The sequence below is a fragment of the Rosa chinensis genome, chromosome 6, assembly GCF_002994745.2.
Source record: "Rosa chinensis cultivar Old Blush chromosome 6, RchiOBHm-V2, whole genome shotgun sequence".
NCBI lineage: Eukaryota > Viridiplantae > Streptophyta > Magnoliopsida > Rosales > Rosaceae > Rosa > Rosa chinensis.
Window position 1 is genome coordinate 41,272,110 of NC_037093.1, and position 71,679 is coordinate 41,343,788.

General features: G+C 39.8%; 2 protein-coding genes and 5 long non-coding RNA genes across 17 annotated transcripts; 3 read left to right on the forward strand and 4 right to left on the reverse strand.

Moving 5' to 3' along the window:
• Window positions 1-887: 887 nt before the first annotated feature.
• LOC112174464 lies at window positions 888-2,036 on the reverse strand. Its single transcript, XR_002926024.2, has 4 exons — window positions 1,968-2,036; window positions 1,774-1,819; window positions 1,343-1,516; window positions 888-984 (listed from the first exon to the last, which is right to left on the reverse strand). It is a non-coding gene; the product is annotated as an uncharacterized LOC112174464 (long non-coding RNA).
• Window positions 2,037-31,528: 29,492 nt separating this feature from the next.
• Window positions 31,529-32,253, reverse strand: LOC121049885. Its single transcript, XR_005801516.1, has 3 exons — window positions 32,118-32,253; window positions 31,949-32,011; window positions 31,529-31,669 (listed from the first exon to the last, which is right to left on the reverse strand). It is a non-coding gene; the product is annotated as an uncharacterized LOC121049885 (long non-coding RNA).
• A 4,428-nt stretch (window positions 32,254-36,681) lies between these two features.
• LOC112174077 lies at window positions 36,682-38,239 on the forward strand. Its single transcript, XR_002925834.2, has 3 exons — window positions 36,682-37,082; window positions 37,153-37,203; window positions 38,058-38,239. It is a non-coding gene; the product is annotated as an uncharacterized LOC112174077 (long non-coding RNA).
• A 1,617-nt stretch (window positions 38,240-39,856) lies between these two features.
• On the reverse strand, window positions 39,857-43,620 carry LOC112169665. Of its 11 annotated transcripts, XR_002924802.2 has the most exons (8): window positions 43,065-43,615; window positions 42,371-42,560; window positions 42,148-42,187; window positions 41,947-42,033; window positions 41,347-41,424; window positions 40,735-41,161; window positions 40,375-40,438; window positions 39,857-40,267 (listed from the first exon to the last, which is right to left on the reverse strand). It is a non-coding gene; the product is annotated as an uncharacterized LOC112169665 (long non-coding RNA). The 11 variants fall into 11 exon arrangements; XR_002924798.2 differs by having other exon boundaries at window positions 40,375-41,161; window positions 43,065-43,620; XR_002924799.2 differs by having other exon boundaries at window positions 39,857-40,438; window positions 43,065-43,613.
• A 589-nt stretch (window positions 43,621-44,209) lies between these two features.
• LOC112171345 (vacuolar protein sorting-associated protein 2 homolog 3-like) lies at window positions 44,210-45,756 on the reverse strand. Its single transcript, XM_024308542.1, has 5 exons — window positions 45,678-45,756; window positions 44,758-44,792; window positions 44,623-44,664; window positions 44,396-44,500; window positions 44,210-44,296 (listed from the first exon to the last, which is right to left on the reverse strand). The coding sequence occupies exons 1-5, from the start codon at window positions 45,754-45,756 to the stop codon at window positions 44,210-44,212; spliced, it is 348 nt and encodes a 115-aa protein (XP_024164310.1).
• Window positions 45,757-48,920: 3,164 nt separating this feature from the next.
• Window positions 48,921-54,200, forward strand: LOC121050172. Its single transcript, XR_005802245.1, has 4 exons — window positions 48,921-48,939; window positions 49,434-49,505; window positions 53,889-54,086; window positions 54,174-54,200. It is a non-coding gene; the product is annotated as an uncharacterized LOC121050172 (long non-coding RNA).
• Window positions 54,201-57,763: 3,563 nt separating this feature from the next.
• On the forward strand, window positions 57,764-58,523 carry LOC121049858. Its single transcript, XM_040508134.1, has 3 exons — window positions 57,764-57,885; window positions 57,969-58,070; window positions 58,200-58,523. The coding sequence occupies exons 1-3, from the start codon at window positions 57,778-57,780 to the stop codon at window positions 58,299-58,301; spliced, it is 312 nt and encodes a 103-aa protein (XP_040364068.1). The 5' UTR covers window positions 57,764-57,777; the 3' UTR covers window positions 58,302-58,523.
• Window positions 58,524-71,679: the final 13,156 nt, after the last annotated feature.

Consider the following 71,679-nt stretch of genomic DNA (forward strand, 5'->3'; position numbering starts at 1 on the left):
GCATCCATGCACATTGCTAGAAAGAAAACATTATATGGATCACTAACAACATTAGAAGCAATTGGTAAGGAGTATACAATTGAAAAAAGGAACTCAAGACTCATTAGTTTTCTAGCTCACCTAGTCAATCAGACTCTTCAACAGACCATCAAATACTACATCCTGTACAGATGTACGAGTTGAAGTCCTTGAAATGCATTCAGAAGCAGGAAGGTTCCAAACTGATAAACTCCAACCACTACCACAAGCCTATAAAAGAAAATGAGATTAATCAGGTCACAGCACGGACCAACTTGAAGAGAAGAATAATTTGAAGACCAACCAGCTTGAAGAAAAATGAGAGTAATCACTTGCAGTAGTAAAATATATGCTTACCAACCAGCTTTCACTTGCATCAAGACCAACCAGCAATGCAATTTGATAATAAATGTATTGTTATCAAATTGCAAGATTTTACCTTAACAGAAAAGTACGCCCAAACATTTGGCTTGCTTTTAAAACTCAGCTCATGCATATAGTAAACTCAGTATAGGTCCCTCAAAGCATTATGGGAAAGAAAGAAATTAAGGTGAAACTGACAATTCATGATAACAAACCTGAACTTTTCCACTAGCAGGTTTAAAGCCATCATCTGGATCTTCACTTGTTACACACACAGCAACACAATGACCTTTTGGCCTTTTAGATTCTGCCTTGCCAAAGTCAAATAGAGTGGCAACCACTGACGTCTTTCTCCAAGCATCATATCCACTACCATGTTCCGTTCCATAGAACCGCCTTATCTCTAATCAAATGAATAAATGAAAAAGAAAACTTGACAAAATTAATAGTTTGGCTCAAATATATAAATATATATTTGAAAAAAAGAAATCCAGAAATTAAGATGATACCAGGAATTTGCCAAAGAGGAATGCCCATCCCAACTGCAACTTGGTCTGCTAGCAGATTTATTTCTGCTATCCACTTAGTGACCGGGTGCTCCACCTACATTGAATTAAATCTACACATTTAGCACTCTGAAAATTAAATGTCTTGAAAAAAAGATGCAAGAATAGAAGCTAACTCAGTTTGCCCATGCATAGGCAGTAGTAGAAGCTATATGAAATTCTTGCGATCCTATTGATCATATGATTTCAATCCTTTTCTAAGAGGTTGCATTATGATTGATGGCTTAGTTAGCACATAAAAAGCATAGTTTCTTTCTATGTTACTTGAAGCACACATAACACATTTGTCAATGTATTATTCATTGACCAAAACAAATTTAAAAAGGTGTTTAACAAGAACCATAAGCTAAAATGAAACTGCAGCCAAAGTTAAGGCTTAAATCAAAATAATATACCTACAATCGAGGGTTCAACTCTAAGAAATAGTACTCGCCAGTGTCCATACTGTACAGATACTCAACAGTAGCTGCTCCAACATAGTTAACACTTTTAGCCAGCCTTCAAGCTGCCTGCTCCAACTTTCTAATTGTCTCTGGTGGAGCTACAGTTATTGGACCCTCCTCAATAATCTATAGAACATAAAACAAGAAAAGTTATTCTTCATCAGAAAACTACTCCAATAGACAAAACAGTGCACTAATAAAACAAGAAAAAGAGAACTTTAGTTGGAAAAAAAAAAAAAGTACCCAAAGTCCTTAATGGACTAAATAAGTGACTAGTGAAACATATCATATCAAGTTTACTATGTCACAGCACTACATAGTAAACGCTTACGCAACTTGAACGAAAGAGTGGCTGGTAACCAGGTGGCTTTTGAATAACTTACTTACGTTGAGGATTTACCAGGTCAAGTACTGGCTTCACTTGGTCTCCTGTACAAAGAAGAAGAAACAAACAACTTAAGTGAGATAAAGTACAAAAAAGGATCAATTTCAATATCATATACAGAAGCAACATATCAAATTCAAGCAAGAATGCAAAATAATACAAATTCGCAAAATGTGGTAACCCCTATATTACCTTGCAAATTAATAGGCATGTCGGACTGTATGGAATCCTTCCACCTCCATCCTCGAATTCAACCATCATCCCCACAGTAACATGTAACAATCCCACAAATCAACTACCTCAACTACATCAAAATTAAGAAATGCTGAAACGTAAATCACAATAGTACCAGCCTTGAAAATGAAAGTTTCAAGTTAAACTTCACTGTATTTCAAATAGTGTAACATTTTAAACTGGTTGTCATAATCAAGAGGTCTTAGAACTTCCCCTATAATGTGACCAACACTTTGAAGCGACTTCAAATCATCTTTAGTTTTCCAAACTCCTTCTTAGCTCCTCGCAAGTTTTCTCGCACTGCAAAACCCGAAACAAGAAATTCATACCCAAACAAATTACTCATACCATCTAAAATTTCCCAATTCACACAGAAACCCACTGCCCAGAAACTACATCAACCAAAATTAACAGCTAGGGCACAAAATCGGCTTAATTGAAAATCGGAATCGAAACCCTAGACTAAAAATTGAACATATTGGGAACATTTGTAGTTGGATAGAAGAGGGTTTGGAGTGCGAATCTGACCTGCGTGGACTCGGGAGCCGAGCTCCAAGTAGAAGAGTAACCTCTTGCGGTACGTGGTGTGGCGGTGTGATGTCGTACGACGTCCTCCATCTCGGACTCTCGGTCGAGGTCATCGCGGTGGTGCTGGGGTTTGAGAGGTTTTTGGGAGAAGAAGAAATCTGAGAGCTGTTGCGTCTAATAAAGCTTCGGGAGAAGAGAACTTAAATTTGGGAGAGAAAGGAACTGAAATTTGGGAGGAGGGAAGTGAAATTTCGGGAGGGAGAGCTCGGGTGCGAAGTCAAAATTTGGAGCTGTTTTGAGCAGTAAAGTGAAATGGGAATATTTAGCTGTGTCCTCGAAATAGTATCCACCCCCTGAAAAATCTCATTTGCATGTTAGAGTGTCCTTATAACCCTTCAAGGACACCACATGAATAATGTGTCCTTATTGGGTGTCCTTATATGTGGTTATTGTAGTAGTGACAACTTAGTATGGAAAAGTCCATCTAATTGCAATCCTTTTCAATTAAATTTGGTTTTTGCCCAAAACCTTTACTACTTTCGATTCAAGTTCACAAAACAATTAGGTGAATCATGTTCTTAAATCTAGCAACAATTACGTACTAACCATAAATGTTTCGAACCACATAAGATTAACACATAAAGAATTTCAATCAAACAAATTTAATTGAACAATCTCATAAAAGCAACTTTGGAATCACAATATAGGAATCGAAAATCTCATTCAATCATAAAAATTTCAGAATTAACTTTGTTCAAACATCAATGTCAACTAGAAACAAATCCAACGGAAATCAAACAAGGTTATAAAGAAAGAGGTTGAATTACACCGTGGATGGAAGATGGAGATGGATGCTTGACGTTTGGATCCTTGAAGCTTGAAAGCAAGTCTTCAATGGTGGATGATAGGTGAATTACTCACGACGTCTTCTTCTCTTCTTCGGCCTTGCTTGAAATCCGTGGAGTGCACTAGAGGATGGAGAGAGAGAGAGAGAGAGAGAGAGAGAGAGAGAGAGAGAACTTCACAGTTTCTATGTGTATTTTCTGAATTATGGGGTGTGGCAAACGTCAAATATGGGAACCTTTATATAGGGAAACGGCCAAGGAGTTTTTCTGAATTTTCTCTCTTTACTTTCGGCCAAAATGCCAACACAATGAATCTAGACTCATTTCCAACCTTCCCTTGCCTTTGCCGAAATTTCTAGGGATTTATTCTGATTTTTATCTCAAAATTCGGCCAATATCCTTGAGTGAATGTAGGAATGCACCTAGACAATGTATTTCGACTCCTTTTGAGCTTTATCTTGTTGCACCATCCCTTAAATCTCTCCCAAGCCTTATCCCAACGTCATCTTCATTATCTTCTCTTGATTTTGACGTTGCAACCATGATATTCTCTAGATAATTTCGGCAAAAATCAGATTTAATTCCACAAATATCTTTCTTTTACCCCAACAACCCAAAATCAATTGGGCTTCCTTCATTTCGCCGAAAATCCACATTAATCCAAAAGGTTCTTGGGCATCCATGCATCATCTTTAATCCACAAGGTCTCCTAGTGCCTCTAGGAGTCTTCTCCCAACGCCAATTTTCTTCATTATTTCGATCATGCTTCCTGGTTCGCTTGGGAGTCTTGCTTTGACAAAGTTTCCTCTTTTGAACAAAACTTCCTAGTTGGAACAGGATTTCCTGGCTGGAACAGGAAAACTTCATTCCTTCGTATTAGCTCCTTTATGCAGCCATTTGCTCCTTATCTCAGCTCCTCTCCAACGTTTACTAGCTCCTCTTTCCTCTTTTGAGCTCATTTCAGCTCGTTTATTCCAAGGACCTGAAAATAGAAACTATTACTAAAATATAAACTTTTCAAAAATGAAAAATAGAAACTTTCTAAAAGTGAGAAATGGAAACTTTCCTAAACTAAAATGAAAACTTGCTAAAAACCCAAAAAAAAAAAAAAAAAAAAAACTTTCCTAAACTAAAAGGATTCATTTAAGGAAATAACTAAGTAAATACGAGGAAATAACAATTAAAACGTCGCTTTAAAATGCTCCTATCAAATGTGTAATTAATGAGGAGAGATGAGAGAGCCTTTTATAGGTGGGGAAGAGGCTGATCTCTTCTATGTTTTCGATGTGGGACAGATGTGCTTCAGTTCCCAGCTAATGGAGCTTCTGATGCCATCTTGATACGGCGCGTGGCCGCGCATTAGAGGTGATCTGGGGGTGAGCCGGGGCTCGGGTGGTAGCCTGCTTGGCTGTGTTTCCGTAGGTCACTCCGCTAGTAGGAGTTGGTACCGCTGGCGGGAGCATGAGCGTGGCTTATTAAATCAAATTATGCTTGGAAAATGTTTATGTAAGTACAAGTCCCCTAAGTCCCCAGTCAAGGAGGGCAATCATGGTTGGGGAGTTGCCTAGTGGTTTGAAACGTTACTTCAGCTAAACTTGCAAAACATAATTAGTGTCAGTGCGTTGTCAACCATGGACTTACTGAGCAAACTCTTTATACCCTTTCGGGTAGGCCCCTGCTAGGCCCTTAGGGAGTCCCCCACTACCCAGCTAAGATAGACCTCCGTTTTGTCGGTATATTATTTGTTGAGGGGAGCTGCACTGAGCAGAGGGTGTTGGGTAGTGAACCCAATCTTTGGTACCCAAGTGGTGGGGGTCAACGTGCTTGATCAGGGTCGTCGTAGACTGTTGACATGTCCCTATGTCCAGGAGGGACGTAGCCTGACTATTACTCCTCGTGGCGGTCGTCGTCAGGATGAGGCGTTGGCTCGGGAATCACTGTTGGCGGAAGTCCTTCCGCTGATAGTAAGCAGCAAGCAGTGTCGTGGAGACCTATTTGGTGGTAGCCCAGTAAACGGTGTTGCACTCAGCAGAGACCCACTTGCAGGATGACAAGGGAGAAGTTCGCTAGTGGAGATTAAGCTTAGGGAAGATTCCCACTTGTAAGATTACATGGGAGAAGTTCCATTAGCGGAGTAGCGCCTAGCGAAATTCTCACTTGTAAGATGAAAAGTAAAAAGTTCAGCCAGTGGAGTTGCGCCTAGAGGAGATTCTCACTTGTAAGATGAAAAGAGTTTCGCCAGCGGAGTTGCGCCAAGCGGAGATTCTTACTTGCAAGATGAAAAGGGAGAAGTTCCGCTAGCAGAGTTATGCCTAGCTGAGATTCTTTCTTGCAAGATTAAAAAGGAGAAGTTCCGCCAGTAGAGTTGCTCCTAACGGAGATTCTCACTTGCAATATGAAAAGGAAAAAGTTCTGCCAGCGAAGTTGCACCTAGAGGAGATTCTCACTTGCAAGATAAAAAGGGAGAAGTTCTGCTAGCGGAGATTCTCACTTGTAAGATGAAAGGAAAATTGTTCCGCTAGTGGAGTTTCATGACGCTTGGTGTCTTTTTCGATGGTTACTTCAGATAGATGCTTCGTCTGATAGTGTCCGACACGTGGCCAACATGTACTGGGTTAGCGTGTGAAATAAGGTCCCCGCAGCACTCCTGCATCCTCGCTATTACTGCGAGTAATTATTGATTTTGTAACCGAGGAGATGCCTCGGTTAATCAGGAGAGTAAGGGTGATCGCGAGGCACGTGTACGGCTATCGTGTGATGTCATTTTTTCAGCAGACGGCCTAGATTGCTTTGATGTTGACATAAAAGAGAGGGAAACTGAGTGGTTTAACACTTTGCATTTTGAACTAATATCATCATCTTCAAGCTTCGCTCTGAGATCCGAGAAGAAGATTCTGCAATTCTGTGAAGTTATTGATCTTTAGAGGATGAAGACCTTTTGAAGCGAAGAAGAGCATCCTCAAGCACACTAGAGTTTCTGTCTTTGAGGCTGGTAGCCTGAATCTCGTCCCTGTTTTATTTTTGTTTGCTTCTGTCAGTTTCTGTTTTTGGTATTTAGAGTTATTCCTGCACTTCCCTTGTGTGTTCTGAGGGTATAGCATTGTGTTTTGGGGGTGGATTTATGTGTTTGACAGAGGGTTGAGGTTTCTTACTTTGTTAGATGGTCAAATCTAGGGTTTTGAGTGTGTATGCACTTTGTTCTTATTTTGGTTGTTTCTGGAATTTGTGGGTAACTGTTGATGATGTTCTTGGATGAAAACTGAGGTAGGGATATCTTAGATCGTTGTCGAACTAACTGGCCTGGGTTTTAGGGTTTGTGATGGCTAGCGTCATAGAGATTTCGAGCAGTGAGGATTTCGGGTCTGACGTGTCTCTCAGCGTGGCAGATAGGATGTTTATTGACTCATTGCGCCCGTCTTCCGCTGCAAGAACCTCACTGTCCAAACCGCTAGACATCGAGCCGCTACAGACCATACCTTTTGAAGTTGCTATGGGTCGTGCCGGGCGTCCAAAGAGTTCGAGGACCAGGGAGGATGTTGCCACCCGCAAAAAGAGTGAGGAGAGCCTAGTGAGCAACAGCGCCGCTAGCGGATCCGCTGGTGGGGGCGAGGCTGGTGGGGAGGAGGTATAGTCGGCTTGGGTCCTCCGAGACTGGACTGCAGTTGATGAGGTGGGAGGGCCGATGACTGCTGCCGTCGTCAACCGTGTTAAGCAGGTATTCAGGCTTCCTGGTGTGGTAAAGTTGTGTTCGCCAAACGCTAATGAGAGAGCTTCCATTCTGCCTACGGGGTACGCTACCGTTCATGAGGCCATATTCCACCGAGGCGTCACCTTTCCGCTACTCCCTAACCTTCTGATCCTGGTATGCGAGTTTGACCTTGCCTTTGGGCAAATTTGCCCCAACATGTGGCGATTGCTGCTGGCACTAAACTCACTTTGGCATCTATCTTGGTGCGAAAGGCCGACTATGGCGGAGGTGCTGCACTTCTACGAACTTGTCTACGTGAGGCGGTAAAGGTGTAGTGGACAGGTGAACCTCACTCGTAGGCAGGGGGCACCCAAGTTGATAGAGAATCTGAAAGATTCGATGTTTCCCTGTAGGGCGACCTTCTGTGTGGCGACCTCGGGGTAGGAATATGACGCCAAAGCCAATGAAAAGGTGCTGACGTATAGTATTAAGTCAGAGTTCCAGCCAATCAGAGGTTGTTTGCTAGTCGACGCTGGTCGAAGTTGGCGGAGATTGCTTTTCTGATGTCTATAGTTTGTCTGTTCCCAAATTACTGCTTCGTTTTCTATGTAGTAGGTCTTCGTTTCAATTTGACGCGTGAGGAGCAGTGTCACATGGCGAGGATAAAAGGCTGATAGCAGAATCGCAATATGCTCGATCTTCGCCTGCTCACATGGTGGGAGTTGTTGGTCGATCTGAGGCTGACACGTGCCCTTGGTAAGTATTTCCCACCGACTTGTCCTTTTACCTTTTGTCTTCCATACTGACTAGTGTTATGGTAGTTCAGATTCACCGCCTAGAAAACAAAGCCAGTCGAGAGGCTTTTGACAAAGCTATAGACTGCGTCGAACTCGCAGAATTTTTGGAAGGCATGTACGCTGCCAAGCTAGCCGCGCAGCAGACCATAGTCGATCTGCACACCCTGGTGGTGAATCCTTCAAAGACTCTGGTAGTGCTGCCCATGCCCCACCATTCACACCTCCCTCTCGCCGACTGGGCTGAAAGGCCGACTGGCAGTGATGCCGAGCAGGGAGTTGTCAGAGGGAGCCAAGCTAATGTTGCTCTTGCTAGGACCAAGAAAGTTGCCGCCCAGCGGAGAGGGCTCCAGAAAAGAAAACGGTGCCAGAGAGAGAGCCCGTTACCATTACCAGCCTGGAGCCGCAGGCACCGCTGAAGTCTGTTACTGCTGGTGCCACATGGGTCGTTCTTCAAAGGAAGCGGCGACAGAACAACAATGAGGAGGAGGAGGAGGAAGAAGCAGACGATGCCTAGACCATCGGAGCCTGCCAACAGAAGAAGGCGAGGAAGGACACTCTGCAGCTGATTATGGCCGTTGCTGGGGAGGTGTCGCGTAGCAAGCTAGACTCGTTTTCCTCCTACGCTGAATTCTTGACTGACACCTAGCGGGAGTTTCTCTTCTAGCTTTGTGAGTGGCTAGGATTTGGCGGATTGGATGGGACTGTCCGCTTGACCGCCGCCAAGGATAAGAAAGTTGAGTTCCTTCAGCGGGAGTCTGCCGCCAAGACTGCGGAGCTGAAGAGGTTGGAGGGTGAGGTTGCCCGGCTGGAAGGTGAGAAGGACCGTGCTGAGGCAGCCGCCGTGGAATCCTTCAAGTAGTTTATGGTCTATAAGCAAGCCCTGACTGAGGTGGCGAAGGCTAGTGCCACTGCGAATTTGGACATGCTGAACAAGAAGGGTGCCATAAACTAGGTTAAAGCGTCCCGATCTGCTGGGTCGTCGGCTCAGGGGGAACCTGCGAGTGGTGTGGTTTCTACTCAAGCTGAGGGTGTTTGCTTAGGTAGTGGAGAGTGGTGAGCGTCCAACGGATGTCTCCCAGCAGACACCACCTCCTACTCAATCTGAAATGTCCCGTGCTGACATCATGGTGCACATACCCGGGCGGATGGGTACCATAGTGACGTCGAGCCCTACTGCTTATGGGTCTGATCAGACGAGCTGCATGGCTGGGGAACAACCGTCGTTGGAAGGTGAGGATGTCGACACTGCTACTAAGAACCCGTGAAGACTGCTCAATAACTTTTGTAATGCTGTTGAGGCTTGTTTGATCATAAAGGAATTAAAATTGAACCAAGTGCACACTGCCAGTTGTCCTTTTTTTTTTTTTGTGCTGGACTTCGTGAAAATGGTTTGAATAATTCCTCATTTCATTGATAGTTGACAGATCAGCGTTTACAAAAGCGGGGTTGTACCCGTTGGGCAGCTTTCCTTAGCTAAATATAAAACAAAAATTTAGCTAAGTCAAGATGTTCTTGGGTAGCGGCATGACTATTTGTAGTAATACCGAAGGTGTTCAGTATTCCAAGAGTGGGTTGTTGTGACACCATCCTTGTCCATTAGGTAGAAGGTGTCAGGGCTAACGACTTCTACAATTTTATACGAGCCTTCCCAAGTTTGCCGGAGTGTTGTTGGCAGTGGAATGACTTCCTTCATTACCCAGTCCCCCAGTTGGAGGTTCCGGGCTTTGACTCTGGCATTGTAGAAACTCGATACCTGTTTTTTGTTTTGCAAGTTGTGCAAATGGGTCTTGTGGCTTTTCTCCTCAAGGAGGTCCTTGTTGAGGTTAACGCCTTCGCTGTTGGTCTTGGAGCAGTAGCCCTCAATTTTAGGGGAAGGTTGGGTGACCTCAATAGGAAGGACGACCTCAGTTCTGAATATCATACAGAATGGTGTTTCACCGGTGGTGGAAGTTGGGGTAGTCCTGATGACTCACAGAACTTCCAGGAGCTTTTCCGCCCATGAACCCTTGGCCTCGTCGAGCTTCTTTTTTAGCAGCTTCTTGATTATCTTGTTTGCTGCTTCGACTTGGTCGTTGGTTTGGGGGTGAGAGGCAGATGCAAAACTCTTCTTGGTGCCTAGGTTAGCGGTGAAAGAGATGAGTTCCTTGTTGTTGAACTATGTGCTGTTCTTCGTGATGATTGTGTGGGGGATGCCGTAGCGGTAGTAGATGTTCTTCTAGAAGAAGTGAGTTACCTTGGCGGTTGTTATTACCATCAGTGGTTCCGCCTTTATCCACTTACTGTTGTAGTTGATGGCGACAATGATGTATTTGAACTGGCCCTTAGCGGTTGGGAATTTTCCAGGCATGTCTAGGCCCCATGTGGAGTGGATCCATGGGCCAATAATAATTGACAGTGGTTCTGCTAGGGCATGAGGGAGGTTAGCGTATTACTGATATTTGTGGCAAGACCTTGACACCCTTCTGGCGTCGTCGCCTAGTGTGAGCCAAAAGCAGCCTTGTCGCATTGAGTGATTGGACAAAGATCTGGCGCCTGAGTGGTTTCCATATTCCCCAGTGTGTATCATGCTAAGAACAAACCTTCCCTCCTCCGAGGTCAGATACCGGAGGTTGGAGTGGGTGAATCCCTGGCGGTAAAGCTTGTTATTTTGGATGTTATAGCGGGTTGCCTGCCGCTTAAGTTACCTTGCTTCGATCTTGTCAGCGGGCAGCATTCCATTATGCTTGTATTCCTTGATTTCATCTATCCAGCTAGGATTGACTTCAATGTTGAAGATTTCCGCTAGGGTTTTGGTGATGCTTGTCCTGTCAAGGCATTCCACCCTTGTGTTCGCTGGACTTTGGTGTGGTTGGGCGGTTGCTAATCTTGCCAGTGAGTCAGCCTTGGCGTTCTTTTCCCTGGGGATCTGTGTGATGGTGTGAGATTTGAATTTTTTTAGGAGTGTCTTGATGTACCCCAGGTATCCCGCTAATTATTGGTCCTTGGCTTGAAAGCTGTCGTTGACCTGGTTAACGACTAGTTGGGAGTCCCTGAATATGTTGACGTTGTCAGCCCCTGAGTCGATGGCGAGCAGTAAGCCGGCAATGAGCGCTTCATACTCCCCTATGTTGTTTGAGGCTTTGAAATTGAACTTTAACGCATATTCCACATTTAATCCTCTTGGTCCTGTCAAGATGACTCCGACATCGCAAGCCTTGGTGCAAGCGGAGCCGTCCATGTGGAGGTTCCAGTCTGACTACTGCTGGGGGGCAGGTTCCTCAGCGGTTATTATTTCTGTGTTAGCCTCATCATCCTGCTGCTCGGTGAGCTCAGCTATGAAATCTGCCACTACCTGACCTTTCATGGCAGTTCTTGGCTTGTAGTCAATGTCGAACTTGCTGAGCCCGATGACCCACTTGCTGAGGCGGCCAGAGTGTTCAGGGTTTTTCATTACTTGCTTCAGCGGTTGGTTTGTTAAGACATGAATGGTGTGGGCCTGGAAGTATTGGCGGAGGCGTCTAGCGGAGACAATGAGTGCGAGAGCGAGCTACTCCAGGGGGTATATCTTATCTCTGCCCCGTTCATGCCCTTACCGGCGTAGAATACTAGGAGCTCTTCCTGGCCTTCTCGTCGTACAATGGTCCAACTATCCGCTGATGGTGATACTACCAGGTAGATGTACAATACCTCCCCTATACAGGGATGGAAAGAAGTGGGATTGCTGCCAAGTATTCTTTCAAACTTTGGAACGCAGCCTCACAGTCTGGGGTCTAGTCGATTTCTTTTTTGTGGGTTCTCTTCAGAACTTTGAAAAATGGGAGGCACCTGTCAGTGAGTCTGGAGATGAACCGAGAGAGGGTAGTTAGTTTGGGTTAGAGGCTCTGAATGTGCACCTTCCATTCTGGAGCCTTCATGTTGAGAATGGCTTGCACCTTATCAAGATTGGCCTCTATGCCTCGTTCACTAACGATGTAACCTAGAAATTTGCTAGCAGTAACGCCAAATAAGCATTTTTCTGGGTTGAGACACATATCATAAGCCAATAGAATGGCGAATATGATTCTGAGGTTTGCCACATGTCCGCTGGCTTTGATGCTTTTGACTAACATGTCGTCGACATATACCTCTATGACTTTTCCGAGTTGCTCAGCGAACATGGCATTCATCAACCGCTGATAAGTTGCATCGACATTCTTCAAACCGAAGGGCATGACATTGTAACAGTATAGGCTCTTGTCGGTGGTGAAGGTGGTGCATTCCTGGTCGCCAGGGTACATCTTAATCTGATTATAGCCGTAGAAAGCGTCCATCATGCTGACCAACTTGTGTCCAGCGATTGTATCGACCAGTTGATCAATGCGGGGTAGCGGGAAGCTATCCTTGGGGCATGCCTTGTTAAGTCCTTTGAAGTCGACACACATCCGCCACTTTCCTCTAGGTTTCTTGACCATGACCAGGTTGGAAATCCTCTAGGGAAAATTGACCTGGCGGATGAACCCAATGCCCTGCAGCTTGGCAACCTCTTCCCCTATTGCATGATATCTCTCTCCATCGAAGGCCCTACGCTGCTGCTTCACAGGATAACTCTACTTGGAACACCTCCTGGCCGGTCTTAAGGAAGGTGATTAACTCTGCTTGGAACTGTGGGTCTGTCTTGGACTCGATCTTAACTTTTCTTTCTAGGTGTATATTAGAAATGGAGACCGATATAAGATCTTCCAAAGCATCCGGTCTCGGGTGCTTGAGTTTGCTCTTATCTTCCTTCTTTTTGCTGCGAGTATTGGAAACATCTGGGGCCTCGACATCTTCCCTACAGTCGTCAGGCTTGTCAGATGGAGAGGGCAAGTCAGTGGTTAAGAGTACCTCTCGTCTGCCATGCCCCCTCGCGACAGTCAAGGAGTTGCATTGTCTCACCAGTTCCAGATCGCCTCTGATGGTGAGGATACCCCCTGGGGTAGGTATCTTGATCACCAGCATATGCCCTACCATAAAACATTGGAGTCCCCAAATGGTGTATCGCCCTAGGATGACGTTGTAGGAAGAAGGGCAGTCGACGATGATAAAATGCATTGTTATGGTAACGATAGTGCTACCTCCTCCCAATGTGATCCGCAAAGTGTCGGAACCCAAGGGCTGGGTGATTTCTCCTGCAAAGCTGATTAAGGGCTCATGATCTTGGGTGAGTTTCTTCTTATCTCGATTCAGACTTTCATGGTAACTGGCAAACATGACACAGACCACCGCGCCGCTGTCGACCAGGACCCGATGGCACCGATAATGGTTGATGACCAAAATGATCAAGAATGGGTCATTATGGTGCTTCTTTATAGTGTCCTCGTGGCGACTAAAAGCAATCGAGTCCCACTCCACCTACAGGGTGTGGCAGCCATGGCTGAGTCCCATCACTTCCTACCCTCGAGGGCATTGGCACTTTTGTGCATGATGAGTCTCGGGTGCTCTTGGGGCACCTCCATGTATCGTTAGAATCTGTCTGTAGACTTTAATACCATTGGCTCCCATTGAGGGAGTGTGATACCGTGATAGCTGTCTGTCTTGAACATGGTGCTCGATAGCATTTTTCAGTGCCCAACAGATATTGGTGGGATGGACGGGTTCCTCGTGGTATGTACAATATTTGCCATTGTCTCGCAACTTGGCCTGGTCATGTTTGCGCCGCGGTGAGCGTGGGATAATGTCTTTGTGGTTATTCCAAATCTCTTCATAGGAAGCGGTGAGTGTTGTGTAAATCTTGTATCGGGTTGTCTCGAATCTCTGTTTTTCCCTGTGTCGAGTACTGCTGTATAGTGCATCACGATACCAACTGCTTCAGGAGGTGTACTTTGGCTCAAGGCTCTTCCCGTACTGTTTATCCCTTTTATCATTGTAACCTGCTCGCTCACGTGGGGCTCTATCACTGAGTTGGACAGGCTTGTCTCTGTTGGTGCCTTTGTTTCTGTTATCTATGGTCCCAATGGGGTTGTTGAGTTGAGGTGTATTAACTAGGTGGATCTTGTTGCTGGTATCGCGACCAAAGGTGTCGTACTCAGCCTGCGCAAAAGCGGTAGCGGCATCAAGGAAGTCATCATATGTCGCGAGTGATTGGTGTTAATTTATAATAGGAAGTATCTTGGCTAGAGTGACTTCTTGAATGCCGATGCCGCTAGGGCCGGATCGAGGGAACGACACTGCATAACTTGCTTTTTCCATCGGTGGACAAAGTCTCGCAATAACTCATTTAGCCGCTGCTTGAGCCTAAATAGGTTAGATGTTGTGCAATAGCCACTACATCACAGAATGAACCTGCGGAGAAATTTGTCCCCAAGTTCCTGGAAGCTATCTGACAGGACCCGCCCCGGATTTCACCCCAAAATCAAAGAGGCCCTGCGGGGCACCTTAGAAGAAATTCTACCAAAAATTTGGTAGAACTTCTCCTAAAAATGGACAACCCAAAACCTGTAGAAAAACATTTACACTTCTAAACCATCCATCCTTATTCTCCTGGAGCCACCCTGCTCCCCAAATTACAACATTCCCCAATTCACAAAACACAAAACGCAACTTGAATAACATAAATCCCACAGGTAATCAGAGCAATTCTAATAGAAAGGTAAACAAGGAAAACCTAATTCAAAGGCAAATGCGGAAGCCATGTTATTGACTATGCCTCAACTCCATGTACGCCCGACCTCAACTAATTTCGCCTGCAAACTGGGCATTTGAAACCGAAGGGCCCAGGGGAAAGTACATAAAAACATTAGCGTGAGTGGACAAAAATAAACAATTTTAAACAAAAGGGATTTTATACTTTCCTACATTTATTCCTTTAAAAACTCAATGCATGCGACGATAGTAAAACATTTGTCTTTAAAATCGAGAACCTCATAATGACAAGCCAGCCCCGCTGGTTAAGGGAAAAATAGGACTAGCCCCACTAGTCAAAAATAATATAAAAGTAGGGGAAGAAAATAGCCATATGAATGAGCCTCCCAAGCTTGAGTGATAGCCTCCTAGGCTAAAGTATTCCCGTTATATACCCACACGCCACTAAGTGTAGCGATTAGGATACTAGGCTTCAGCATTACTGTCACAAAGACAGTAACTAGCGTCACAAGGGCGGACGGGCTTCGGTGATCCCATCACCTCACCACAAAGGCAGACATCAATGCTAGCAATGATAATAGTCAGCCAAACTATGGCAAAAGAAAATCCAAAAACCACATAAATCCATAAAACTTCCCCAACTCTTGCAAATGAATTTCCAACGACGTGTCCCACACGCCAAGATAATCTCAAGTTCAAAAATAAATGGGAGAGAAATAATAATAAAACATAATCTCCGTAAAGCGAAACAAAACCAATTCCAAAATATCATGAAGGCATTCCCAATGCCAAAACCGAAAGTCGATAAATAAATATGAAAACTATCTCCATCGAAATCTCATTTTGAAAATCTCTTAAAAATCTCAAATCGACGAATGGAAATATAATTAATCCCGAAAAACCACCTCGAAAGAATAATTAAATAGTATAATTCTGGAAATCACCTCGGAAATAAATAATTCGTCGAATCATATTATAAATCATAACCAACTTCGGAAACAAATCATTATTGAAAGCAAATCCACGAGATAAACCGAAATCAAATTCCGAAATTAATTCATATGCTCGAAAAGTAATATGTTAATTAAATAAAGCATTAATTTAAGAAAATAAACGCATGCCTCATTATTTAAAACAAAAGTCCACTCACAGTATACAGCTAACGTGGTGTCCTAAGGATCCTCGTCCAGCGATGAGTTGGTGCCTCGTCCTGTACACAATTATTCGTACATAAATAATTACCGGACGGAAAATAATTTTATGATAATCAATAATTAAATCTCAAAACCCAAAACCTCAACTTCTCCAATCCTCTTCCACATCCAACCAAACTTCACCAACACTGCCCATTCGTCGATTTCAGACTATATAACAATTATGGAGGAAATCCGACAATCGGATTCACGATTAACATTAACCGAAATCCAAATCTTTAGAAATTTATAACCAATTCAAACTCCACCAATCCTCACCGAACTTCATATATAAGCTCTATGATAATTATAAAATTTAACTAGCCAGAAATTGAGATTAAAAAGCTACCCTAGCTGCTGCTACCGGGCGGCGCCGCCGCCACTGCCACCAACTCCAATGGCCACCAAAATTTGGCAGTGGCACCTTCTCAACACACCCATTAATTCTTTCAACTGTGACCAAGGTATAAAATGAGCGGAAGTACCTCATCAATTAAGGGGAAGGTTGAACCCGAATCGTGAATAGTAACCTCAAACTTCAAACCGTCGATTCTTCCTCCACGCTTCAAATCTCGGCAAAAGCTTTGGGGATCATCATCCACGTCCCAAGGCACTTCTAATGGACTAAGGTTTATCGCCGGAGGTGGCCGGAATCAGAAGATATCAGCCGGTGAAGGGAGGCGATTTCCAGCTCGAGCTGTGCAGCTTCTCGGCCTTGCAGCGCCCTCCACGGTTCGTTTTTCACCCTGATGTCTTATGAGAAGTTATAGATGACGTCAAGGTGAGAAAAATTTCTTTTAATCAAGTTGATTGGAGGCCTGTGGAGGAAGATATGGTCGGACAAAGAAGACCCCAGAAAAACGCGACGGGGAGTGGATTGGAGAAAGAGGGAGAGCTCGGTAAGTTTCTAGAAAAATATGAAAACTTACTACAGTAATTTCTCTATATATAGCAAGTTACTATGAATAGTAATTTTAGTATTTTGGCCATAACTTTTGCATACGAACTCCGATTTAAGCGTACCACATATGCGCAAACGGTTTAATGTCTTCTACAACTTTTGTGAAGAAAATTTTCTCAAATTTTGACCCAAACAAAAAGTCAACTTTTAGGGCCACTAAAAGTATTTAACAAAGTAAAAAGTGAAAGTAATCGTCATTTACCGTCCAAATAACTAGTAAACTGGTAAATTGAGGTACGGGACGTTACATTATCAATGGAATTAGCAAGGAGGTTAAGAAACCATCGCAATGCCTTGTCCGTTAGGGTTTCCTCAAACGCGTGGTAGGCCATTGCGTCAATGTATCGGGTTCCGTATAGTAGGGACTGGAAGACTTCCAAGTGGTGGTATGGGTCTCGGGTTCCATTGTATTTCTCAATCTTAAAGGGTTTGGCCTCCGGTGGGTGCTTCTTGGCCTAAATCTGGGGAGTGGATGGTCTCATCTTTCCCTGGAAGCCAGCCGTAATCGGGTGCCAGCCGGTCCTGCTCTCAGCGCTCTCAATCCACGCTTGCAAGGAGGCGATGGTTTTGCTCATTTGGAGCAACAACCGAGTATTGGGATTAGGTGGGGGTATAGTGGTAGTTGTGGCTGTGTTTATACTTGATGTCCCAGCCATATTAGGTGCCGGCTGAGGTGGTGGCGTTGTGCTGAGTTGATTGGGGAGAAGAGGGGAGTTCAAGTAGATTACTTGTGGTCCAGTGCTAGTGCTTCCAGAGGTTATGCTTGGTAGTACAAAAGTGCCAGCGAGACCAGTGCTTGGGTCTATGGTGAGGACTGCTCTGAGTGTCGGGATACCACCAATCATTGGTATCAGGGTCTTCTGTTGACAGGCCCTATCTAGTGCCTCGTTGTTCGCGACTGGCCGAGGAGTGCCTCTTTGAGAATGCGATTCTGGTTTATCATATTTTTGACCTCTCGGCGAGCTGCTGCTTGCTGGCCTTAGCCTGTGCACGTGTTTCCATTAGGTCGCGCATTGTTATTTCTAATGTGATGGTTGTATCGGTGGTCATGATCGAGAGTGTCTCAGTATTCGGACTTTGGAACTCGAGAGTGTGCTGAACGTCACGAGTTGCTGCCTCGTGGGGCGAATAGTTGTTGTTTGTATCGGCAGTGCTAGAAGCCATTGGCGGTGTGTTGTTCTACCAGCAAGGAGCGAGGGAATCCTTATAAAGCCAAATGTTTCAGCTGTCTCGAGAGGGGTCTGATCCAGCTAAACACAGGATGTCTTGGTCTGCCACTATCGCAATCAATCTCGCTCATCTGCAAAATAGATGAAGGTTAAAGGGAAAACTGGGTGTGCCGACCTTCAACGCTCCGATGCTTAAGTCAGTATCGTTATAAGATAATGATAATAGAAAGCAATAGTAAACAATTACCTTTTTGGGTTGTTGGAAATGTCCTTAATGTAGCAGAAATGCGGGAAGTTAGTTCTGTTTCTTTCAGCGTGGATCATTTGGCATTCCCGTTATTGCCCGAGGGGTAACGGACCCTCAACTGGGAGCTTTATTTACTTCTATAATGGCGATACGAGTCTTGTGCTTCTGATACTTGTGCCTGAGAGGTATATGTATAGCAACACTCTCCCTCCACATTTGGGTCATACAGTCATTGACCTCCTACATCATGGTTTTATTCCAACACCACTAGTCTGTGACCTTCTTTCTTTAGCTCTCTTGCAGCAACAAGCCCTGAGGGTCCTGCCCCAATTACACACACATTTTTGGATTGGTACTTCTCAGACATCATGGTTATGTCAATGGGTTTTCTTTTGGTGGTATGGATTTTGATTTGGTCGTGTGTGTAATTTTCATGTCGGTGATAAGGGCTTTTATAGGGGAACCTTGTTCAATCAAGCAGATGGAGCTCTTTGGAATGAGAATATTACGTTGGTATCTAATCTTTAATATTCTAGAGCATAAACCACCTAATATCGTGATGGGTGGGGCTATTTCCACCATACTAAATGTTTTGTTCACCATGCAATTAAATTTTTATCTTGAAACATCTAATTTTATCCTCAAATAATTTAGATTAAAAAAATATATATCACCATTGATAATATGAAACTAGAAAAGAAAAAAGAATAAAAAAAGACTAAATACTTGTCACTCCCTGTACTTTGCTCCATAAAACAATTTAGTCCAAATTTTTTAAATTAAATAGTTTAATCCTTATTCTCTTTAATTCTCACACAACAGGTCCTAAAATGACTATTATGCCCCTCACTTTTTATTTTTTTTTTTCACTCTTTTATTTTTTTTATTTTTCTCTCTTTTATTTTTTCTGGCTCTCTCTCTCTCTCTCTCTCTCTTCGGAGGAGGCAACTCTCCCCTACTACAATGTTGCTAGGTCTCTCCACTGCAACAAGGCTAAGACCAATTTCCCGGCGCCGTTGATGAGAGAAAATCTCTCCCTTGACCTCAACGTCTCTTTTGCCAAGTGGGCCTCCCACTCTAGCTGTCTAGTTGAGTTTCCCATACCGGTTCTGAACAAGGGAGACTCAATGGACTTCATAGCCCAACAATGCTCAATTCTCCGAAGATCTCCCCAATTTCTTCCCTACAACATCACTCCAGAACCAAGCCTCAGAAAAAGACCGCTGCAAAATGCAAAAACCCCCAAATCCAAACTCAGGAAGAATGGGGCAAAATACTAGTCCATAACCAGAGCAGTCGGCCACAATTTTCTGAAAGTTATAGTGAATTGTGGAATTGAAAGAGAGAGCTGAACGATCTAAAAAAACCCTTAAACCACCAAATCCAAATCTAGAAGCAACAATGTGGTACACTGTTTGAATCTTTCAATTAGCTCGAAGAAATTGAGTAAAAACAATGTTAGGTCCAGAGAATCTAGGGTTTTGAATAGGAGATGGTGGTGGTGGTGGTGGTGGTGGTGGTGGATGAAGATGAAGATGAAGATTCCTCCCCAGAGATAGTCTTAAGGAATTTGGGGAAACCTGGGTCTCGTGATTGCAGGAAATCGAGTTCTGGGTCAAGAAAAGCTCTAAGATTGAACAATGTCAGTGATGGGTTTCAGACTCCTAGATGATCTTCAAGGCTGGGTGGTAAGCAGAATTGTCAACCACAACTAATAAAGCAACTACTGGTAGATCGAAGTGCCAGTCTAAAATTTCTTTGTATAAAGAGCAAGGTCTCAGCTGTTCGGAAAGATGCAGCTTGTGTGAATTTAGGCAAAATTGTTTCGAAAGAGCAAAAGGTTGAGTAAGAAAAGTTTAGTTGGTGGTGTTGAAATAGAGAGGTGGAGAGAGGCAGAAAAAAAAAAAAAAAAAAGTGTTTTAGGGAATCAGAAATTGAGTGAAAATTGTTGTCTATTCTCATTGATAATAGGGGCCTCTTTATATAGAGGATTATAAGGTATAGAATCTGAACCATACAAAGAAAGGTAATCATACATTGAATAGGAATATCTAGATCCTTCTAAACCCAATTACCACTAGGTCAAGTAACCTACAGTTTGGGCCAGACACACAAATAGGGATTTACTTGAACACTCCCCCTTGTGTCACCCAAACGTGGTGCTTCTCTCATTGCCCAGCTTAAAACCTTACCGAGTAACAAAAGCCCAGTGGGACAAAAATAACCTCGGTCGAAGGGGAAAAAGAGCACAATACATCCTTCACGTTTCGAGACCATACATGTAGACACCTCCCCCTAATGTCTGCATCTCCCCCTGATGACTACTGTCATTGGAGTTCGGATAACTTCCGTAAATGATGCTACGGACATGTTTCTTGAAAGTGGAATTTAGGCAATGACATAGTGAGAAAGTCTGCCATACTGTATATTGAGAAGAGTCTGTTGTTGCTGATTATCTTTGGTGTTGTCACTTTAGATGTATCCTTACTTCATTCGATCAAAACAAGCAGCATTATCCTAAATGCTCGTAGGCTCATCTGTGGTAGACTTCAAACCAAAATTGTTCGAACATGCGTAATCATAGATCTAATCCATAAACATTCATGAACCACGTCATGAAGAGCAATGATATCTGCATTGTTTGAAGATATAGCGACTAGGGTCTGTTCTGTAGACCTCCAAGATATCATAGTCTTTACCCAAGGTGAACACTTAACCAGTTTGGGAATGACATTTGTGTGGGTCAAAGAGATACCCAACATCAGTAAAACCTTCCAAAACGCTTATCATTTTGGGATGGAGATAGTGGACGCAGGCCAGTGTTGGTGGCGTTCCTGGTGTGCGATGGGTCCGAATCCATCATCTCTCTGTAGGGATATATATAACAAGCCCATATCAATCATACATCTCAAGTATCGAAAGATATCCTTTACACCAATCTAATGGCATTGCATTGGCGTGAAGCTATATCTAGCTAACAAGTTTATGGAAAATGAGATGTCCGGTCTTGTACATTGAGCTAAGTTCAATAATGCGCCTATCGTACTTAAGTAAGACACTTTTGTCTCTAGCACATCTTCGTCATCATCCTTTGGGCGAAGAAGATCCTTTTTAGGATCAAGACTACGGACAACCATGAGGGTGCTTGAAGGCTTGATCTTGTCAAAATGCCTAAGCATCTATCGACACGATGTTCAAGTTCCAAACTGAGACATAATAGTGTTCTCCCAAAAATTCTTCATCTCAAACTCGGATTTCAAGTGTTTAGCGGTTGCCCTTAACTTTTTTAAGGGCTTCCAATGAATATCATGTCCAACATCAACCGTGATAGAATCCGAAACTTGTTATGGAAATGCGTGGGCATATCTCTTCCCAATCAAGTAGTCACTTAGGGAGCGTTTCAACCTCTTTGTAAAACACTCTCCGTGGTCTAGAGCCACTTGACTTGGGTAAATGAAGTTCACCATGAACCTTCATATATATTCCGTATCTAGATCCCCATAGAGATATATAGTGACCACTTTCGTAAGCTGCATGATCAGCTATTTGGAAACTACCAAACTAACAGGGTAGTGGAGTGCAATGACATCCATTACGAGAGAATATATCTCATCGTAGTCGATTCCAGGGCATTTTGTGAGAATCCTTGCGCCATAAGGCAAGATTACCATCTCTTTTTCTCATCACACTTTCTAATGAAGACCCATTAGTCAATAGGTTTTATGTTAGGAGGTGTTGACATCACTGGCTCAAAAACCTTCCTCTTCATTAGAGAATCCAACTTAACTTGGATCGCATCTTTCCATTTAGGCCAAATTTCTCTACGTTGGCATTCATTCATCAACTGAGAGTGGTTCAATATCATCTGACTCAACAAACTCATGCGCAATGAAATTCGCAACTACATCATCAGTTATGATGGAGTTTCTATCCCACGTCTCATGTACACTAGTTTAATTTTCATAGAGCTCTATATTCTCAGGAACAGGTTCTGACGTTGAGGCGTCGCTCAACGATAACCATAACCTGGAAGATTCTCATGAGATAGATTTTGAGTCTCGATGATCAAAGGATTGAAATGTGCCAAAGTATTCTTTGAACCTACGGGCCTCCCACGCATCCTAGCTAGGGCTATGGCCTATAATGCCAGAGTGCCACTCTCTTTGGCGTTGACTCCATGCCTATCTTCATGTAGGGTGGTGCTACGTCCTCTTGTAGGGACGTCCTTCCTTGTAGGCTTGTTTGCAGCATATTTGTGTGATCTTGTCACTTTAACGGGGATCGAGATGACACATAATGGGGACAGACTACCACAATTCCTGTCGTTCCTGCTAAACATTTGTGTTCTTATCTCCCCTAATGATGGGAAGACTGTCTCATCAAAGTGACATCCACAAATCTAGAAGTAAAGAGATCGCCTAGCAAGGGCATTATGTGGCGGACGATTGTTGGAATCTCAAATCCAATGTAGTGGCCCATTCGTCTATAAGGACCTATCATAGTGTGCTGTGGCGGCGCAATTGGCAGATAAATGGCTCACTCAAATGTGCGCAAGTACGATACTCGTACCCAATCACTAGCTGTAGCGCATAGGTAGATTGAGTGGCGGTAGGTCGTAGACGAATTAGCAAAACTGTATGCGATATTGCATCACCCTAAGCGGATGTAAGGAGATTGGCGTGCATTACCAATGTCTGGACTACCATCGTAGTCATTTCCGCAAGACCATTTGGGTGTGTTCATGGGAATATAATGTCCAACATCAGTCCCAATTAATAACCATTGAAAGTTTTCGATGTAAACTCGCTAGCATCGTCAAGTCCAATTGATGGGATAGGATGATCCAGGGAGTGAGCCCATTGTTGTATAATATGTGCTAGGAGTGTAGCATAAGCAGCATTACAAGTTGACAATGGCACAGCACATGAGCAGCGTGTTTCCTTGTCAACCAACATCATGAGATATTTAAACGTCCGCAAGTTGGTTGAATCAGTCCACAGAATCCCCACAGATTCTATGTAATAACAAAATGAGTATTTTCATATCCTTTGCATAGGATGGTCTCAGCCCTAATTTCCCTAAGGAACAGCCTTTGTAAAACGAGCGAGAGGCTTTAGAAGCAACCAATAAAAATTTTGGTTAGGCTTGAGAGTCTAAAATACTATTTGAAGCAAGTTAGTAATTGCAGCATCACTTGGGGAGCCATTACCATGATGGACGCCATCCATGGCATCACGGATAGGGGCTACACCAGCCCTAGACTGGTGGTGGACTGAGGCAGTGCCTTAGGCAGCAGCGTCGGTCACACTTAGTCCATGAATCAACTTTAGATTCATGCTTCATTTCGCTTTAGAGAAAGGATGTCCATGTGAAGTCTTTAGTGGATGGATCATCATATCATGACTAGGATGACCTATCCTATCGTGACAAAGCCAATATGTGTCTAAATCCAAGAGATCTTCTCTCATAACTTCATTGGATTTAATAGCTTGAATAGTGACATAGAGTCTACTAGAGAGACACATAAACTTTTCTTAGATGCACCTTTGTTCGCAATCATTAGAGGCATTGCAAAGGAACTCATTTCCACACTCTACATGCATTTTCGCATGGAATCCGTTGGCTGTTCATATGTGCGATTTGCCCTAGGAGCGTAGAGAGTTTCTGTGACAGTAATCAATGTGCCATTTGGCAAGGGGAACTTGGGCTATTCCATGTCCTTGAATTAATGCTGATGGCCCAGCCATCGTAGTCACAAAGTCATATGCTCATAATCAAAATGAAGTCATAATGAAAAGAACTCAAAATTTTATTCATAAGCCAACGGAGTTACATCATTGTCTCTTTTACCAAAGAAAATCTAATCCAAAATGCTAGCTAATTAATGCAAAACAATGGTAGTCGTCTAACTTCTTTCAGTAATTCCAAAATAAATGTGACCAGGTTAGTAGAGAGATGTCGGTGGAGCAAGGCTCGCTTAAGTACCACTAATCTCATAACCTTCCTAGACATCACACTTACTTTGGGTGAGCCTACTTTGAAGAAAGACTAAACCATTGGCATCTACTACAAAATATATGACAATTGCCTATTACATCTCTTGGAAAAATAAATACTTAGACATAAGTGGCAATCTATCGATCCCAGCCAGATTTGTAGTATTCAAGCCTTTACTCTAGATCATCTTCTTGATCTTCTTGTTCCACATAGTGAGCATCTCTTACTTCAAAATATGCTTTGTAGGCGGTGACATTTCTTCACTAGCTCTACAAATGTGTGCCCAATGACCGGATACTCCACATTGAGAACATACATCTCATCATTTAGACTCCATTGATTGAGGCGCTTTGAAAGAGTCATTTAGATGGCTCTTAGTGTTGGTGGCATCACCAACATGGCCAGAGGCGTTGCCTCCCTCTGTATTTCCACGTTGACCTCTTCGGTTCTGTGTTCGCCTATTTTGGAGATTACCTTCCCAAGTAGAGCAATTATATGGACCAGAACATTAAGAAGTATCCCTAATGTTAAGGTTTTGCTCTTGGCACCTTCTCTTAGGGGCGCAACTATAATTGGATTCCGGAATATGCTCTATTTCCACGAATCTAGAATTATAGTTCTTCACAAGGATGTTGTCATGCTTTTCAGTGACATTCATAGCTCCAATGAGCTCATAAAACCTTGTGATCCATCCTGCAGAAACATCAATTCGATAGTTCTTAGCAACCATCAATGTAGAGACGGGGAAGGTAGAGAGAGTCTTCTCAATCAACATCACATTTGTGATCTCTTTACCACAGAATTCCATTAAGGATTTAATGCGAAGTGCTTCCAAGTTGTAGCCAAGAACTAACTTGAAATCATAGAAGCGGAGGCTGTGCCATCTCACTTCTAGATCAGGAAGCAGGGAGTCATCGACGTTGCCAAATCTTTCTTCGAGTAAGACTCACAGCCTTCTGGGGTCTTCTTCATTCATACACTCGTACTGGAGCTAATCATCTATATGACGAGTCATTAGGATGATAGCTTTCACCTTATTTGCCCCTAAGGCTACTCTATTTGCTTCCAAAGCTTGAGCTTGCTCAACAGTTATCACATCCTGGCTAGGCTCGAGAATCATATCTAGGATTCCATCGGCCTTGAGATGCTGGCGGACATTACGAACCCACCTGTGATATCCAAAGCCAGTTGTTCCCAATGGAGCAAAATCCAATTTGTTCAGGTTACTCATCCTGAAAGAGAACAAGAAATTAGGGTTAGTTTCGAAGCGTAAAAGGCTACCACGAAAACATATAAAATTTCTGAGCGTGGTCGCTCCCAAGAAATTAAGAATTTCCAACCGTAATCGCTTCCAAGAAATTAGGATTTCTAAGCGTTGTCGTTTCCAAGAAATCCAATTCTAAGAGGTATTGGATTTGATCGAAACAATGATGTGTGTGGTTGATCGTTTTCTTCTCAATAAACTCTAAGTTTGGAGGGCTCTACAAGCTCCAAGCTTGGAGTGAGCACGAACCCCCACAATTTGGCTTTTGGTCTCCCCTATGAAGAAGTAAGGGGAGTAGAAGAATAGAGTTTGCAAATCCCTGAGAAAAGAAGAAAAGAATGAAAAAAAACCTCAAAAACATGAACTTTTAGAAAAAATTACCTTGAAAAGTGGCCGGAAATTTTGACTAGAAAAGTTATTGTAGATGGCCGAAAAAGGGTCACTGGAGGTCGACGGAAAAGTGGCCAAAAATTGGTGGCCGGCGGTGGTGGCCGGAGCTGGGCAGGGCAGTTGCGGAGGCTTGCGGAGGCTTGCGGGGATGCTGCAGGGCTTGTGCAGGTCTATTGCAAGGGGCTTGCGGGGCTGGTGCACAAGCTGTCGGCAGATCTCGGCAGGTGCGTGACAGCTACTCGGCAGATGTCGGCAGGTGTCACGCAGGCCCTTGGCAGGTGTTGCGGGGCTGTCGGCAGCTCTCAACAAGTATGCGCAGGGCTCTCAACAAGTGTGCACAAGGCTCTCGGCAGGTGTCGACAAGACTCGGCAGAAGGCTCGCAAGGGCTGTCAGCAGATGTCGACAGATGCTCGGCAGATGCAGGCACATGACTCGGCAGATGTAGGCATAAGCCTGGGTAGGTGCAAGCACAGGGCTCGGCAGATGCGCAGGGGCCGGTTCATATTTTCCGAAGGCTAGTTCAAGGGTTTTCCAACCAGCTTCGATGGTTCCGCCGCAGGTTCTGGGCTCCATGGGACTAGGGCTTCGATATGTGGGGCGGTGGTTGCAAGATTTTGAGGGTTACGAAATTAGGGTTTTCAGGGTTAGGGCTTCGTGCTGATAACGTGTTTTAGGGAATCAGAAATTGAGAGAAAATTGTTGTCTATTCTCATTGATAATAAGGGCCTCTTTATATATAGGATAACAAGGTATAGAATCCGAACCAAACAAGGAAAGGTAATCATTTATTGAATAGGAATATCTAGATCCTTCTAAACCCTATTACCACTAGGTCAAGTAACCTAGAATTTGGGTCAGACACATAAATAGGGAATAACTTGAACAAAGAGAAAAACAAATAAAAAATGAGGGGTATAATAGTCATTTTAGGACCTGTTGTGTGAGAATTAGAGAGAATAAGGACTAAACTGTTTAATTTAAAAAATTTGGACTAAACTATTTTATGGAGCAAAGTACAAGGAGTAACAAGTATTTAGTCCCAAAAAAAATAAGCACACCATAATGTTGCAATCCCATGCCTTCTAGTTTCTTTTTACTCTTTTCATTTTTTTCCCTCTTTTCTATATTCTCCCTTCATTAGTTATTGTGATGTAGAATCACATGAAGTAGAACAAAATAATACTAACGAACAATTATTTTCACTTGTTGCTATAGCATGAAAATTTCGTCTAACTAATTATTTGGTAGGCTAGCGATGAAGAAGTTGAGATGATAATTTTTTTTTTTTTTTTGTACAGAAAGCTGAGATGATAAAATGAATGTTTGTTGGGTAAAGTTTTATCTATCGATAAAATTGATTTCTCATTTTCATTGTTTTTTTGTTATTAATTGTAGTTAAGGACAATTTTGAAATTTTAAAGAAGAACTTTGCTTATAGGGTGAACATAGTGTTCAGTAGGGTGAAAATAGCCGCACTCTATCGTGATTATGGATGTAGTACGTACTATCACAAGATATGTGATTTCTCTATTTTAGCTATATAAAATTAAGGAAGTAGGCATTAAACACGCATCCATTAGAAAAACAAAAGTAGAACTATGAAATTGGAAACATATGTATAAAAATTGATATGTGAGAATGGATGTGGCAGGGCCGGCCCTGAGGGCTGCCTCCTGAGGTGACCGTCTCAGGCCACCGGCTCCTGGGGGCCACGGAGGATTTCGTTGTGTGTATATATAGTTATTGTGTTTTCATAATATTGAAGTGTCACGTTGCTCCAACGGAAGACACGTTAATTTGCAACCTCTACATGCAAGGTTCGAATTTCCTTTTATATTTTTCAGTCAGTTGAGTCAACTCCTTGGGCCCAGTTAAAACCTTGCAGGCTTGCAGCCTTCTTCTCCCTTTCATCTTTTTTTGTTTTTTTTTTTTTGTTTTTGTTTTAATCATTTAAGTCAATTTTCATTGGTTCTAACCATCAAGAAAAACTTTATGTCAAGAAAAACTTTATGTTTAACTATTCTTGTATTTCATAAATTTATGTATGAATAAATATTCACAAATTTTATTTTTATTATTAGTTCTATATTTATTTTTATAAAATTTTTTTGAATTAATACTTTTATAAATTTATGTATGAATAAATATTCATATTTTTTTATTATTATTACTATATACTTTTATTCAAAATAAATAATTTTGTAATTTTATTTGGAGCAATATATATATAGAAGGCCACGTTTTAATTCTCCACCTCAAGCCATTAAAATCTCGGAACTGGCCCTGGAATGCGGATATAAGAGGTCTGAATTATTTTAGGGTTTTAAAAAGCAAACATCTCCCAGGAAAAAGTACAATGTACAAAGGTGCGTATATAGGAGAAGAAGTGCAATGAGATTCTATTTGGTCCTCTTGATTACGCCATTTTGCTCAAGCAAGAATTGGAGGCTCCCACAAACCAATACGTGACTATTGATTCACAAAAACAAAAAACACCCAACGTTTTTTTATTTTTTTTCGGAGGAAACTACCTAACATCTTGTTTTTTAAGTATGAAGCTTGATAATAGAAAAGCGAGAACTTCAGGAGATTTATTCTTAATTATAAAGATAAGGTTTACATTGGCTTGGGCTCATGATAGCTAGCTTGTAAACTTAAAAATCAAGATGCTGATAGAACAATATTTTTCACATGTTGATAAAGCTGTTGCTTCAATAATTTTCCTTATATTTTTTTATTGAAGATTTCTCAAAGCTTTGCGTTCGAGTTATACAATGACAAATAAGTCATTTTTAATAACCTTATTACTCTTTAAGGCACCATTTTTTTCCTCATAAATTTACAAATATATCAATATTTACAAAAATACCACCGAGTCAAAACAACTACTGTAATTAATTGAAAAACTACTGTCAACGAGCCAAAAAATATACTTCTAACAAATCCTAAAGCTATTGTCAATTTTTAAAAAAGTATTGTCATTCATCAGAAAAGCCATTACTTTCTTTGTAATAGCTGTTGTCAACTAACTAACAATAACTTTTCTGAAGAACGACAATATATTTTCAGTTCATTGATAGTAGCTTTTTCGATCAGTCGTTTTTTTTTTGGGTCAAATGTTTTCTATCAGTCGTTGGTAATAGCTTTTCAATTAATAACAATAATTGTTTGAATGCAGTAGCATTTTCGTAAATAATTAAAAAAAAACATTAATATGATGATTTTATGATGGATAAAAACATATGATGACTTAATTGATAATATAAGTTTCAAAAAGACACTTATAAGTAATTTGCTATATATTTTGTTTATAAAAAGGAAAACAGGAAAAAAAAAAACAAAAAAAAAAAAAAAGGCACATATGTATGTTGGAAATTGAGATGGTTTTGCAACTTATTTGGAAATGAACACAAGCAACAAAATTGTGATATGAATTAATTGTGACTTCCACAATATTAATTATACTCTAAGTTATTATTTGTTATCATTCACATCATATCATGCTAAGTGATTGGTCTTATTTTATTTTATTTTTTATTTTTTGAATCAATCCCACGGGAGAAAATAGTATATTCATCACAAGCCAGAATAAGCCGTTATATACCATTCTGATGTTATTTAAGGACATAGACAGACAAGAACATAGTGGTAGTACCCACAAGTGGTACATAGAAATAGACAGGCTCATTATACATTCAAATACATAGAGGTAGCGGAGACCCTCCCTTGGTACTACTCCATAGACGCTAGAGATATATAGAATGCACATCCGGTGCTTAGCTTCCTAAAGACAAGGAATTTATAGTAATTAGATTAGACTTCATAAAGAGTTACCATGTAAATTCTATTGATATATTGAATGGTGATAACTGGATTAACTGCATGTCACTTTATATGGCATGACACAACTACCACTAGTACAAAAATTGAATCAGACGACGGCTAAAAACTGTCGTCTGATACAGAACTGACTGTCGTATATCTCGCTGCCGTCTGATGAAACATGATTTAGAAAACCGTCGTCTGAAGAACTCGGCATCCATGTCGACAGCATGTCGATAGGCTGTCGACAACATTAACTATTGTGTGAACGTTACTCAGACAACGGGCAACTTAAAAACCCGTTATGTGATTGTGATTCAGAAGTCATTTTTTTTTATAACCATTGTGTGACTGCTATTCACACAACAGTTTTTTCATATCATCCGTGATCTGTTTTGCATTCAGACAACAGTTTTAATTTTGAGGCTATTATAAATATCGTGTACATATGACAGCTTTGTGTGGTTATTGTTGTACTAAAAGAATGATTCAATGCATTATATATGCTGGAAGCGGAATCAAAAATGACCAAATTAACAGTAATTGATCAATATATATAAGAATTAATTGTTATAATCCACATCATGCACCAAAATGGATTGTGCAAAGGTAATCTTTTATCTACAAAAGAAATACATCTAATAGTACTCTCCTAGCAATATACATCTAGAAATTTTCTCAAGAAGTCTAGCTTTGCAAGCTTTGCTGCTCTTATGGCCGTTTGGAGTCTAGCTTTGGAAGCTTCCAAGCACTAATTCAGTGGAATTGTGAAGATGTAATAATGCTGCCTACCCCATCCTCAGGATACCATCTCTCCTTATACAATTTTTCTAAAAGCTGAAATTAAGAATGCACAAGATGTTAAAAAAAGGTTCTTTTCTAAACATATGCAAATAAATACCAAAGGAAAGTAGAGGTGTTGCTTGGTGATTATAGGAACTGTAAAGCATACTTCAAAAAAGAAAAAAAACCCCTCCCACACAGATATGCAATAAATCAAAGATCGAACTCTAGAAATCTTTAGCTAATAATTCGACACAAAGCACATGTTCCACAACTCAACTAACTCAACTAAATACTAGAAGTATGTAAACCCAGCAACTTAATAGTTATCTGTCCACTTTCTCACATTTCTCAGCAACCAATGATACCCTCCCTAATATAGGTCAAATAGAATTTGTTAGTACAAAGTAATGAACCTCATGAAATGCAAACCACAACTCTTGTGAAAGTAATATCAAACTTATCCGTTCATCAAAATCATGGAAATAAATTAAACATCAAGTTCATGATCAAATAATCCCATATATTGTCACTCGCATCTATTCCAAGAACCTTGGTGATACCATACATGTAATTTGTGTGCTTATCGGCAGTTCTACAGAAATATTTGCTCTGCTTTAATAAATAACTTCTCTGACATTCATATGTGCATTACACATGAGAAAATGTCACAAATAGAGTTAAACATAGGGTAAACTATTTTCGTATGCAACGGCGTCACCAGCACTATTTATTACGAGTTATCAAATACACACACACACTCCAGATATCTACAAGAATATCTTGCTGGAGAATGAGACCCATAAATATATAGTGCTGGTCTCATAAATATATACATAGCACATATATATGTATGCACACACACATACTACTCAAAGAAACAGACTTTATTTTAATCAAATCAACATCCCACTAATGAGTTAACATTCACCAAGAGAAGAAAATAAAACACCATAATCAATTGTAGAAGAGAAATCCCACCACAAATTGACTGAATCTTGCTGGCAGCTTCAAGTGTGTGACAATTGTTAGATGCTTCTTGAACAAGAGATTAGCATCTTGAACAAAAATGGTGAGCACCAAATCCACCTAATCGAAAGAACTATACATTGTCGAAAAAAGAAATCGACAGAGTTGAACTACACATCAATCAAACTCTAGACCAAGTAACAAACAGAGAAGAAGTCATAATCGAGAAGAATGTTCAAACACAGTGCATGTACTTAAAACTTCAGCGCAAGAGCTGTGAAGCTCAGTAAGTCAACCAGTGCAGATCCCTAAAGTGAAAGACTTTAGATTACCAAGAGATGATTCAGTTGAGACAAAGCAAAGATATAATTACCAGCCAGTGAGCCAAGAAGCAAATGGTGCCCATTTTGGGCCAGCAAGCATGGCACTGCAATAGTACAAACACCCATAAGTTGGGTAAGAAAAACAAATCTCAGCCATGGACGAACCAACAAACATGATGAAACAACCAGCTATAAACCACCAATAAACAATACAAACTTTTCAAACCAAAAAAAAAAACCAAGCAAAAAAGATTCTCTCTTTTTGAAAAACCAAACCAAGAACAAGTTGGGATTTTGGGAAAGATTACAAACAACCAATGCACTACTCAATTATTCATGGAAACAATTAAATTGTAAATCGGTAGAGAATAAAAGAACAATACCACTCTTTCTGGAATTAGGAAGAGACAAAGGTTGAAATCGGGAGTAGGCATTGCCATCAGTGCCTACACATTAACATATAGAAAACTTCAAACAAATTTCTTATTCCACTACTTAATCAATAACAATCTAAATCAAAAGTTGAAAGCTATTCAAGATTGAAATGCAAACCTTAACCAAAATACGAGCAACAATTTGAGTGCCAATATGATCTGGCTCAAATTACACCAAAAAATTACAAGAACAAACCATCAAAACATAGCACAGAATCCAAATAGAAACTAGTCAAAACCATAAACTCTATTCCTAAACCCTAAATCACCTGATAGAGACGAAGAAAGGCAGAGATTCGCATCAACACTATAGGTTTGTGACGAAACCTAAACATCAAAAATAGAATTCACTTAATTAAATCATTTAAAACCAATTAATCAATGAATCAAATCAAATAGAAACAAAACCTGCTCGGTGGCGTAGCCTCAAATGGATCACTATTATGGTCTCCTCTGCCTCTTTTGAAATTTGCATCAACCTAAAACAAACAGATTGAATATCAATTGAATGACCCAGACTGAATCGATGGAGAGAATCAGCAGTATATATAAATCAGTAGTATATGAATTAGAGACTCCAAATCTCTAATTCACTCCAAATCTCCAAATCTCTAGTCCAAGCTTTCTAGGTAAATGAACAAGTTGTGAAGCTTGACTACTAACATACACTAAACAAAAAAGGAAAGCGTAAGCATGAAAGAAGGAAACAAAACGAGCAAGTTGTGAGGTTGTGATGTTGACTATCGATGGATATGCATTCAAGAAAGAAAAAGGTGAATTATGATGAAATGAAAAGATTGAAATTCTGAAATTTAAAAATCAATCAAGCTCACTATATTTTGTCAAATGGATCTCAATCCTGGCAAAGAAATGCAGAATGTTTGGCCTAGCAAATTCCAAAACAAACTTTTAAGTCCTACATTACTGGGCAGTATAAAGAATGACTAGATATGGCCACAGAGTTCTCTGAGGCTTGTACTATTTGTTCCAGTTAATAAGAGTATATGATCTTCAGTTAACAGGGCACAATTTGGGTTTTTCAAAAAGCAAACAAATATAATTCATCATTTCAAAACCCATTTGGATGATACAATCAGGAAGAATGACAAGATCAAGTCAATATAGGTAAAAAGACAAGTTACATAAACCTACTCCAGAACTGTGGGATATGTACTAAGAGTTATGGTTGTCAAAGCTTATTTCTAACAAAAGTTAGAACATGAAATCACTTTCACCCCATCCTACCAACTTACCACACAAGGAAACATGTGCTATAGATATGTTAAAAGAGGAGGATACCAAATCCAATTGCTTACCTTAGTTCCATAAACAAGGCCACCTCCGACAGAAGGATGAAAACAAGCTACGTTGACCTCATCTTCTGCACTAGGGAGAATTCTCACAAGTTCCATCGTCGTTGACCCCATTCCTTTCCTTTTTAGCCATTTCATCACCATGTGATCCAAATTTTATGGGCTCATTATGGCCTGACCCTTCTTCTAGTTTCCCATTTTCCTTGGTGGAATTCTCTCCTTCAGTGATAGTCCCAACTGGTCCTTGGACCTTCTCAAATCCCAAATCTTCGACCCCCATATCTTCCACCAAAGAACAGCCTTACAGACCAAAGTCCTGATATAAAGGCAAAATCATGTTCTGTGAAGGAAAAACAAGGAAAAGAATACTGTAGGAAAAAGCCAGAGAAATCCAAATCAAAGATTATTTCAACAGAGAATCTAACCAAGAATCACATGATTAATCTTCTAAGGCCATTTTAATTGATCACAAGTCTACCCAAATAATCAAAGAAAAGAAGAAACATATAAATCTAAAACTGATAAATTTGCGCATCCTTCACCTAAGATCATGAGAACAAAAGACTAAAACTTTGAATCAAAACTTACCTAGAAACCTTCTTAGTTATCTTCTTAGCCCCAATTTTGACATTTTTGCCTTCAATCCCAAATCCACAGCTCCATTGTTCGAATTCAAATCTTGGTTACCCATAGCTGAATTTCAAATCCGCTGAAAGCAACACGCCACTGCCAAAAGATCTGAAGAACACTATAGGTCTACCCATTAGGTTTTCCACAGCCTCTAAACAAGCAAACCCCAAACCAATCAGTTCACACAAAAAACGCAATTTAATTCCTTCAATTTTAGGTCTCAGAAACGAAACAAGAAGATGACGAAGAACCGGCGTCAGAAATTGCAAGAGAGAGGGGGTTGTTACCAGTGAGATTATTGGATTTGATGTTGGCCTGAGCGCGGTTGGAGCAAAACTCGGAATTGTTGGGGTCGATGGCGATGGCCTGGGTGTAGAGGTCAACGGCGAGCTCAAAGTGGTCATTGATGAAGGCCTTCGCTATTTCCCAGAACGAATAACCCATTAGGTTTTGGTTTGGGTTTGTCGAAGAGAGAGAGCTTTCGTTGGGTTTGTGGAAGAAGAGAGAGATCGGGGTTTGTCGGGGGGGGGGGGATGGAAAGAGAGAGAGAGAGAGAGAGATAGAGAGAGAGAGAGCTTTGTCGAAGAAGAAAGTAATTAAGGGTTTTGGTTTTGGCTTTGTGTCGAGAAAGAGTGGGGAGCTGTCGAGAGTGAGGAGTGAGGGCTTTGGTTTCAGGGTGAAAAGTTCATATTTTTTTTTGCCTGAACGTAGGGTTTCAAGCCTTGCCCTATGAATTTGGACAAAGCCCCACAAAGACTCACACAACAGAATTTTATAACAATGTGGTCTGAGTATATGAGGAAATTTGTCTCCTATCAATTTGACTTTCCTCGTTGAGGAGTTGGAGAAAAATCTCCTTGCTTTCTGCCAAACATATTAATCAGACCACAGTTTTATTGTTTCTCGTCGTATGATTACTACATGTTGGGGGGAAAATTTGAGTTTGGAGTGGGGTTTGGCACCACAGATATGGTGGGAAACTTACCGCTCAATTATTTTAGGGTCATACAACAGTTTTATTCTTAAATGTCTTCTGAACTAGTTCATTATACCATATCAGACGACGGGTTTTATAAAAGCGACGTACAAAAAAATAAAAATCAATCAGACGACAGAAAACTATGATGTGTCGTCTGAGAGGTGTCGTCTGATTCAATTTTTGTAGTAGTGTACGTCATGTAATATACCCAAAAAGATGAGGTAGGGTATACATGTGGTATGCAAAAAGGATGACCTAGCATTACTTTAGATATTGTACTCTTACCCCTCTAAAATTCAAACATGAATCACAATCATGGCTTGCTGATTTCAAAATTATGCACAAGCTTACCAAACTTCCAATTCTACAATGTTCGACTCAGGGGCGGCCCTGAAGATGTTCATGTGGTGTGGTCGCACTTAACCACGGGTTTTCGGAGGCCTCCAAGTTTTGAATATATATATATATATATATATATATCTATGTGTGTGTGTGTGTCTATATATCAGGGCCCTTCTAGTAAGGGATCCCTTTTTTTGGTTTTTTATAAGGATAGGCATTAGACCAACTTTTCGATCATATTTTCACATCTTAACTGTTCAGTTTTTAGGTCCTAATGTATAGATCACTTCTGCAAATTTTCAGCCAATTTGATGATCGTTAAGGCATCCAAAACTGCAATTTATCATTATAAACACGAACGGTTCCGGTTCGACAGATTTGGTCCGTTCGTGTAAATTGCAGTTTTTCATGCCTTAACGATCACCAATTTATATATATAGACATATATATGTCTATATATATGTGTGTGTGTGTGTAATATATATATATATATATATATATGTCTATATATATATATATAGACATATATATATATATATATATATATATATATCTATATATATGTGTGTGTGTGTGTAATATATTTGTTTGGACAAACATATGTAGAAGTGTTTTTGCGCGGTAAAATTCTCTGTCTTTTCTTCCTTGTCTAGTTGTCCCTGGTTCAAATCTTCCCATATCCTTTTACTTTTGTTTTTTTAAGTAGGTCGGTTACTGAAACAACGGTTTGTCTACGGCAAACTAACTGAAAACCTCCTCCAAAACTTTGTTCCTACTTTTCTCTAAATCTCTGAAAGTATTTCATATATATTCTTCGATCCACCATGTTTATTTTAAAATTTTCATTCTTGTTTAATTTACCATTGTTCTTATTTTTTATTTTTTTGTGCATGTAATTGTTAATCTATTGAATTGTGAAGTTTATTATCATTATAAATGTATTTGGAGCTATAATCTCGTGTTTGACATTATTCAAGACTTTCTTAGTTATCTTGCTTGTAGACCCCCGTATTCTTTTTATTTTATTTATTGATTATTTTAATTTATCGTATAACGTATGAAACTACGTATTCGTAAGGTATATAAGTTTTCGCGCTTAGGTTAAGACTTTGAGGCCATTTTAAAGGATTAAGAATTTAGAGAAAATCCAATTTGGGTCTAGGAAACTATTTTTAAAAGTATCGAGGCTTAGGACAAGCCCGGAAAATTTTCCCGAAAGGATTCGGTGAAGTGTCGGAGAAATAAGGGTGTTTGGTGTTGTATTTTCGGATTGGGCTTGAGGAAATTAAGAGAAAACTGATAATGGAACAGCCCAAGCCCATTTGGCCCAAAAGGAGGGGCAAATCGGACTTTTCACAATTAAAGTTGGGAGAGGTATAAAAGCAAAACTTTCCTCTCAAACCCTAGCCACTTCCCTCATTTTCCTTCACCTCTCTCTCTCTCTAGCCGAGACCCTCTCTCTCTACCCGGTCGCCGGAAATCGCCGCCGGCGCCGTCGCCGGAATCCGGATTTCAACCAAAATTTCCAGATTTTCTCCTCTTCCTTCCCTCTTTCCATTTCTCTAACCAAAATCATGAAATTTAGCCATTTAATCCCCCAAAAACCCTAGAACCCGAAGCTAAAATTGGGGCTTTTGTGATTTCTTCTTTCCAAGCTCAAATCAAGGTATTTTCCATCCTAATCTAGCCTATATTCCTTCGATCTATACATCTTTCTTCCTAAATCCGAGTTTTTGATTTGGGTTTGTGATTTTGTTTGCATGAACCCGATTTCTCCTTGAACCATGAAGCTAGGCTATGGGTTTGGCAAGGATTTTTGGTAAGGATCTATCCATGCAACCTTATTTTCGAGTTTTTGGTTGAGATGTTGATTATGGACGGATTTGTAGGTGAAGAAGGCCAAGGAGAAGGAATATGATGTGATTTTTGAAGAAGAAAGGGTAAGGAATGGGTTTTGGACAAACCCTAGAATTTTTGGAATTTATTTGGTTGATTTGGTTTTTGTTGAGCTATTTTTGTTGTTGGAAAAATTGTGAAATTAGGGATTTGAGGATGGTTTAATTGGTAGGATTTTATTAGCATGATTTTCAAAGTGTTGGAATTTTGTGATTGAAGATTTGGTGAATATTGTTGTGTAGTGTTGGCCAAAAGAAAAAGAAAAGGAAGAAGAAAAGAAATGGATTTGTTTTTGGAAGAAAAGGAAAATAAAGAAAATGGTAAAAATTGGATTAAAGGAGGTTTTACGGTGGTAAAGTGGTAAAAAAGTGAAGATGGTGAAAGTAAAGGTAAATTCGGTAAAAAGGAGGTAAAAGTAAAAGTGTGGAGGTAAAAATCATGGTAAAAGTGAAAAGGTGAAAAAGGAGAAGTAAATGGGTAGAAGTAAAAGTAAAACTTTATTTATAATTATTTATTTATTTGTTTTTAATAAATAAGAATTATTTACTTATTTATTTTTAATAAATAATAAATAATGGTAAATAAAGGATCACTTGGTCAAAAAGTCAGAAGTCAAAGTCAAAAGTCCAAAAGTCAACTCCGAGAGTTGACCATGGTTGACCGACCTCGTAAAACGTGAGGATCGACTCAACTTTGGTTGCTCGGATTGGCGAAAGTTTTGCGGAGCGATAAGGACGTTTTCCTTTTTAAGAAAGAAGTTAGTTTCCCAAATTGGTAAAGGTTGAAAGAAATAATTAATGGCCTCATTGAAATAAAAAGGATTTAGTATGCGCGATTACTTTAAAGTTGATCATGATGTTTACCTGGATAATTACTTACCAACTAAGTAATGGTTTAGGAAACACGATCGTTAAGAAAGTTTAAGCGGGAAGCAGCAGAGTGTGGAATACGCCGGCATATTCCAGGTAGGGTGAGCTGTCCCTTCCTTGTTAGAGGCTTTTCGATATATGTGGAATGCTCTAGTAAAATATTATGTTGCCTGCAAGTATGTTTTTGGTTGTTCATTAGTCGATGCCTCGTGATACATGTGTTTTCAGAACGGATAATTGTGGATTGCGAAAACCGAGGCTAGACTTGCATGTTGAGATACTGTACCCTTTTGTATGTTTGTGTTTGTGACCTGAAAGTGAATGGGACCTAGACGCGTAGATTCCTAGGGATCCCACGGTGTCGATAACCGTGAACCTCCGGAGGGGGCTGTGCTCCTATGTTTGTCGAGGAAAGGTGAGTACAGACAGTGAACCAGTCATAGGAGACTCAGAGCCAGGAAATGGACACTTTCGCTACTTGTAGTCACAAGGACTACAGAGTAGTTGGCTGGTTCTCGAACTCAGGACGAACCAGGTCGGTCACCGATTTATTTTGGTTTAGTGGGCAGGTAAGTATCTCGGAGCTCCAAATTGTGTGAAGCATGCTGCATATGATTTCCTGAAACGAAACAACTGTGATTGTTTTTGTTTGCATTTGTTTTACTTGATTTTACAAATGCGTGCGACCTATATTCTAGTAGCTATGTTTTACCTATTAGATTTCAAACCTAACTAAGGTTGGGTCGGCCCCTATTGGGCTAGCGAGGACGAAATGCTCACCCCTACATTTCAGGTTACAACGAGGTCATTCCGGACGATTTGGATTAGAAGTGGGTCGTTGGCCGAGTCCGTGTGTTGCTGTTCCTGTTGCTTGAAGTTCTTCCCTTGTGGTATTCCATCGTTCTACTCGTTTTTCATTTCATGTTGAACTCTGTGAGGTCCGCCTACCTGGGAGCGCGCCTCACCCCTTGTTTTATTGTTATTGTTGAACTCCTTTCATTTCGGTTATGATGTAAGCCCTAAGGCATCACAGTGCACTTGCCCACTTTATTTTGTTGGTTTTCCAGACTTGTTGATTTAAGTGTTGGGTTGTTGACTTAAAGTCCTTATTTAAAAGTTTTTTTGGTTTCCCTTTTTCTAAAAATTGTGTTTTCAAAAGGCCTTGTAGTATTAAGTCGGTAGGTGCACGGTACGTCTACTACGTATCGAGCTCCTATTGGCTTAATATTACGGCGCTGTGGTATACCCATTCGGGTCGCTACATTGCTCTTTCAAGGATAATTTTTATTTGTTGAATGATTTTGTCATAATATTTGCTTTGTTATATTGTTTTTTTTTTTTTTAACTCATTATGCAATGAACATAAAACCTTGATCAAATTTTTGCATTAAGCCTCTGAGTTCTCAGGACCGGTCTTTAAGGACTCATGTTACCAGTTTGAGGACTCATGTCACTACTGCAGAAATTGAATCAGACTACGGCTAAAAACTGTCGTCTGATAGGGAGGCTGTTGTCATATATCTCGGTGACGTCTGATGAAGGCCGATTTTGAGAACTGTCGTCTGAAGGGCTCGGCATATCTGTCGACAGGCTTTCGACAGCGTTAACTGTTGTGTGAACTTTACTCAGACGACCGGCAACTTTAGCAACCGTTGTGTGATTGCGATTAAGTGGTCGCTTTATTTTATGCTCATTGTGTGAATTTTATTCAGATGACAGTTTTTATTTTATAGCCGTCGTGGCTATTGTATACATTCGACAATTCTTTTGACAGAAAGTGTGGTGTGAAGACTAACAATTAAACATATTTGTGCTTTGAGACAACACGTTGTGCTATAAAATCTTGGACAATACTTTTCATTTATTCTTGTTGTCTAATTGTTACAAAGTTCTAAACAATCAAATTAACTCAAATCCCACCATATACAAAATGTATTCAGTAAATTGATATCAGTGAAAGAGTCAACAAATTCATTTCCTCCAGGGATATGAAATACTATAAGTTGAAACCAGAAAACCAAAAGCTACTTGTGGATGAGCATAACACATTAGTCGTTTGAACTCGGTGGTGGCACCTCCCCAAACTGCAGCACCCTGTCTATGTACAGTGGCCAAATAAGTCCCCACTGGCAACCACTGCAAAAAGCTTTCAACCCAGCACTCTTAAGTAAATACAACAATTCATTGTCAAAATGTTGATATAAGACAGATTGGTCATCTCTGATATACATGTAATCGTCTGGTGCAATTCAATGAAAAATAAGTCAAAATATAAAACGAACCAGGAACAGCTCAAAAAGAATGTATAGGTTACAAAACCAACAACAAACGTCAAGGATAACAAACCTGGAGGGTGGTATCTAAAGAACAGGAAAAGTGTATTATCCACTGCAAGAACAACATCATTAACCTGCACAACAGAAGAACTCTCTTAAATATAAATTCATAACTTATACATGCAGTGAAGTACATATATACACTCAAATATCAGGTTTGCATACGAGTACTAAAATGTTTAGCGAAAAAACTACCTATGGGGAGTCTCAAAGTACATAAAAATGTCACTAAAAAACAATCTACAAGAATCTAAACAACTCAAAATTTCTTCTTTTTTTTTTTCTTTCATTCTGCCTTCTACCATTTACTAGACTCATTGGACTGAATTATGAATTCCATTTATAGTCATAACAATATGTGTAGACTCACTACTAGAAATTTCCCCATTCCACACCAATGTGAATTAGTCTCCTTTGTCTCAATACACACTGATAAGAGTGGTTAATCTCATTTCCCACTATGCAGCCACTAAAGAAGAATCAGTCCCCTCTATAGCAGGTGCTATTGGGGCATTACACACCAATAATTTAACAGTGTCATACCTTTAACCAAGGCAAAATTACATCTCAATTAGTGCCAAAGCAACCATTATCAGTGTAATGGTGGTTTTGGAATGTCACTGATATCAGTGGCAAATTTATGAAGCTGGATTAAAAAAATAAGGTGCCAACTGGCACCTCTACATTAATGTACTGTATACTGTATTTTAAAAAGTATCAAACTACACAAACTAAAAAATTACAGATAAACCCATCACTCTTCCTCCCCAAGGCTGCAACCCTTCCTTACGGATAACCTGCAAGATAAAATTTGTATTTAGTTTTTATTCTAACAATTATATAAAAAAAGTGCTATACATTAATGCTCATAATATAGGCTATGGTAGCAAAGAAGACAAGCATAAACCAGATGCAGTATGTTTATCAACCAGACAAGGATAAATCAGATGCAGTATAGATGCATATCAAATTATGGAAGTACCTCTGTTGTTCAAGGAGGCTCATGGCAGTACATAAATCATATATCATCGAAGAAGTCTCCTGTCAGTAGCAGCTGCAACTGCATTATAATGCAAATATGAAATGGTCAAAAAAACAAACAAGCATGTTTAGTTATTGCTTGTTTAGTTATTTAGAATCAAGCTATCAGGAAGAGAGTGAGCAAAAAGGCAAGAGTCCTTAAATTATGGTACAGAAATATATATTTTTCCCAACTCTTAAATCTTGAGGAATTAGTATACTTTCTCCGAATCACAAAAATGGCAATCTCTTTCTGGTAAGATTGAACAGAAAATGTCATCTCTAATACCAAGTCTTACCAAAAGTGCCTGACATAATCTAGTCCATTACTCAATTGGTTTTTGGTGTCAACCAAAACAGAAACAATGAGAATGACAATGAAAACTTTCACTCATGATCCTACTGAAAACAAGTCAAAAAAAAAGGAAAACTTGAGCAAATCATAGTAAAATTTCAATATATAAACAATACAAAGAATCAGTAAAACGCCATCCAAATCATAAAGTCCTTAAGTGAAACATGTATAGAAATTAAAATAAATGTAGAAAGTGAACTAAGAGACCTGAGCAGTGCAGGACCGTAAGACTTTGCTGGAGTCAATTGAAGTTGCTTCAATTATCTCTTCATATTTAACATCGACCCCTGCACACTACAATTAACTAATTTAACTATATCAACAAGGTCCTCACACAAAAGCACAATAATTTAGAAATCTTGTATTACTAGCATTTTATTTCCAGGGTAATATAAGCAAGACTCATACCAAGTAGAAGGCTTCAGCAGCTTCAAACAATCTTGGACCCCTGTAGCAAGAAGAATTAAAGGATAAGAAATGAATCAACAACAGTAGAAATACACAGTATGGGCTTTAGTATTGGAACTATTAGGCCATTACATTGGGGATGAGGATTTGTACACTATATCTATGAAAACTTCAGTAACCGTTAAGTTTGGAGGATAATTGTAATAATGCATCAGTAGATAACCTTCCGATTTGCTTCTATTTACTTCATAGTTCATACACAGAGAACTTCTCAAAAAGATATTAGCCACAGCAAGCAATGTTTGATCACACATTTTCACTTGTCAGGCTTTCCTTGGAATCACAAATATGGCAAGGTGAAATGTCTTTCCCTTGCGTGTGAAGACAAGATATGCAACCCCTGGTTTTCATCTCTGCCAAGGATCCCAACAAAGCAAAATTAAATATCGTTCAGCTATGCCCTACAGCTTCCTTGATATGAGAACTAACTAAGCTAGTTTATTAAAGTAAATGAAAAAACTAAAACAAGGTCAAGGAATTAATTTTAGCGTGATTGAAGAGTTTTGTACGAAATACATGCTAGTTCAACCATTTAACCAAACCCACCATTAGCTTTATTCTACAAATAGCATTGCCTAACCCCCTCAATTCAGTGTATAAACTACATACAAACCGCAAACTACATCCACTATATCCGAATAAGCTTCAAGTAGAACAAGCTTCAACATTTACATGCACAAAGAACAGTTTGATTCATTTCACAATGCAGAAGCATATTAATCCAAAATGCATATTAACAATCCAAAACCCAGAAAAATAAAGATCCAAATTTAACCATAAATATCAAAAAGCATCAAAACTTAATCAAAGCAGAATGACCCGTTTCAACGACCCGAGGCAAGAAACCGAACCCGTACCCGTACCCGAAAGCCCGTCCCGACAAGAATGAACATTCTGGAACTGATCGACATCGAGCTTTTGTTGATGATCCCAACGGTGAAGTAAATACTATCGGCCGGCGGCAAATCGACCCTGATCTCATCCACGACGAACCAAAAGAACAATCTTTGTACCTGAATGCCCTTCAGATTCGGATCGCGCCGTAGCTCAGCTTTCCGGTGATGCGGCTCTCGTAGTACACCAAGTACTCGAACTGAATATAGCACGATTTCTCCAAAACGACGACGAATCGGCCATCCCTAGCTGACAAGTGATGGGAGACGATCTTATCCTTACTGAAACAGTCACCCAGAAGATTGAAAACACTAAGAGGAGAGAGATCGAAAATTAGAAGAAGAGGAGGAAAAAGTAGATCTTGTTTAGGAATGGAGACGGAGACGGAGACGGAGACGGAGACGGAGAGGGAGATGATCGATGGGAGAAACCTGCAGATCGAGATTTGGTTTGAACTCCGAAGGGTTGAAGGGGTTATATTGAAGAAAGGTTTCCCTCATCGTTCGATCAGCTCTTTCATCACGAATCCGACGGCTAAAAATGATTGTCAAAACAATGATAACTGACGCACGTCAGCTCTACTACCGTGTTTGACACCAATATCAATGGGTTCAGTTATAAATTAATCACAAATATATGCACTTCCTCACTTACCCACTGTTGTACAGTGTGAACAAAATTCATCCCACCAATAATTCACATCAGTGGCTTACTATTTCCATTTCCCACTAATAATTTTTAGTGGCTACTAGTTAGTCCCTATTGGGGAAATTTCTAGTAGTGACTGTTTCTGAAATTCATGTATCACCTTTGCTCGCTTTGCCGGAGCTTTTGTTACAACATGATGAGCTTGTTACTCAATAAGCTTAATTTCACTCACTAGGACAATGGGAAGTAATATGGAAAGTAAAAGTAACATTTTCTTGGACTTTATTTACAAGGGAAAAGAAATTGTTTAACAAAAAGATTATAAAAAAAAAAAAAAAGATAACTGATGGCTCAACATGAGTGATGAATGATGACAAGGCTTCTTTCAGACTAATGCTTCTTATTGGAGCCAGTTTTAACATCTTGCAACATATTGTTACGTAAAAGTTATAACAGCAAACTAAATTAGTCCAACCTTATTCATAGTTGCCATTGCCTTACTAGCACCTTTCATGCCAACAACAACTGATGACTGGGCGTGCATTGCCTACAAGAGGAATATAAATTTTACTAAGAGCACAACAGACCAGGAGAAAAAATTGAATTCGGATGAATCTCATATAAAGATATAGAGTTGACAGTTGACTTGTGTATGAGTTGCTATTGCTCTCATTTGAGAGCTACTTCCTTGCAAGTTAGATATATGTTGCCTAAGCCTAATTAGCTGCTTGGCCAGTATTTTAGTTGCTGCCTGCATAATTCAACGAAAAAGACTTAACCATATACAAATCATCTATGTATGACAAAATGCAATTTGCGGTCATTGAGTATTCTTGGACTGATGATAATAATCGAATACAACACAGAAAATACCTCATTTCCTATTTTAGCAGTTCTCTTTATCTCAGCAACTTCCTGACAGGACAGTAAAATATATTCAATCTAAAGACAATTAAACTAAAAAACTGTTAACCAAGTAAGAGTGTCTACTGGAAGCTTCTGACATACTTCTAATTGCAATGCTCCAATTTTCTTCTTTATCCCTGTAGCAAAATGGGGAAGGAAAAGTAAATATGAGGATCAAATTGATTCCATTACATGCCCATTTGTTCTAATAGAGCACTATCATGAAGCCAATTAAACAATCTACAATGCAATATCCAATATGTATTGTTTGTCATTACAACCCTCCAATTCATATAGTCTAATTCTTTTGTTAGAAAAGTCTTCTGCAACGAGATAGTCTACAAGTATAATTTACAATAATATGAATCTAGAAGCATGTTTGCTCCAAGAAGATAAAGAATTTATTTAAATAAAATTTATAATGCAAGTTGTATATACAAGACGAGAAGTTAATGGAAAACTAGATTCCTCGCTTTGGCCAACTCTACGTAAAACAAAGGGTAGCAAAATCACAAATTTACAAGCCATTCAAACAAAACGTGATCTTTAATTGTTCTTTCCATCATGATGGAATAGTAGCCTCACACAGACAGACAACTTTATGCATATAAGAAATAATGTAAGGCTTAAGAAACTCCAAATACCTGTGAAAAAAGAGGTGCTTGGCTTCTTTTGGCAGCTTGCATTTGGACATAGTACTACTTGAACTCAACCGGGTAGATTCTACCAAGATCCACCATGTCCTCTTCATCATGCTGCAAAAGAAAATAGTTTTCTTATAGGCCAGTATCACTTAAATAATTGGTTTCAACAACCATACACACATATGGATCTCTTTTAATTGTGCACAGAATCCCCATTTCCGTAGATTCCGATCACAACCTCCCTGAAAACAATCAATCTCCACAAAATCCAAAACGCAAATTCAAGACGAATTGAAGAAAACCAAACACTAAAGATTGGATTTTGAAACTGAACAGATTAGGGGAAATCAAAAATTGAGAGAAAGATGAAGTAGATACCTGGTTGGAGACCTCGAAGAGCACCTATGTTTTGAGGATCGAATTGAGCCAAGCTCTCATCCTCGTCCTCTGATATCATAATGCTGGTGGCCAGAGATTGAAAAACCTGTAAAGCTCTTCAAAGCTGAGGCCACTAGCATGCTCCAAAACCTTCCACGTCTTGTCGGCGTATTTCAGATCCACCACCACTCTGTGCTTGAATCTAGAAATTCCTCTTCTTCTAGTTACTCATCGATTCTTCAATTTAATTCCTCTTATTCGAAAAATCTCACAAAACCTAGGTGTCAATCTTGGCCTGAAATCCAAGGCCTTCTCCCCCAGATTGTCGTAGTCAATGACTGAGTGGAGGAATCACCTATAGGGCAGACTCTCGAAGTAGATCGAGGTGGGTGAGATCTTCTTCCCGCTGGAGGTGTAGTAACCATGGGTCAAGTGACAGTCGGAGGGGAGCCCATGATGCGGTCGTGGGGATGGAACATAGCGGTGTAGTAGCGGTTGCCGGGCATGCCTTCAAATCGACGGAGAGGATGACGACCTCTTGGATTATGGTCATTGATGGCCTTGAGGGGCTGGTCCCGAAGATGGTGAGGGAGTACAGCCTATGCCATGACGATGTCAATCGAAGAGTGAAGCCCGACAATTGGTTAGAGAGACTGGTTTTGGTTTGAAAGTGAAGCCCGAGCGAAGAGTGAGGTTTTGGTTTTTGGGAGAAGCTGTCGAGAGTGACGAGCTTTGGGTCTATGTCAAGACTCGAGAGAGAGTGAGGCGCTGTTGAGAAAGTGAGGAATGAGCTTTGGGTTTTTTGTTATTTTTTTTTACTTAAGTGTTGGGATTTCAAGCCTGGTTATATCAATTTGGACAAGCTCTACCAATTTAGACAATGACTCACACAATAGAATTTTATAAAAAAATGTGGTCTAAATGCAGCTATTTAAAATTGTAATTTATCTTCTATCAATTTGACTTCCCTCATTGGGGAGTTGGAGAAAAATGATGGTGGGAAATCTCCTTCCTTTCTGCCAAACATATTATTCAGACCACAGTTTTATTTTTTCTCGTCGTATGATTAATACATGTTGGGAGAAAATTAATTTTGGGTTTGAGATGGGGTTTGGCACCACAAACATGGTGGGAAACTTGCCGCTCAATTTTTTTAGGGTCATACAATAGTTTTATCCTTAAACGTCTTCTGAACTAGTTCATACTTCCATATCAGATGACGGATTTTATAAAAATGACGTCCAAAAAAAAAATCAATCAGACGACAGAAAACTATGATGCGTCTTCTGAGAGGTGTCGATTGATTCAATTTTTGTAGTAGTGTGTTACCACTTTGAGGACTAATATTACTATTTTGATGACTAATATGGTAAACTACGAAAATTTGCCACTTTAATGACTCATGTTACCACTTTGAGGACTAATATTACTATTTTGAGGACTCATGTGGTAACTAAGAAAATTCACCACTTTAAAGACTCATGTTACTACTTTAAGGACTAATCACTATGCCAAAAACTGCATCACACTACACTTTTTAGACAACGAAAAAAAAATTTCCGTTGTGTGATCATTGAAACTGCTTCACACAACAGGTTTAATGAGATTGGCGTTGTATAAGGAGGTCGTTCATAAATTTTTTTGGGTCCAAGATTATTGTACAACAGTTTTAAGGATTTTTCTGTTGTCTGAATGTAAAAAAAATTTCCCGCTCACCTTGCTTAAATTTGGGTCGAAATTTTGACTCACCTTGCACAACAGTATTGTTGTATATGTTGTATGAGAGTAAGTTGCAAAATAACATACAACGCATTTTTTTGTTTCCGTTGTGCAAGTTTGGAAGAAAATCACATGTACCCCAAAATGTGAGTGAGTATCGCAAAAAGGCCAATATTTGAGTGAAATGTTGTTACACGATAGTAAGCTCCTACAACGGAATGACTTATTTTTGTTGTGTGAATGTGCGATGGTAATCCTAGGCGGGAAAAATGAGTTTGTGATTTGTACTGGGCGGGAGATTTGCTAATCATGGATCTCTAAGCTGAAGTTTCATTGTATATTATCAGACAACCAAAATGATTTTGTGTGTTGTCTGAATTGGTTATACAAATAAAAAACTAAACTTAAACGCACTTTGTCTACCACACTGACAAGAATTAATAGCTAGGGCATACATATTGTCTCCCATCTTCAACAAAACAGCAAAACTTAAATGTACTTGGCCGTTTTCAACACTGGTGTAGCTAGTCTTCGACAAACACCTGAAAACTCATATCTCAAAGCAAAACCCCGCCGTGTTCTTCTCTTTACGGATCGAACCCATCTTCATCTCCAAACCCATCTTCTTCTCATAACCCATCTTCTTAGAACACCATCTTCTGAAAACACGGGATTAGGGTTTTCAATTTGGGGATTTGGAGGAGGAGGAAAAGGGGGGAAGGGGGAGTTAAATCTGGATGAAGAAGATGAGGAGGAAGACGAAGACTCAACAATAACAATAACAAGAACAACGAGCTGGGTTACTTGGAACAGTAGCGGAAGAAGATCATCGTCGATATCTCTGCCCGAGGTGGTCTGTTTGTCAAGGTAAAGTTTGGAATTGGGAAAAAATACTTGAGCTGCATGTGTTTGCATTCTATTTTTGTTCCGTTTAGGAATTTGGGGTGAGTGCGACTTCCTTAATTGGTACTGCATGTGCAATCGTTCATATTCTTCTCTTTGGTTGTTCTAACTTTACCTTGTTAGATGATTGTCAAGTCCTCCGATTTCTGTCAGGTGTTAAAGAGATGGGTATATTTTCAAATGTAAATGTTAGTTGTCCAAAAGTGGGTGCCATCTTTGTTTGGTGAAAGACCATTCTTTTTACTCTGTTAATTCTTGGTAGATTATACTTATTTGATCGTTTTGTTAATTGGTTTGTGGACTTTGTGGTTAGTAGTTGTTTATTGAATTGTTGGTGAAATCTTTTCTTTATTATGTTTTGTATGAACAACCTGGTTGTAATTTAGATATTCTTGTTGTCTGTAGGTACTTAGTAAATCTTCTTGAGTGGAAACCTATGTATGTGTGTGCATTGAATGAAACAAGTTTACATTTTTTTGTTGTTCTGAAGTTGGTTTTGGTTTTCGAGTTGCAAGGAGGAATCGAAGTTCTAAGAACAACAAATCTGGGTCGAAATTTGCTTCTGATTCTAAATGTGGATGTTGAAAGAAAATCGAATGTCAATGCTGTAGGATACCATTCCCATTTTGTTGAACTTCAGGTGTGTTTTTTTGGCTCAAGGATTATTCGTATTATGAGCTCAAATTGCAGTTCGTTTTGTAATGTATACTACACTGTTTGAGAGCAAAAGAACTGAACTTTTTTAGAGGTAGACTTATGAGAGTGAAACTGGTTTTCCTGTTTTTTTTTTTTACATATAGTAATTAAGTTAAAAGTATAAATAAACCGCCTTATGTTCTGTTCTTGTAATCAAGATACCTAATTGAAGTACATAGTAATGTGAACTGGTCAATGAGGGTGGCTTATATGTTGAGTTTTTTTCCCACTTTTGACAATGTGAATAACTTTGATAAGGCATTGAGTTTTGGTGAAGTATTGATGTAGGCATTTCAGTTCTCTATTAATTTAGTCTGGATATGCTTTTGGTTTATACAAAACAAGAGTATTTAATTTTGAAGGTCCGCCTTAAATTCTCGGCTCCATGTTTTGGTTTTGGTTTTGGTTTTGCTTTTAACCACTGCTTTTGTTGTATAGGGTTTTATCCATTAGAGTTGGGAGATTGAAGCTAGCTAGAGTTAAGCAAGAGTATTGCTGGGAGCTTAACTGGTAAGGTTTTCTGTCAAAAATGATTCTTTGTATTCTTTATATCATTCATAAAAAATGGTTGTGAATAACTGATCTATGTTGTTTGCTTATTGAAATAGGCTGCTTTATCTCTGTGTGGGCAGTAAGCTTTTATAGAAAACAATAAAATATTACATCAAACGAAGTGTGGAGCATGTTTATTAGTTGGGAAAATGTTGTCCAAACATTTTGGTATGGTTTGACTTGGTGTCTTATGGTTATGCATTGATCTGCATTTACCATGATTAATTAATGCATTTTGAATGTATAAGACAGGTAGGCTACTAGAAGTTTATTAAAAGAGATGCATTTCATCATATCCATATATTTATGCTAATTGTTGTTTATATCATGTATTGACTGAACTAATTTGATGTTGAGTACCTATATATTTCTGAGCACTGTTAAGGTACTTTTTGAATGAATTTTTGGTCGAACAATTTTGTTTTTTACTTCTCTGACATGTAAATTGGTTTATATAGATGCTTTGCTTAGTCACTCGATATCGGAGTATATATAAATGCAAATTGCTGTCTTTTTTAAATGGTTTGGTAAATGTAGGTCTGGTTTGTGTTATAAATTAGTTTCGTGTAATATAGATGGATAGGTCATGGATGCATGCTGATAGGAGGTCTTATGAATATAAGCTAGGAGTGAAGGAGTTTTGTCAGTTTGCTGTTGATAATGCTAGAGACCCTAATCGCATTTGTTGTCCTTGCACAAAATGTGGAAATGTGAAAGACTTTTCTGCACAAGTGATATAGGATCACTTGTTTCTGAATGGGATAGACGTAGGTTATGATAAATGGACAGAACATGGGGAGGTTGTGGTAGAGTCAGAATCAGATAGTGATATTGATAGCGCAGAGACAGAGGGTGTTGAATCTGAATCTGTGGAGGGTAATGTGGGGGCAGATTATGAAGTACAATTAGATAGTGATGTGGAGTTGGAAGGCAATGAGAATGATGAGCTTTCAACTGATTGTAATGAATTCAGGCAGTTTGTAGAAGATGCCAACAAACCCTTATACCCGGGTTACAATAGGCACACAAAGATGAATGTGTTGGTTAGGCTTTACAACTTAAAAGCGAAGCATGGTATGAGTGATGCAGCATACTCTGACTGGTTGATTGCCTTTGCTGAATTTCTGCCCATAGGAAACGAGATACCTGCCTCTGTGTACGAGGCAAAGAAGACTTTGAGTGCATTGGGAATGAATTACACCAAAATACACGCTTGCCCGAATGACTGTATTCTATATAGAAAACAGTATGCTGATGAAATGTGTTGTCCTACATGTGGTATTTCTAGGTGGGAAGTCTGCAAAAACAAAAAAGAAAGGGAGGGAGTACCTGCAAAAGTGTTATGGTACTTTCCACCGATTCCTAGGTTCAAAAGAATGTTTCAATCAATTGAAACATCGAAGAGTTTAACTTGGCATGCCACCAACAGAAACAAGGATGGCTTAATTCGGCATCCTGCAGATTCTACGTCTTGGAAGTTGGTAGATGATAAATGGCCAGATTTGGTAGTGAGCCAAGAAACCTATGGCTTGCATTGTCATCAGATGGGTTCAATCCCCATAGTTCCTTAAGTAGCAAGTATAGTTGTTGGCCCGTTATTTTGGTAACCTATAATCTGCCTCCATGGTTGGTAATGAAGAGGAAACACATGATGCTGACCTTATTGATATCAGGCCCTAAACAACCGGGAAACGACATTGATGTTTACCTTGAACCGTTAATAGATGACTTGAAGCTGTTATGGGAAGGGGTGAATGGAGTTTACGATGCCATTAAGAATGAAAATTTTACCCTTAGGGCTTTACTGTTCTAGACAATCAATGATTTTCCAGCTTATGGTAACCTTTCAGGAAGTATAGTGAAAGGCTATAATGCATGTCCTATTTGCCTTGATAAAACAGAACCTACAAGGCTAGTTCATGGAGGAAAGATGGCCTACACCATTCATCAGCGGTTTTTAGGAAGACACCATCCTTATCGAAAGCTAAGGGCTGCTTTCAATAACCAGCCAGAACATGCAACAGCTCCAGTGCCATTGAGTGGAGAAGAATTGTTGAGGAGGTTGGAGGAGGAAGTTCCACAGTGGCCGTTTGGAAAAAAAAAACCTCCTCCTACTTATAGGGGTGCTGAGGATGAAACCAGGCCATGTTGGAAGAAGAAGTCGATATTCTTTGAGCTTAAATATTGGAAGTATCTCCCTGTTAGGCACTGCCTTGATGTCATGCACATTGAAAAAATGTGTGTGATAGTCTAATAGGGACGTTGTTGAACATTCCCGGAAAAACCAAGGACGGACTGAAAACTCGTTTGGATTTGGCGGAAATGGGTATAAGGCAACAGCTGCACCCAAATCTAGATGGTCCGAAAAAGAAGCGCTTGCCATTGGCAAGCTGGAACCTAACAGTAGATGAGAAAAAATGTATGTGTGGATCATTTCATGGCATGAAGGTTCCTGAAAACTATTGTTCAAACATTTCGAGCCTTGTTTCAATAGATGATTTGAGGCTGACTGGACTTAAGTCCCATGATTGTCATGCCTTAATGCAACAGCTACTCCCAATTGCTATCCGAGGGGTGTTGGAAAAACCGGTCAGAGTTGCAGTAATCAGGCTTTGCCTTTTTTTTAATGAAATTTGCAGCAAGACTATAGATGCTTCAAGGCTTCCAAAAATACAAAGTAATCTGGTCGAAACTTTGTGTGAGCTTGAGAAGTATTTTCCGCCATCTTTCTTCGACATAATGGTTCATTTAACAGTCCACTTGGTTAGAGAAGTTGAACTATGTGGACCGATTTGTTTTCGATGGATGTACCCTTTCGAAAGGTATATGAAGGTGTGCAAGGGGTATGTTAGAAGTGAAAGGCATCCGGAAGGGTGCATTGCTGAGTGTTATATAGCTGAAGAGGCGATTGAGTTCTTAGCTGAACTTCTCCTTGATGACAAGACTGTTGGCATCCCAAAAGAAAAATACATAGTTGACAAGCCTACCTCTGGTGCAACTGTTGAGTCAGTTTATGGCAAAGAATTTCAGCAAGCTCATCTATGCGGGCTTCAAAACACTGATGAATTTAGAAGCTACTTTTTGTAAGTCAATCATTAAATTCTGTTTTTTACAGTTTTGTTTATTTTGTTGTTCTAATGCTTATACACTTAACACTTTACAAATATTCTTGTAGGGAACACATGGAGCATTTGAAGAGGGAATTTCCCAAGTACAAAAAGAATAAAAAATGGCTGCTGGACAAACAAAACATGACTTTTGGCCAGTGGGTGAAGGAGAGGGTAAGTATTCTCCATTTCTTGTATATAATTGTAGCTAGAAATGTTTTGGATGATTTGAGCACAGAAATGTTGACTGTTATATTTTATTTTGTAGGTTGAATCACAGCTTGCAGAACCAGGTTGTGACATCCCAGAGATTGTGAGGTGGCTAGCAGATGAACCAAGCAATGAAGTCCCGAAGTTTAGTGGTTACCAAATAGGGGGGGTGCAATATAACACTAAGTTTCGCGATGATCTTCGGTCGACACAAAGCAGTGGGGTTTATTTGGTTGCCAAAACACCTCAAGTAGCTACTGCTAGGGACAAAAACCTTATTACTGAAGACATGAGCTTCTATGGGGTGATTGTCGAAATATGGGAGCTTGACTATGGTCATTTTAGGGTTCCTATTTTTAAGTGTGATTGGGTAGAGAATCAGAAGGGTGTTAGAGTAGATGATCTTGGGTTCACTTTGGTTAATCTGAATAGGAAAGGTTATCTAAACGATAGTTTTGTTTTAGGAAAAAGTGTGGAGCAAATATTTTAAGTTGAAGACCCTGTAGATCGTAGGTGGCATGTTGTGGTGAGAGTCCCAAAAAGAGACTACCATGAATCTGTTGAGTATGATGATGTTGGGGACACCATTCTTTCTCACCCCCCCATCGCAACTACGATGCCTACTATTCAGTCACTTGATAACTATCCGGATGAGGAGCCAATGGGTTATAGGCGTGCAGGGGATGAGGATATAGTAGTTGAGGGAGAGTAGTTCACATAGTAGTATTCATGTAATTTATAATTGTCATGCGTAAAGGATATTTGGCTAACTAAATGTGTGTTCAACGTTGGTTATTTTCTGTTAAGTTTAATGTACCAAGTTAAAGTTTATGTTATTTTAATTACTCTTACTTTCTGCTTCAATTTGTGTTAAGTGTTTGTTATTTTAATTACTCTTATTCTCTGCACTAATTATGTGTAGTAATATGTGTTAAAGTGTGTTATTTTAAACACTTGCAGATTTATGTACTAATATGTGTTAAGTGTTTGTTTTGCTGTACTAATGGGGCTAACATTTGTGTAGATAATGGCGGGATCACAATCTGCTAGTGTATCGAAGAAGACAAAGTCGAAGGAAAAACGTTCGAAGCATAAGAAGACCAAGTCTTTGAAGTCACCAACAACATCTTCATTTTCTGATGGATCTCACTCAAAGAAGGGAAAGTCCAAAAAGAAAGAAGTTGAACCAACCGGGGGACTAAAGTTGCTGAAGCGGCATGCGGTGACTATGTCACGCATTACAAGCCGCAAGAATCGTATTCAGAAGAAGGTTGTTTTATTTAACCGAAAAGGGACCCCTTGTGGGAAGGTGGCTAAGCAAATGCAAAGCTACATTGGTGTATTGGCAAGAAGGAAGGTACCGATAATAAGGGAAAACTGGAAAGCGCAACTGATGAAGAGAAGAACAAAATCTGGCAACGTGTTCAGGTATACAAATCAGTCTTAGTTTTATTAAGAATTAAAGGTGCAGTTAGTTAGTTTGATATAATAGTGTTCATTATATTGTTTCAATTTTTCGCTATTTTCTGAACCTTGAACTGATATTTAGCAACGAAACACACACAGGTTCCATTTTTGATTGGTCCTGAAGCTAAAAAATTGGTCTTGGAATCTGCTGCAACGAAGTGGAGGCAATTCAAGTCTCTACTTACTTCCAAGTACATTATCCCCTATTTGGATGACCATGAAGCCTTGCGATATCCTCCGGATGATTATCCTTTCATCCTTGCTGACCATTGGACAGAATTTGTGAAAATGCGGACGAAGGCCTCATTCTTGGTATAAATGTACTTCTACTAAAATCATTTACTTGTACAAATATCAAATGCAGTTATGTATATATAGACTTCTCATTTAACTAAGTATCCTTATTTTGCAGGAAAAGCGTCGTGAGCAACAAGAGAGGCGCAGCTTGAATAAGTATTCACATAGAATGTCCCGTAAGGGATATGCAGGGTTGGAGGATGAGTTGGTTAGTGAAACTGTTTTCTACCTTACTAGTGTGGAGTTTACACCATGTGTAATGCATGCATTAACTATTTCACTTTGTAGGCTACCGGAATGAGTGACGAAGAAGTTGATAGGGCCACTTTGTGGATAAAAGGACGGCAAACAAAGGATGGCAGTTTCAAGGATGAGGAGTCAAAAAGGACTGCTGAAAAGATAGTAAGTCCAATATAGAAAGCCTATTATGTATGTATAAGGTTTCTGAACATGATATGTAATGATATTTCCTACTCTAAACTCTCAGGCAAACTTGAAGAGAAAGGTTGCTAGTGGAGAACTAAATGCTGAAGGAACAAATGATGTCTTGACATTGGCTTTGGGGACTCCAGAGCATGGGGGAAGAGTGCATGGAATAGGAGGTTTTGTCACTCCCTCTACTTACTTCCACCTCCCTAAACGTAGAAAGGAGAGCATAGAAGCTACTGTCAGAGTTAGTGTGCAGAAAATATTGTTAGAGGAGAGAGAGAAGATAGTAGAGGAGGCAAGGGAGAGGATAATTGAGGAAGCGAAAGAAAAAATACTTGCAGATGAGCGGGCTATGTGGGAGGCCAAGTTTGCTGCACTTGAAGCAAAGGTAAATGGAAAAGAAGGTGCAACTTTTCATCTACATGCATCTGGCCAAGGAAGTTGCTCAAGGACAGTAGATGAGATTGCTCAAGAATCGGATAAAGCTCCGTTGGAAGAAGTAGCAAACATTGTGGATAGAACTAAAATTCGGAGCATTTTTGAAGCAATGGAAAACAAAACCCTCATACATAAAAGGAAACGGACAAAGATCGCTAAGGAAGGTAGGTTGGATAAACGTCCTTGCTCCAACAGAGGTAATGAGTTTCCCAAGTTGGTTGAGAAAGCAGTTGTCAACCGTGAGGATGTCACTGAGGCTGTTGAAGAAAATGTCAATCTGACCAAGGAGCCGGAGAATGAGGAGGGGGTAGAATACGTGGATTTGACGATGTGTCCACCCACATCAAAGGTAATTTGGTCTTACTTAACGCCAATAATGAACTGGAAAAGATCAAAGTTTAATTATCAAAGCTAAACCAGTCGGTCATTTCATCATTTTTCAAAAAAACTGTACTTGTTTTACTCTCAGTTTTTGGTAGCTTAAAGGCGAATCTTCAATGATCATTTTGAACTTGGTTTCGAGAAAAACGGAGTTGAAGTGAGTTCATTATGCTATTTTTAAGTTACTGCACTGTTTCAGAATTTCATTGCGAATAGCATGAAACTCTGGAAAATAGTATCTTTGAATGTCTACTTGAAATCTGGAAAGTTGTGCTGCAAATCGAAGAAACAATAGTTGGTGGTGAATAACTGTTATTCCTGTTTCCAATTTTTTGAAACTGTCTCAAGCTTACAGGTTATTGTTACAAACAGCTATAAATCTTGTTTTTTTTTTGTCTACATTTTAGTCAAAGGTAGCTGAGGTTGAATGCAAGTTGGCAATAGGTTCTGTTGAACATATTGTTGCTTGTGCCACTGTTATGGAGTGCGAGGATCCTTCCCAACTTGTTCATGGCACTCCACTAGGGGATGGCAATGTGCGCGTTTCTATATATGTCGCGCTTGAGGAGAAAGCAAAAGTGCCATTTCCTGTGAAAGATGAAATTGAAACAGTGAAGCAGGCTATGGGGAATTGGATAGCATGGCCTAAACACCTAGTCATAAAATCACATCTCAAGGTAAAAACTCAGTCTAATTCAATCTATAGATACTTTGGTAACATTCAATTGTTTATAGAAATTCACATAACTTTAGATTTGTAGCATATATTTATGATATATAGCTCACATTTATTTTCTTATTGTAGATAAACCTCCCAAGGATAGTGCTGAAAAGAAGAAGAAAAGGAAAGAAATAGGGGAAGAAGACTCGGAGATTGAATTTGGCTTCGCTAAATTGGCACCATCATTACCAGCTTCATTGAAGATGTTATGTTTGTGGGGTGAAGATGCATTCAAAGATGGGCATACAATCAGCTTCTACATGTAGCCTGAAGTGTTTGGATTTTCTCGCAAGACTTATATATTGGGAAAAGATGTTCGGCGACTGGCAAGCATGAGGGAATTAACTGGAACATGCATTGTAGTGTACTAGAGGTAGAAAATATGCAGTACTGTTATTATATTTATATATATATATATATATATATTATTATTTTTTCTTTCTCCCCAATGCCTTGATAAGAAATGCAGTTGCTGAAACTTACTGACTTGGTGTAAATGTTTGTTGCCTTGATAAGAAATGCAGTTGCTGAAACTTACTTTGTGTAAATGTTTGTTGCCTTGATAAGAAATGCAGTTGCTTAAACTTACTGACTTGGTGTAAATGTTTGTTGCCTTGATAAGAAATGCAGTTGCTGAAACTTACTTTGTGTAAATGTTTGTTGCCTTGATAAGAAATGCAGTTGCTGAAACTTGCATTGTGTAAATGTTTGTTATCAGGTAACTCTATGATCAGTTGAAGGCTTATAAAATGCTTGACATGGTTGCATTTGTTGACCCTTCACTTGTTGGTGCTGTGGGGTGTGGGAATGGAACTGTCAGGGCCCAACACATCAAAGAAAGGCTTGCAACTGCTAAACCAGGACAGATGTTCATGTTGCCATTTAACTCGGGGTAAGTTCACGAAGGTTTGCAAACTTTCATAATTAAGTAACTTGTGTCAGAAAAAAAAATTTAGTGTTCAGGATATATGACATTTTGCATGCATGTAGTGATCATTGGACTTTGACACTTGTTGATCCGGACAAACAAACCGCCTATTTTATGGACCCGCTAAAAAGATGCTTACCCACAGGAGATTGGATGTCTATCGTGGAAACGTGAGTCACTGGTTTATATATTGATCACACATGCCTCAATTTTATAAAATCTGTTGAATACACTTGTTGTTTCCTTTCCTATATGGCAGAAGTATCGATTATATTGTTGTTTTGGTGTAGTGCTATGCGTATGTATAATGCTGAAAAGAAAAAGCAAGGCCGGAGTTCAGTCCAATGGAAAAATTTGGCTGTAAGATTCACTACTTCTGATTTTCAGAAAACAATATTTCATTTTGTCCGATTTCACTTCTTGAGTCATTTGATTGTGTTTAGGGCATTCCTCCCCAACCTAGCAACAAGGAGTGTGGATACTTTATCATGCGATACATGAGAGATATCATTGAGGATAAAGACATGTCATTGTTTCCTATGAAGGTATCGACATATATATAGCTATAAATATAGTAACTAGACTCAATTTTTCAGAACTTTGTTATTATGTCCATGCCTTATTCACCAAAAAATTTGGTTACTAATCCTTTTGATATAATAAACTGATTTCAGTGGGAGAGGAGAGGCAGCAGCCAATACACCCAAGCAGATATTGATCAAGTGCGAAATGAGTGGGGAAAGTTTGTTGTCAACACATATGTGCATGAGCCTTGAAGTAGTGCACTTGTTGCTGGTACAATTTTGATAAGGAAAGCATCTTTTTTGTGCTTCTCTGCTGGTACATTATTGTCACGCACCATGTGGCATGTTTTGGAACAATACATATATGTGTATCAGCTTTTTGATGTCCCAAGTAGATGGGCATGCACTAGAATGCTTTTCTTGTTTAAAATGTTGGCTTTCTTATTTGGAAATGCACCTCTTTTGCTTTTGAAGTTTAAAGTATTGGTTAGATTACTCATTTGATGGTTTCCAATATTCGTGTTTGATGGAGTACTGTTCATTTGGTAAACAATCTAATTCAGGAATGGGTTGTTCAAATGATCACACAACAGAATATATATAATGTCGACTGCCCGTTGTCTGAATGGCCGAAAATGGGGCAGAAATTGATTGCCATGATTCATATCACACATCGGTTCTTAACAAATCAGTGTATTATAATTTCTACTCACACAACAGAAGCAACTAAAGTCAGTTGTCCTAAACATTAATCATTCAACAGAAGCAATTAACTCTGTTGTCCAAAAACTAAATCACACAACAGTTGCAATTGAACTCTGTTGTCCAAAAACTAAATCAGACAACAGTTGCAATTGAACTCCGTTGTCCCAAATGTTGATCATACAACAGATATAGTCCAAGCACTGAAGTTTGAGGATCAATCAGACAACACAAAAAATAAAAGTATGTTGTCTGATATGCTTAACATACAACAGTTTGAAACCAAGCACTGTTGTCTGAAGGCAGCGCTTCAACTGCTGCGCAGCTGCGCATGGCATTTGCCGAGCCATCTGTCGAGCCATCACACAACAGTTATAACACATACCTGTTGCCTGTTTGTTTATCAGACAACTGTGTTCCACCATTGTCTGAATTTTCAACAGACAACGGCTCGCTCTACAACGGTGGCACTCCAAATCAGACAACAGTTTCTGTCTGTCGTCTGATAAGGATTTTGGCATAGTGAATATTACTATTTTGAGGACTCATTTGATCACTTTTAAGGCAATTGTATGCATGTCATACGTTAACAAATTGTAGAATTTTCTCACTAAAGTATATGTAAGTCGAGTTTTTGATAGTTGTAATTGGCCTGCAATTAAATTATATATGGAGCCTATGATCCCTCTCTTTTCACTTCAGTCCTGTCAACACTCTATTTACATAACTCCATGATTAATCTTCTGTTTCCAAGTTTGATTGATCGAGTTCACTATATTCAAATGAGTTCATTTGCATTTTGGGACCAAAAACTTCTCATGAGAAACTATTCATTAGAAAAAGGACCATTTTTGAAGATTCATATTAGAATTAACTACTAATTAAATACGCTTGGATCAGATTTTTTTTTTCCTGGCAAGAGAGAAGTATATTAAAAACGAAACAAACATACAGGGAAAGAAAAAGAATAAAACTTACACTTGGATCAGATTGAGCATACTACAAATTGTGGATTTATTTATATATAACTCTTGCCAAACAGCACTCGCATGTTATGTTGCACGACTAATCACGTACAATTGAACACTGATAATAACATAACAGGTTTGGCATGGATATAACTCGATCGCTATGCATGCATTAATTATATATTACAGATCAAGAGTCGATTCCCAAAAACCAATGTTCATATATATAAGAGTACTGGAACGAAGAGGAATGGAGTACCAAACCAGGCGGGTGCAGTTGTACGTGGTAAATTAGCTATAGTTGCAGCTGCAGTTGATCACAAGCAGGGAATTGGGAAGGACATGTTGGCTTGATTGCTAGCTTCAATCTTTTGTATATAAGAGCAAAAATCTTGCGTTTGATGGCTCCTCTAACAGGAGGAACACGACGCCTCTTTCCTTCTGCCGCCCTTCTCGACACTGCTAATTGCGACTCCACAGCCATCATCATCTTGATCCCCTCCACCTCCGCCATCATGAGTAGTACTGCATGCATGTGTATATGTCTTTGTGTCTGTGATTGAGAGAAAGAGAGAGAAAAAGTCTCTCTACAAGATTGATGGGAAGAGTGGCTAGCTAGGTGGCTGCATGAGGTATGTAATATATTTTGGTGGAGATTGGAAGAGTATGAAGTTAGGAACCTTCGTCCCACTTTCATGCACTATAATGTGGCTTTCACGCATAGTTCACAATGGGGGGCAATGGCAGTTCACTATTTTGTTGGTTAGTCGGTCGTATATTGTACCACTTGAACTTGTGTCAATGTGGCATGGCAGCTGCGCGCATTGAATGAATGATAAGTACAAACAGGTCAAAGATTTGAGAGCACTATTCTTGCCTCCTCCTTATGCAAATACTTTTTTCTTTGGAATACTTGAATTAAAATAAGAAAATTAATTTTGACACTCCACCTATTTTACACTTGCATTTCACTTTTAAATTTTAACTATAAAAATAATTGAGTGAAAGTTGTAAGAGTATATATGACGTACAAGATAGAGTGTCAAAAGTAGCACAATAATAAAGAGCACTATATTTGTTCTCGTTCGGTTTCCTCGCATTACAATGCAACATTTTGCACTCTACATCTGCTGCTCAGTTCCAAGAGATTTTTTCTTTCTTCGGAAAATAAAAGATTTCATTAGAGGGAAACATAGAGATGGCTAGAGATGACCTCCTCAAATTTGAAATTTGAGAATTTTTATATTTTTCACTAGTATATAACCTAATTCAGCAATTCAACAATTGATTCTTTAGATTTCTATGTCAAAATTGTATGTAGATTCTTGCACATGGAGGTAATACCGAGATCACATTAATGGATTTCCTCATTCATCACATACAAACTATTTTTTTTCTTGTGTCAACACATGAACAAAAATTTGGACAACAATCTTAAAATGTGTTGGACTCTTCTATTCCATGTTATTAATTTGCAACATATAGGGAGGTGTGATTTTATGAGTTCGGCACTACCTGCCTACACTCTGTACGTTGCAGCTGATAACGTTTGATGTAACTTAATTTATCTCCTACTGTGTAGTCTCATTGCTGAGAATTAATTAGCACTCAATGTAACAAATAATTCAAAAGCTTCTTGAGGAGTCTTCATCAGTGCTCCACCACAAGTAGCATCTATCATCCTCATATTTGCTTGAGCCAAACCTTCATAATACAAAAATTGCATCCGCATTCACATGTCAAGTCCATGGTGAGGCCAGTTGGCTATTAGTTCGGTCTTTGAATCCATTGCAAGCTCAAAAAGGACTCACCTTCCTAGATTTATGATTCACAGAACTGCAATGTACTATTGATGTTACGTGGCCTTCAGGTGAAGATGATAGAACAGAAAGATGGTTACTCCTTTCGATTCTGAATGCATTTTAAGAGTTGGTCTTAATTAAGCCGCTTTACACTTCAGTTCATAGTCTCTTCTCTGTTGCAATGCTTTCTTGATCAAATGGCCCAGGTGTTAATCCAACAGAGTTAGTAAGGCTGCTCGTAGAGCATTTTTGGGTTATTATCCAATCCCAATCCTACTTATCTGCACCTTCTCTCATTTTCTTCATTGTCGATAGAGCTAATGGGTTCCGATAGCAATTCACGCTTTCTTTAGTAGATTCTTCAAGCTTTGTTATATGAATTAAAAAAAAAATGGCACTGCTCATTTTTATCATAGGTAAAACATTTTCAGGCATTCTTACTGCATATAACAGAAAACAGAAAAAATTACTGCCATACTTGTGCAACCCCAAAATATTTTCCAAGTTTAGCACATAATTTTCTTTGAGTAAGCAAGGTTCTATGTCTGAGAAGATTGTGAAGCGAAACGTGCCCCAATCTGCTGCTGTGAAGCCTCAGGTGCCTCACAAAGGCTCTGTCAAAAGTACAAATGTCAAAAAGCGGGGAAGACCTAGCTAGAATTCTACCCATTTCTTCCTCCAACATTTGCATCTTAATTAATTACTATCTGAGACACTCCCCTAGAGGAAATCCCGAGAATATCCACCATCACCTTGGGTAGAGTGGACTTCCGTTGAGGGTTGTTCCTACGCAGAAGGAAGAAAATCAATATGAACACATCTTAATTAACAGGGAAATTCTAGTGTAGTGGTGGGTATCTCATACCCACATTTACAAAAGTGAGAACAAATTTTGTTGTCAAAGTTGTAATTTGAGTCCTACTTTGTGTAATCTTAGTTCTAATAATGGTAATTACACCTCTTACGACATTTTACAAGTTTTTGAACAAATTCGTTGTCAATGTTGTAATCTTTGTTATAATAATGGTAATTACACATCTTACGACATTTTTACAAGCTTTTGAACAAATTCGTTGTCAATGTTGTAATTTTTGTTTAACTATATGTAAATAGTGTAAATGAATATGGTAACTTTTGTTCTCAATGTTGTAATTTTGGTTCAAATACTTGTAAATTTTTGTTCAAATAGTTGTAAATGAGGGTATCTCATACCCACCAGTACACTAGCTTGTCTCTAATTAACAGATATCGCGCATAACTAAAACTCCTATTCCACAACAATCAAGACCAACTAATGTTCCTAATGTGGCTTACAAGATTAGCTTTCAAAATTAACATTGGCATAAGTGATCAAACGCATCTCACCTGAGCTTGATATTCTTTTATAAGTGCAGCCCTGAGACTTTTTTTTTTGTAAGCACACCATCTGACATATTCTTTGATATAAGCTTCAACTTTTCTGAATGCTCTAATGGGTCCTTGAATGCTTTGTGTTCTGCAATAAGCTTTATTCCATTAAAATATATATCTCTAGCTTTAGCCTTGGCAATGCTGCAGACGAACTGATGCGTCAGGATAATTAATAATGATAATTCAAGAAATATTCAGAATAGAGATGACTGGTAGTGTAATTTTGCCGTGGCATATTCTTCTCCTTCTTCTTCTTCTTATATTCAACTAGTCCTTCGTGGTCCACTATGACAGACTGAAAAGATGATGAACAGAAAAGATTAGTAATTAATAACCGGCAAATCACTTACATGCTTGACAATTCTGAAAATAAGACTAAAATTCCAACATATTTTATGCAAAATATGCATCAAAATCTTCCAAATTCCTTAAATCAACCCTAATTAAACTATAGGCCTTCTCCTCTGTGGGATTCTGTCTCTACTATTTTTTGGGTCATGGTCTTTCTTCAATGTGTTAGTGAACTGGAAGGTTTCGATTACTCTGTCAGTAGTTCTTTCTTCTCAAAAGAAAACTCTGGGTTTCTGTTGTCTAAGGTATACAACAATGGAGTGATCATCTTCAATTTGGTTTTGGAATAAACAAAAATGCAGACTGATCAATGACCGATTTAATGTTGGTAAAATATTGCTGTAATTATAATCTAATATATCAAACCATGTAGAAGAACAAACAAAAAGTTATGAAGAACCTTTTCCTGATAATAATCTAGGCTAGAACTTTGTTCTATTTCCTTAAAACAAAATTGACTCCCTCGTCGGTGCTTGAAGGGTAATTGGTAATTGGCAAACGCCTCCTAAGAATTCAACTATCAAACTTCTTCTAGAAGAAGCACTGAAATTATTCTAGAAATAAATGAACACATATTGTGTGGTACTAATCTCTTGTATGCTAGAATGATTTTAGAAGAAACTTTTGATGGGAAAGATTTCCAAAATGAAATATGGAATCGACACTTGTTTTATAGGAGTGAGATTGACAACTCTTCATGAAAGAACGTATCTGTTGATTTGAAGCAACAGATGCATTGTTTCATAATGAAACATTGTCTTAGTTCAGTAGTGTGAAGACCCGAAATTCTCAGTTAAATATTTTGTAATTCGATATTGTTCAATTATATGATATATGAATTTTGGACATGATTCGTATGTTGTTGTATGAGAAATTGGTTTCGAATGAGTTTATTTTCGAAACAAACGTTATTTAGGGGGGGTCACTAAAATTGACTTTTTGTATGTACGGAATTTGGGGAAACTTTCTTCACGAAAGTTGCAGAGCTCGTCGATACGAGTTCGTGCATATGCGGAACGCAAGAATCGGAGTTTGTATGAAGAAGTTATAGCATTTGGAAAAGTTGCCAAATTGGGTATATATATGAATGGAAAATTTCCAGACATAGGGTTTCCATTTTGGGCAGCCGACCTCTCCCTCTCTCCCGAGCCCGAGCCGAAAATAGAGCAAAGTAATCTCTGGGCGATTTCTTCCTCCTCCGGCCACCAAACCACACCAAACCACTTCCTTTGGCTTCGCCTCAACCTTGCGCAGCTTCCTGTGGCAGCCTTGCGCCGTCTTGTGGCTTGTGGCGGCGGCGGCAGCACGTTTTTCCTTTCCGGCCAACTTGGGGTGAGAAAGGAATATCCCGAGTTCTAGGTCACCAATCTTCAAGATTCTTAGCTTGTTGAACTCCCCTTGAGTTTCTGATCAATATTCCAAAAGACCCAGACCGGAGGTGAACGTTTTCACGCTCGTCGGAGCGCTCACCGGTTTCTGCAAAAAAATCCGGCCACTTCGACTGTTTTGGTAATTTTCAATCACTTCCACTCATTTTCTGACTTCGTGATAGTTATGAAAGTTTCTCAGATCGATGAAATGAAGAGGAAAAGCTCGGCCCCGACACCATAGGCGGTGGTCGGCGACGGATCTGTCCCTAACTCCGGTGGCCTTTTCCGGCCACCTCCGGGGATTCCAGGGGCAGTTTCTGCCCATTTTTATGTTCTACATGTTTATACGATCATTTTGATATATAGCATGTGAATTTTGGAGATCGTATGATTTAGTTATGAATTTTACGATTTTGATCATTCGGTTTGTGATCCGTGAGGATCAGGCCGTCCGATCAATTTGTAGTTTTGATATAAAGATCGTAGGACTGTCCCGATGACTTTGGGTGGTCACGAGTGAAGATCCGACCGTTGGATCTTCGAATAAGTGCATTTCTTGAATTGTGCATTAAGTTAATTATCGTTTTGATTAGGTGTTTGACGGATTTGTTAGCGGACGATTGAGAATCGTATTTTGAGCTGTAAGAAGACACAGCGGGAGTTTAGAGGTGAGTAAATCTCACGTGGTTCATTTACGAACCGAATTTCATTATTTACATTTAATTGCTATGTGTGAAAAATGGTTTTGAGAAAATGAGTTTTTAAATATATAAAAAAATGAATTTCACGGTTTTCTGACGTGTGAACTATAGTTGGTATTAGTGGTCATTCCTGAGTGGATGATTACGTATATATATATTTACGTGATTATATATTGAATGGTGTGACATTGAGGTGTGGAATTGTGATAACATGATTTTAATATGTTGTTGATGAATGTTGATAAATGTTGGTGATAAGCATGTTGATTTTGTGAGTTGAATAGAAGGTAGAGAATGTAGGATTCCGAGGATCGAATGGTCCAAGGATCTTTGGTTAACGATAACCGGAGTGTATGTGTTCTGAGGACTGGGAAGTCCAAAGTTCGACCGTTAAATAATAACGGGGATATATGTGTTCTGAGGACATGAAATAGTCCAAAGTTCGCGGGTTACTGAGTTAACCTGGAGGTGCCGTTGCTTGACCCTAGGCCAAGGTGTCAGAAGTAACGAGACAGTTAGAGCTCTAACGTAGTGCCAAAGTGGCGATAGTTGTGATTAGGTGCCAAAGTGGCGAGAGTTGTGATTGGTGATTGTGGAAATGTGTTCCATGTTGTTTCCTATTTGTCGAATTGATATTTCCTTGTGAGTGTTTAGATTGTTGGATGTTTACTTGAGTAAATTTAAGGACTTGTGATTTATTAAATCAATCGTTCATTTCTTATTTACTCACGAGCTTTGCAAAAAGCTTACCGGGTTTTGTGTTGTTGCAATCCCGGTACACTATTCAAACGGTGTAGCAGATAACCCTGCAGGTCAGAAGTATCAGGGTCGAGATCGAGCGGAGTAGGACATCGGTGTTAAGTACTGCACTTAACCTATTTTGGTGTGTTGTAGACTCTCTCGGACTTAACGTTTTATCTTTGTTGGTATTGTAAATATTGCCTCGAGAGATAGTTTGCTTTGAGGTTTGTATTATAGTTTGCGAGACGCAGGTTAAAAAAAAAAAAAATTCAGGACGTTATTTGTGTTAGTTGTTATTCATGTTTTGGATTTTGAATTTGTTATTCAAAATTTGGGGCAAGTGAGAACCTGAAGTTCTAACAGTAAAACTCAAACCTGAAGCTTTGAGTATAAAATAGAAATTAGTTAAAAGTGAACTTGAAGATTCACTTTCGTCACCTCAAGCCTAAAGTTTTGAGCACCAAATTTATTTGAACCCGAAGTTCAAATTACGAAATCTTAGAACTTGCAGTTCGTAGAAAAAAATTCGAACCTGAAGCTTCGATTACATATATAATTCATTCATTGTTTATTTGACTTTATATCAACTCCAACTAGAAGTTTCGAGTCAATTTTCATATGTCGATTGATACATTCTTCTTTATGCCTGCTTAAAGCATTCCACCTTAGAACCTGAAGTTCTAATTGTGCAGATTCGGGCCTTAAGTTTCGAGTGGATATATGGACAATTTATCGAAGAGTTTTAATCTCGGTCAACCTCAAACCTGAAGTTTTGAGGAATTATATTGACACCAATTTAAAAGTAAGCAGATATTTAACCGTTGGTCTATGACGAATGAGTAGAGTTTGTATCAGAGTGTAAGGTACATATTTGGTGATATGTTAATACCTTCCGAGTGATGGCCCGTCTGCAGCAGATCCCCATCGTGTGCTCTTCGGTATTAACAATGTCATTGGGTATGTGGGAGTGTTAGGAGTTGTCTGGGACGTTAGGACGTATTAGGAGTTGAATTAACCTCAATGTGTTAGTACCTTGGTTAATATGGACTTGTATTGACTTATGCTGTGTTTTAAGTGTTATACATGTATTAACCAGGTATGCTATGCTCCTTAGGTAATGGATATTGTGGGAGGCAGAGGTAGGGGTCGAGGTAGACCCAGAGGTAGAGGCAGAGGCCGAGGTATGGGCGAGATTCCACATGTTGAAGTATATGAGGAAGAGGTGGAAGCGCCTTTTGTTGAGCAACTTGTTCCACCTGAGGTTATGGTTAATGATCCCGCTCGTTTGTTAGTGTTGGCAAGAGACATTAATCGGTTGGGAGCAACTAAATTTGGGGGAGGTACAGATTATATGGTGGCTGATCAATGGATCGAGGATTTGCAGACCTATTTTGAGTTGATTGTTGTGATGAGATCGAGAAGAGGAAGCTAGCCACTTTCATGCTCAAGGATGAGGCTAGGGTGTGGTGGAATTGCACTCAGAGGACTATTGACGTGTCCACCATGACCTGGGATGGATTTGTGAGGATATTCAGAGAGAGATACTTCCCAGCTTTTGTGAAGGAACAGTTGGAGAGAGAGTTTCTCTCACTAACTCAAGGGACTATGAGTGTGAGAGAGTATGAGGCAGAGTTCTCCAGGCTGTATCGGTTTGGGAAACCTTTAGATGTTGAAGATTTGGCTAAGAAGTTTCAGCGGGGGTTGAACGCTTCTATTGAGCGAGATGTGCCATTATGGAGCTGAAGACAAAGGAGCAGATCTTAGCTAAAGCCTTGATTATTGAGCAGCAGAATCTGATCCACAAGGAGAAGGCATTTGAGAGAGATTCCCAGGGAAAAGGGAAGGCAGTTGCAGGGAGTAGTGGGTCCCGAGATTATAAAGGTGGCCACTGGAAGAGACAGAGGACTCAGTTCTACATCAGGCCCCAGCTAGGGCAGTAGTGACTTCTCCTCCTATTCAGGCTTCACCTATCAGGCGTGTAGCACCAACAGCTCCTCTGAAGTGTTATAACTGCAATGAGTTGGGTCATCTTGCTAGGACTTGCCCTAAACTCAGGCCTAGGGCATGTTTTCGATGCAGACAGACTGGACATATTGCCAGGGACTGTACTCGACCTCAGATTGCGGGACAGGGTAACCAGCAGAGAGCCTTACCTCCAGCACCAGCCAGAGTCTTTGCCATCGGCCAGAGAGGCACTGGGGTGGAAGGTACCTTATCTGTCTATAACTATCTTGCTAGAGTACTGTTTGATACGGGAGCCTCCCACTCTTTCATATCTAGTTCTGTGGTAGACGTGTTGGGTTTGACTACTATACCGCTTACTAGATCTTTGTGTGTTACATCACCTCTCTGCGTCTCTCTGGAGCTTAGTATGTTTTGTGATGATTGTCCTATTGTAATTTGTGGTAGAGAGTTCACTGCATCTTTGATTGTGATTCCAGATCACACGTATGAGGTGATTTTAGGTTTGGATTGGTTGAGTCTGAACTATGCAGTGATTGATTGTTTTAGAATGGTTATGTCTTTCCATGCCCCTGGGCAACCAGTGTTTCATTATCGTTGCCTGAGATCTGACATCGCCATGAGGGCAGGGGTCTTGGCACACATTGAATCAGTGGGTAGTACTTCAGAATTTGCAGGGATTCCGGTAGTGTCAGAGTATGCTGATGTGTTCCAGGAGATACCAGGATTACCTCCGAAAAGGGTAATGGACTTCTCCATTGATGTGATACCAGGCACCGCACCTGTATCGAGAGCACCTTATCGGATGGCTCCAGCTGAACTTCAGGAGTTGAAGGTTCAGATTGAAGGATTACTTGCACAAGGGTTCATTCGGGCTAGTGTTTCTCCTTGGGGAGCACCAGTGCTGTTTGTGAAGAAGAAAGATAATTCACTTCGATTATGTGTGGATTATCGACAACTGAACAAGGTGACCATCAAGAATAGGTATCCCTTGCCTAGGATTGATGACTTGTTCAATCAGCTTAGGGAGGCTACGGTGTTCTCCAAAATTGATTTGAGATCTGGTTATCACCAGTTGAGGGTGAAGGATGAAGATATTTCTAAGACGGCATTTAGGACCAGGTATGGGCATTATGAATTTCTTGTCATGCCTTTTGGTCTAACTAATGCACCTGCAGCATTCATGGACTTGATGAACCGCACGTTCAGTCCTTACTTAGATCAGTGTGTGTTGGTGTTCGTTGACGACATCTTGATTTATTCAAAGTCGTCAGACGAGCATGAGAAGCATTTGAGGGTTGTGCTGCAGATTTTGAGAAAAGAAAGATTGTATGCAAAGTTTGAAAAGTGCGAATTTTGGCAAAAGGAGGTCAAGTTCCTTGGTCATGTAGTTTCGAAGGATGGAGTTTCTGTGGATCCTTCAAGGTTGAAGCAGTGATGGGTTGGAGTCGCCCCACTACCGTTACAGAGATCCGTAGTTTCCTTGGTTTGGCAGGGTACTACAGGCGATTCATTAGGGGTTTTCTAGTATTGCTTCGGCTTTGACCAAGTTGACAAGGAAAGACACTCAATTTGTGTGGACAGATGAATGTGAGAAGGCCTTCAATGAGCTGAAGACTAGATTGACTACAGCTCCAGTGTTGACTATTCCATCTAGTGGCGGTGGTTTAGTTATTTACAGTGATGCTTCTCATCAGGGTTTGGGCTGTGTGTTGATGCAGCATGGTAAGGTTGTTGCTTATGGCTCTAGACAGTTGAAGGTGCATGAGCGAAACTACCCCACTCATGATCTAGAGCTAGCGGCAGTGGTTTTTGCCTTGAAGATTTGGAGGCATTATCTTTATGGTGAGAAGTTCGAACTCTTTTCTGATCATAAGAGTTTGAAGTATCTATTCTCCCAGAAGGAGTTGAACATGAGGCAGAGAAGATGGATGGAGCTCATCAAAGATTATGATTTCACCTTGGAGTATCATCCCGGAAAGGCCAATGTAGTGGCGGATGCTTTGAGCAGGAAAACCAGGGGAATTGTGGCATCTCTTATGGTTCAGGAGTGGCTTATGTTGGAGACTGTATCTGAGTTTGACCTTAAGCCCACAGGAGAAGGACAAGGAATCTTTCTCGGTAGTATCACTTTACAGCCGACCTTGATTTCTAGGATCATTCAGAGTCAGACACATGATGAGTTCGCTCAAATGGTGATTTCTGATATGATTCTTGATGCCAACGAGGAAGGTCCCTCTGAGTGGACAGTTGGAGCTGATGGTGGATTGAGATTTCGATTGAAATTGTATGTTCCGGGCGGTGATAACCTCAAGGAGGAGGTCATGCAGGAAGCACATCGATCTCGATATACGGTACACCCAGGGAGTACCAAGATGTATATGGATCTACGAAGACAGTTTTGGTGGATTGGGATGAAAAGGGATGTGGCTGAGTATGTATCTAGGTGCCTTACTTGTCAGCGGGTGAAGGCAGAGCATCAAAGGCCTGCAGGAATGTTGAAACCTTTGCCGATTCCAGTATGGAAATGGGAAGAGATCTCCATGGACTTTGTGACCGGATTGCCTAGATCCAGACAAAGTTATGACTCTATTTGGGTGATAGTTGACAGATTGACAAAGTCAGCACACTTCCTTCATGTGGCAAAGACGTACTCCGGTGATACATTATGTAAGTTGTATCTGGATGAGATAGTGAAACTTCATGGTGTGCCGGTAACGATTGTTTCTGATCGGGATGCTAGGTTCACTTATGAATTTTGGCGAAGATTTCATAAGGCTTTTGGCACATCTTTGGCTATGAGCACTGCATTTCATCCACAGACTGATGGGCAAACTGAGAGAGTGAACCAAGTGATGGAGGATATGCTTAGAGCTTGTGTTCTGGACTTCAAGGGAAGTTGGGCGGATCATCTACCATTGGTAGAGTTTGCCTACAACAACAGCTATCACTCCAGTATCGGCATGGCCCCATATGAGGCACTTTATGGTAGGCCATGTAGGACTCCTATCTGTTGGGCGGCAGTTGGAGAGAAGGAGCTCTTGGGTCCTGCGCTTGTTCGGGAGACTACAGAGAAGGTTACGACCATCCGAGACAGGATCCGTACTGCACAGAGTAGACAGAAGAGCTATGCCGATCTGAAGAGAAGACCGTTGGAGTTTGTGGTGGGTGACCATGTGTTCTTGAAAGTCTCACCTATGAAAGGTGTGGTGAGATTTGGCAAAAAGGGTAAGTTGGCACCAAGATATGTTGGACCCTTTGAGATTTTGGAAAAGGTCGGAGACTTGGCATATCGGCTTGCTTTACCAGTTAGCATGTCCGGTGTACACAATGTCTTCCATGTGTCCATGCTCAGGAGGTACATCCGAGATGAGTCCCATGTGATTGATCATGGTACTATTGAGGTGAATCCGGATGTGACCTTCGTCGTTGAACCTATTCATATCTTGGATAGGTCAACGAAGAGACTTCGTAGGAAGGAGGTTGATTTGGTCAAGATTTTGTGGAGTCACCATGACGAGGGTGATGCTTCTTGGGAGTTGGAATCAGATATGAGATTCAGATATCCACAGTTGTTCGTCAGTGAGTGTGCCTGAATTTCGAGACGAAATTCCTTTAAGGAG

Excerpts from the sequence above, each read along its gene's own strand:
- LOC112171345 (XM_024308542.1), bottom strand. The coding sequence starts at position 45,756 with ATGATATCAGAGGACGAGGATGAGAGCTTGGCTCAATTCGATCCTCAA. Across the intron at positions 44,793-45,677 it reads TCTTCGAGGTCTCCAACCAG|GGATAAAGAAGAAAATTGGA; the intron begins GTATCTACTTCA and ends ATTTTGCTACAG. Across the intron at positions 44,665-44,757 it reads TTGGAGCATTGCAATTAGAA|GAAGTTGCTGAGATAAAGAG; the intron begins GTATGTCAGAAG and ends CTGTCCTGTCAG.
- LOC121049858 (XM_040508134.1), top strand. The coding sequence starts at position 57,778 with ATGGCAGAAGTATCGATTATATTGTTGTTTTGGTGTAGTGCTATGCGT. Across the intron at positions 57,886-57,968 it reads TCCAATGGAAAAATTTGGCT|GGCATTCCTCCCCAACCTAG; the intron begins GTAAGATTCACT and ends GATTGTGTTTAG. Across the intron at positions 58,071-58,199 it reads TGTCATTGTTTCCTATGAAG|TGGGAGAGGAGAGGCAGCAG; the intron begins GTATCGACATAT and ends AACTGATTTCAG.